Below are 72,089 nucleotides of genomic sequence, written 5' to 3'. Positions count from 1 at the left end.
CCAAATGACTCTTGCTCACTTTAGAGTACACAGTTCACTGCAAAAAGTGATACGTGACCAATTAAGTCCCAGACCCATTGGTGTTCCTGGATCAACTCACAGTTGGAACCAAAATGAATTTGTATGGTACTTTGATTATCTAGTTGGATGACAGAAATGGAAAGTCTCAGCTGGGTTATTGCTAATTTGTCTAGACTTGGCCTGCACTGTGGCCCCATGCATTGAGTGTGTTGGCTTTTATTTTTTAAATTAATTTTTAATGGAGTATAGCTTCTTTACAATGTTGTGTTAGTTACTACTGTACAGTAAAATGAATCAGCTATACATACACATATATCCACTCTTTACTGGGTTTCCTTTCCATTTAGGTTGCCAAAGAGTACTGAGTACACTTCCCTCAGGCAGTACTACCAAATACAGTAGGTCGTCACTGAGTGTGTTTGCGTGATCCTCTCAACCCTTTGCTCACTCCCTCTTAACCAGCTTTATTCATGTTCTTAAAAGTAAGCCCAATGCACCCCAGTATTTGCCCAGTAGTACCTGGGGAGCCCACATTCCCATGGCAGATATGCCACGTGGCTCCCCTCCATGCAGAGAGAGGAAGCATGAGTGCTGGCTGCATCCACTCAAACCAGTTTGCTGTGGACTCTCCTTCCTGGGCCTTCTGCCCCAGCCTCTCCCCACCGGATCCTCATATCTGGATGCATCATTCTCAGAAACCACTGGAATCATATCATGGTCCTCCTCCAAAGCTCTCCACACTTCCTATTTCACGTGTACCCATCTCTCAGAAAACCATTTATCCCTTTAGCCTTCTCTATATGTATGACTGAGGTGAGGATGGGCTTCCCAGGAGGCGCTAGCAGTAAAGAACTCGCCTGAAAATACAGGAGACATAAGAGACAAGGGTTCGATCCCTGGATAGGGAGGACCCCCTGAAGGAGGGTATAGCAATACACTCCAGTATTCTTGCTTGGAGAATCCTATGGACAGAGGAGCCTGGCGGGCTACCATCCATAGAGTCGCAAAGCATCAGACATGACTGAAGTGATTTAGCACACACAAGGAGAGGATGATGTCTTTCCTGCTAATCTGAGTTGCCCTCACTGTATAAACATAGTGGAGGCCTTTCAAGATGATACCAATGAACTCAAACATGTGATATGTTTCGATCCCAGTTTCCCTATTTACTAGCTAGATTTTCTAGGGCAAGTGAGCTACATCTATGAGCCTCTGTTTCCTCATCTGTAAAGAGGGCAGGATGGTACCTACCTCATAGTTTTGCTGTGAGTACTAGATAAGAAAACACATGTGAAACACCTAGGCCGGTACTCAGTAGACAGGAGCATGCTTAAAAGTTAGCTATTATTGTTTCTCTTACAAACTCCTCATTCTCAAGGTCTCAGCTTAGACATTACCTCTCCTGGGAAGCCTTTCCCAACTACCACTTCAAAAATGTGTGTGCCTCCAAAGCATCTGTCCCTGATCAGCACAGTGAGATAAGTCACACTACTGGGCCCCTGCCTCTTGACTTTTGGGCTGCCCTCTATGTGGCTCAGATGGTAAAGCGTCTGTCTGCAAAGCAGGAGACCCAGGTTTGATCCCTGGGTTGCGAAGATCCCCTGGAGAAGGAAATGGAAGCCCACTCCAGTATTCTTGCCTGGAAAATCCCATGGACCGCAGAGCCTGGTAGATCCATGAGGTCGCAAAAAGTCATGAGTGAGCGACTTCACTTTCATTTTCTATGGTATGGTCCTACGAAACATCACTAGTGAGGATAGTGTTCCTCCTACACTAACATAGCACCTGGCACAAAGTAGGTGCCCAGTAAAAGTGTGGCCAAATAAAAAGCAATGAATTAAATAAACAAAGACAAAATAATTGTTCAGTTCAGTTCAGTCGCTCAGTTGTGTCTGACTCTTTGCAACCCCATGAATTGCAGCACGCCAGGCCTCCGTGTCCATCACCAACTCCCGGAGTTCACTCAGGCTCACATCCATCGAGTCAGTGATGCCATCCAGCCATCTCATCCTCTGTCGCCCCCTTCTCCTCCTGCCCCCAATCCCTCCCAGCATCAGAGTTTTTTCCAATGAGTCAACTCTTCGCATGAGGTGGCCAAAGTACTGGAGTTTCAGCTTTAGCATCATTCCTTTCAAAGAAATCCCAGGGTTGATCTCCTTCAGAATGGACTGGTTGGATCTCCTTGCAGTCCAAGGGACTCTCAAGAGTCTTCTCCAACACCACAGTTCAAAAGCATCAGTTCTTCAGCGCTCAGGCTTCTTCACAGTCCATCTCACATCCACCTTTGCTATGTCATCTAACCTAACAATCTCTCCATTGTAAGACCAGATGCTTGTTTGGCAACCAACCACATCCCTCTTTCATAGTATTTAATTGTAATAAGAGTTATCATCGACTGATCCATCTTCTACACAAAATGTAATTTGATCCTGATAATTCCTCAAAGGTAGGTACTGTGAGCAGTGCCATCTTCCTCAGATGAGGACACCGAGGCTCACAGAATTGAAGGAATTTGCCCAATATCATCCAGCTAGCGGAACAGAGCTGAAGCCAAATACAAGACTGTTCAACCGCAGGATCTGTTTGTTATGCTGCTTCTTGCTATACTTGAAGATGCTGCTCTTCCTTTTTGCTAAATTTCTCTGGCATCCCAAATCCTACAGAGTGGTGTTTCATCACCACTGGTGCTCATACCATAAACATGATAATGCCTCAGGCATAAACTCACTTGGTTACCAATCACCCACTCAGTGCCTTGCCACATTTTTGTCTTGGCATCATTTAACTTTCATGCCCTATCAGGTCTCCCCAGAGTAAGCACAACCTGTTGATGGCAGTGCCCAAGTCTGACAGCTTTAGCCCCCAAAGCCTAAAGAAACATCTTTCACCTGGTAAAAACATAGGTAAAATTAAGTTCCATATATTTGGTTGTTCCATATTCAAATATATGACATACAAAAAATGACTAAAAGATTATCACCAAATGTGAATGGTAAGTTTAGAACAGCCTGACTTGGCTATGGTAAAAAACAATTTTTCAATGGGGAGTCCAGGAGCTACTTCAAGAAAGAAACACGTTTAATAACCTTAGTACTGTTTTATTTTTTTTAAGCCAGAATCATGAGTTATTTTTTAAAGCACCATCAAACATAAAAATAAATAGATAGGAATTTTAAACCCCCAAATTAGAATGAAAATGACAGGGCAAGAGACTAGGGTCAATAGTTATCTTCCTGAGCAGACTTCCAGAGCAAGATATAAAAAAAGCCCAGAATACAAACTCCTGTGAACAAAGAAATGAATGTAGCCTTAAATGTGAGTTCCAAATCATCAGTCACAATGGAAGATGCACCAAATCACAGACCCTGTTTTTTGGTCAAGTTACTTCTTATTTACTATGTGTACCAGGATGAGCAGCAGAAATATTCTTTACTAAATGGTAGTTTAACAATTCATCCTGCAAATGCAGGGTGGCCAGTTGATAGGCAGTCATCATCTTTTTGGTTTGAGTTGATGTAGAAAGGGACCATCAGACAGCAGATGGTAGGACTTCGCCCCAGATGCCTACTCTCTCACCTGTGTCCCACTTTGCCTTGTTCTATCTGTCTCTGCTAGTTACAAAACCAGACCAACTGTTTCCACACGTTTCCAGCATAAGCATTTAAACACCTGGGCAATTCTACAGTCCAAGACACACCCACTTCCTTCTGGTTGTCCACACACACACATTCCTTTCACTGGGATTAACATAAAATTGCATTTAGAGATGAAGAGAAAAGTATTTCCATATGCAAATTGAAAAATCCATTTCCGACTGGAATATCTGACTTACTCTGCAGTCAGTCCAGTAGAGCAGGTCAAAGATGCCCTCTTGGTTGATGAACTTCAGAAGTGACTACATCCAACACCTGCTGCCTACATAGCACAGGCCCAGGAGAGAAGGATGACATAGAAATGTGATCAGAGCCATGGCTGAAGGGGAGGAGGCTGGTGAAAACATCTTAGTTTCGGTAAAAGTGAAGCTGACTTTAGGGATCTTTTACAAAGTACTAAGACAAAAAATTGGCATCTGAAGGACACTTGAAGTAATTGAATGAGCTCACTTCAGGCAAGTCTTCTGCCTCAAGGGAACATCATAGCTAGGATAGACACCTCTCCATCACTTTCCATAAAATACAGCACTTCACAGTAACTTGGCAACTTTCATCCCCAGAGAAGTTTATAATCCAGGAACACATTCAGTTATATTTGACATATAGATTATGTTCAAACACAGGACTGTCTGGTTACAGAATGCAAATTCCTAACCACTAAACATTCTGCCCTTTTTGTATATTTCATTCATCCCTTTTTCGATGACAGTTTCCAATTAGGAAAGCAATACAAGTTCATTTTAGACATACTGGAATATTTAGGAAATTTTAAAAAAGAGAAAAATAACCTACTATTGTACCACTCCGATATACACTGTTAAATTTTTGTCTATAGAGTTTCAGCGACTTCCCTGGTGATCCAGTGCTTAAGACTTTGCTTTCTAATGCCAGGGGTGTGGGTTCCATCCCGGGTTGGGAAGCTAAGATCCCACGTGCTTAGTAGACAAAAAGCCAAAACATAAAACAGAAGCAATATTGTAACAAATTAAATAAAGACTTTAAAAATGATCCACATAAAAACATCTTAAAAAACAAAAAACTTCCAATATTTTTTTCTGCAAGAGCACACTTCTGAGAGGGTAGGTGGGAATTACTGCCAATGCCTTTAAACTGCAGTTGTTCCTTCAAAAGCAGCTGACCAATTTGGGGAAGAAGGCTTGGTCCTCATGAGCCACAAAACTGCCATGTTGCTTCACTCTGTTGGCACTACTAACCAGTCAGGCGCACCTAAAAGGCACATCCTCGGGGCCCTGCCATTTCCATCTGGTTGGAGTATTCACTCCTATGGGATCCTGATCCTCTAGCAGTTCAGGGGCAAACCTAACTTGGCTAACACTTTCATTGCAAAGACAGGTGGAGGCTGCTGGACACAAAACAGACTATCACAAAGAAAGAGCAATTTGCAGAAGAATATGTATAGTATGATTCCATTCTGATAGATAGATATAAATACATAGAAAAGGGCTAAGAGTAGTCTCTGGTGGAATACACATCGACATATTGGCACTGGTGACCTATGGGAGCCACATGAATCAGCACCTCAATTTTTTATTCTATCTTTATTTGCATGGTTTGAAGTCTTTACAATAGCATGCATACATGTATTGATTGGGTAATTTTTTTACTATTTCAATTTTATAGAGTACACAGCTTCCCCTTTATTTGAAACTTGTATTAGAAATTCAGAGCATTCTTTTAAAAAAAAAGTTTGTGGTCAAAAAGTCTTCAATTTTTTTCCGTTTCTTGGGGAATCCTCTCTGTCTTACAGGTCAGCATGCCTGCTGTCTGTCAGCAGAACTGCCTTTCCCAGAGGAAAAGCCACAGGGAGATGGCGAGCTCTGGTTCAGTTTGCCTGGGGTCAGGCTCGGCCTGCATGGTGAAGTGGGACAGGGTGAAAAACCTCTTCTTTGAAATCAGGACATAGGCTGACATCACCAGAGTCCTGGCCGGCCTTGTGGGGTGACCAGAGATGAGTAAGGAGTGGATGTTATCTCCAGGAGGTAGAGCACCGGGGCTGCGTAGCATGCATCAAAGTGTGGGCAACATTCCCCACATCAGTAACACCTGCAAACTTGTTAAAAAGGAAATTCCCGAGCCCCACTCCAGATCTCAGGAGTCACAAGCTCTGAGGCTTGGGCCCCAAAACCTGAATTTTTTTCTTATCTGTCCATAAAGTATGAGAACTACTGTCCTAAGTGGGTGAAGCAGCTTCGTCAAAATAGGTAGTCAGTCCTCTGGGCAGAGGTCAGACAAGTACAGGTTCTTCTTTCTCATCTTGGCTACCTGAATGGTCAGAGCCAAATTAATGGCCCAACTATAGTCATGTGGTTTCATGGCATGAAGACAATGAGGAGCCCTCTTCTTGGTTCCTCACATTAATTCCCCGACTTCTTTCATTCCTCTTGCCATCTTCAATGTCCTCATTTGAGCTAACAAGAGTCTTCCTGGGATAAGCAGGACAAAATGAATAAATGAGTAAAAGCAGCCATTTATTACGCACTTAGCCGGATACTGTACTAAATGCATTACATCATATCTCATTTAATCTTCACAACAAACCTAAGACCAGGTACTATTACTAGTCCCATTTTATAGATGTGTGAACTGAGGCTTAGAGATGTTAATACTTTGCAGAGCAGGTGCTGGAATCCAGATCTCTACTTTCAGAGCCTATGTTCTTAAACACACAGTATTTGCCCTTGGCATAGGTGAACAGTAGTGGCCCCACACTTTCCATATAAGACTTGCCCTGAGGCTGCAATCTGAGTGGAAAAGGGGGTGGTGATGGGAAAGGCTTACCTTGAAGCTTTTATTTTTTGCATAACAATCACACTATTTTTACTTAGATTTTATGCTTCAGATCAATTTTTTAAAATTTTGAAGAAGATTTTATGAACATTTTTCAATGTTTTGTCTTATTTTATGTATCTATATATTATCAAAGGGTCACAAAAGGTCTCATCTGTTTTGGTGCAGCCATTGTAAGTGATTTAGTAAAAGTCATGTCAAATTCATTTTCAATTTTCTGTTCAGTAGCCACTGATGACTTGCAAGGGGAAATGAATGTCTTTTTACAGGAAGGACTCCTCGACCTGGTACATATTTTAATATATGTGTATATTATATTAAAACAACAAAAAAGTCAAACTGTGAAAAGGCCCCATCACTGCCTAGCTATACGCCTCAAGGGATGCCCACTGTAAAAAGCGCATGCATACACGCGCGCGCGCGCGCGCACACACACACACACAAACACACACACATACACACACTATTATATCACCAACATACAACACAACCTACTTTGTTCATATAACCATATATCTCAAACATACGACGTTTTGCTTTGTTGTTTAACCTGAGAACTCCATTCACCTTCAAGCCTGGAGGGCAGAGGAGCCCGGAGATGCCCCTCTGAGCTGGAGGTACCGTCTCCGCCCAAGTCAGAGCACAAGGCTGGATAACCAGTGGGACTGCCTGCTAAGCGCCCCCGCCCTCCCGCGGCCGGGACAGCGGCGGGAGGGAGGAAGTGCGGCTGGGAAGCTCCACCGCTCTCGCCTGGGTTCCCCGTTTTCCCTGACTGAGACTGCGAGGAAACTTAGTGCGGAAATCTGCACCCACCTTAAACCCGGCCAGCCCCAGGAACTTCCCTCGCGGCCGGGACTTGAGGCTTGGATGGAGAAGTCACTACAGCGTGCGCGGACCCGGGGCGCCTCGCGGGAACCGTTTCGCAGCAGCGCCCTCTGTCGGCGGTGTACGTATTTGAGCACGGCCTGCACTTGGTCGCTGTAGTACTTGGTGTAGGTGTTTTTAATATTTCTGTTCGTGTGCAGATGGAAGTCGGGGTGTCTAAAACCGATGTATACCGTTGCACCTCTCTTAGTTAAACTCTGCTGGAAGTCTCCAGATAGTTCTGCTACCTCTGTGCATTTGTGTAGAGCTCCTAGGGTCATAGATTTGTGTGAAAATGAGTGTGAAGTCTGGGTGCCCAAAGGAGTGTACCTTGAGTGTGGCATTGGCTGTATACATGCCTGTGGATATTTCACTTTCTGCTCACATCCGTCTATCAGTAAGTACCTATGAGCGTAGACAGTATTCCTACATATTTTGAGTGTTATTAGTAATATACATGTTTATCATCTTCCCAGGGCTGTGTCTTTATGAATGTGCACAGTGTGTTGGAGGGTGGGGAGGGACACAATGGTAGTAAGAGTACGTTTCTGAAATCCACACGTTAAAGGCGTAATATGGGGAAGGGCGGTCAGGACAGACTAAACCTTTGCCCTCATCTCATCCTCCTTGACTTCAGGAGGACTGTAGATTTTGCTTTCCAACCTGAAGCGACTTAGCAGCAGCAGCATACAATTGCTGGATCCTGACCTGAACTCATCCTCCTGCTCGACGTCTCCTTGTTCTTCCTTCTTCTCTTGTCTGCGGAGTCCAGGGAGGTTGCCTCTTACTGTCTCTAATCTCTTCGGCCATGATGTCAACTCAAAGAAGTGAGCATCCCATCTCCTTCCTTTTTCTCCACCCGAAAGTTATTTCCTCTTAGTTCACTACCTGAGATTTTGATGCCTGTGTTCCCTCTGCGTTATTGATACACATAGAGAAAAAAAGGAACTACTTGAAATTCCCCAGAAGGTTGTGAGAGTTGTTTTCAGTGTTGCAATTTGGAACAAGTCAGTTTCTAGTTTAAGTTTCCATCAGAAAGCTTGTTAGGAGTAGGGTATATAAGCTCCAATCGTAGCAACAGCAGCATCAGAAGAAGAAACAACTGTTTCAGACCCAGCGAACTCTGCAGCCGGAGCAGAAGCAAGGTAAGCATTTCCCTGCCCCTGCCGCCCCTTCCACGGGCCCACAGGCTGTTCAGGGGTATAAAGTATTCATTTAAAAAGTCAACTAATAATAATTATTTACTAAGGTTTATGAAGAAATGCCTATGTTTTAGAAACGTTTGTCTTGTTTTAAAGTAGTATGTGTATAAAAATGTTTTCTTCAATATTAACATTCATCAGTTAAAGGATTGTATAGAATTAAAGTGAGTGGTGCTTACCTTGTTATTGTAAACGTACTAAAAAGCCTTTCATTCAATAAGTAATAATAAATTCAATAAATAATTGAATTCATGCTTATACCTCATAACTGTATATTGTTAGCATAGTTAGTCCTATATTTGTGGTGGGCTTGTGACAATCAACTAGATTAATAGCTGGGTTATCTAGATCTTTTGGATTAACTAATCACTTAAACAATGGAAAGCAATTCCAATGTTTAAAATTACTTTGTGAAGTTTTTAAATCTGTAAGAAGAGGGAAAAATGATCATCTTTACTATACTGGCATCTGACAGTTGCCCAGGTTAATCATGCACAATAATTTTCAGGTTAAAAAAATAATCATTAGCTTAAAATATCATTTTTAAACAGAGATTACTAAACCTGAGCTGATGGCCCATTTTGTTTTCAAATGAGGAATTTCAAGGTATTAGAAAGAATTTGGGCAGCCTCTTAGACTTCATTTTATTGGGGTCTGAAATGTTATGGTTTCTGTCCATTCATTCATTCTTCTAATAATGAAATCCCTCTAAGATAGATTCTCTCTACTAGACTCTGGGGACAAAGTATAGAATAAGACAGATGTGGGGAAGACAAACATGAAAGAAGTAGCAATCTGATTGCAGTTGTCTTAAGTAAGTGCTGTCAAAGGAGGAATGGAGCTGAGAGTAAACAGCCGGGAGTCCTGCCTTCATCAGGACACCGGGCTGAATACTTTATGTGAATTATTTCATTAGCATTTTATCACAACAGGGTGACCATTTTACAGATTAGGAGTGTGAGGCTCAAAGAGAGTAAGTGACTTGACCAGAGTCATACACCTAACAAGGGGCAGAGCTGGGATGCCAACATAGAGCTGCCTATCTCTAGAACTAGGACCATTTGCATTTGCTACACATGCCTTCTGTGACTATGTCTTTTTATCTTTAAATGATAATTCTCTTTTCTGATTAAAAAGTAATGAACAAAATAAAACTTTAAAGAGAGACGCTCAGCCAAATGTCACTGGCATGCCCATGTTAACACCAGAGTTAGGGAGCCTTAACACACTACAGTATCTGGGGATCTTACATCCCTCATATAAAGGTTTCAAGAGTTTAGAAAACCTGTGAAATTGCATTTTCAAACATTTAATCCTTAAAACTCTCAAATTGAGCGTGCTGAGAAAATGTGGTCTGTGGGATACAGCCCAACAACCCTTTGAGATGGGTATTACCTCCATTTTACAGCTGAGGAAAATGAGGCTTAGAGAGTAATTTGGCCCATATCATATGACTAGTGAGTGGTAGAACCAGAAGTTAAGCCCATGGTATCAGGTGATAGAGAGAACAGCAGGGTAACTGCAGGCAGCCTCTTTGTGGTTTCCCCTGGGTTTGATTAAGAGAGTAGCCCAGCACCATCTCCACCTTCTGCCACTGTCTTGTGGTTTAAAACGTAGATGATACAAAAATGGGAGTTGCTTCTTAGAACCATCACCAAGGCTCTCTTGACCGTGAAGTATGGTTCACCTGATATTCTCAGATGCATCTGAGGCCCAGAGAGGAAGTGCTGGGCACCTAGCTAAAGGGAAAACCCCAGTGTTAAGAGAGCATAAAGGACTCACCAGAAGGTACCAGGAATCTCTGTTTTTTCATTCCCAGAGTGCTGACATCTGGGTTTTATAAGCCTGTATAATTGCAGCGCCTCTATGGGCATTTCCCTATAGCCAGGCATGACTTTTATTTCATTTTTATTTTATTGTATTATTGGAGTATAGTTGCTTTACACTGCTGTGTCAGTTTCTGCTGTACAGCAAAGCGAATCAGCCATATGTATACATATATCCCCTCTTTTTTGGATTTCCTTCCCATTTAGGTCACTACAGAGCACAAGCAGAGTTCCCTGTGCTATACAGTAGGTTCTCATTAGTTACCTGTTTTATACACAGTAGTATACATATACAGGCAGGACTTTTTAATTTATCCATCATGGACAAGAGAGAAATTAAACTCCTTATTTCTTCCTCTGGGTACAAGCTAATATGTTTGGTTGGCTTCTATAATATGTCATCTCATTGCATTCTCTCAACAATGCTTTGAAATGGGTCTTATACCCATTTTATAGATGAGGAAACTGAGGCTCAGAGAGTAATTTGGCCAATACAAAACAAATAGTGAGTGCTCAAACCAGAATTCAAGCCCATGCTGCTGTACTCCATGCCTGCAAATGTAATAACTGGTCCTCTGTGGCAACTAGAACTTCACTACAGTCACAGCTTGAACTAAACTGATAGATGTGCCCCTGAAAATTCCATGCTTTCAGTGACAAAAGTGCTGACGGTGCTCGGGAAGGGCTGACCTCTAGTCCTGACTCTGCCACTCATAACCTTTATAATATAAGGAAATAAAGTAGGTGGCAAAGTGCCCCCAGGATTAGCATCATTCTGACAGCCATGATTTGTCGATATTTCATCACCCTGACCAAGGGGTGCTTATTTTTAAGGTATTTTGCCAAAAACTTTTTGAGTCTGGTCTTCGTATAGCCCATTGGTTTTTGAAACTATATTCCTACAGGAACATTGGAGAGCCAAGATGGATAGAGGTGTGTCCGACTGAAAATAAATAACAATCTCCATCTAATTTTCAGTCTGAAAATTTTCATAAACCCTGAATACTAATCTTGACTGAGTTTCACTGTAACATGGCGAATTCACTATAACATGGCTAATTTAGCACAAAAGTATGCATTTAATTACTCTGTGGTGAATATTCAGTATTTTATGGTCTTCTCCCAAGGAACATCTTGATTTTCAGGGGCTCTGGACCCTGGACATGTGTTAAATCAATGGGCCTTGAAGAGTAGTCTTCAGACCAGCAATATCAGCCTCCCCTGGAAGCTTATAGGAATGCAGATTCCTACACCCAGACTGCTGAATTAGTTATTTTAGGGTCAAGGTATGGGGTGGGGTCACCAGTCTGTGCTTTAGCAAGGATTCTAGGTTATTCCGACATACACTGAAGTTTGAGAACCACTGGTTACCTTACATGGGAGAAAATAATCTTTGTGTTTGGAACAATTACAGCCTAAACAGGAGAGAAAGGAAACTTCTTTAACAAGGGCTGAACTCATTGCCAGAACTTGAAAGGTCACTTCAAATCTGACTCCCCCATAATACGGATATGTAGCTTATTTCCCCAACTGGAGGATAGGCATTTAACAAAGTGACTTAAGAAATACTTGTTGAATGAAACTATTTGCTCCTGGAAGTCAGGATCCAGGTAAAAATCCTTTTCAGTTTCAGCTGTTCTAGCTCAGTACCCTCTACATAGGAAGCAAATAATGACTGAATGTCAATCCAGACAAGTCACGCTCCTTCTCTGAGCCTTAGGTTTCTCATCTTAAAAATAAGAGGATTGTATCAGATGGCTGGCCTTAGGTCTCCTTCAGCTTCAGATCATCTGTGGTTCTCTGTTCGGAGATGTTCTTACCCGGAGACTGGCAGAGGGCTCCTGGAATTCACTGCAAATTAACCTGACAGCAGAGAAGGAAGCGGAAGATAAAGATTAAAGACAAATGGAATACACAGAATGTGAATATGCTTTCCAAATGTGACTGTGTAACTACTGACATTTTGTCTTCTCCTACCCCTGCTCTTCTTTTTTCTTTTCTTCCTTCTCCTTCTCTGTTTCTGCCCCTCATGCAGATGCACCCTCAGCAGTTGGTCGTTTCCTGGTTTTCCCTGGTTTTGCTGGCATCTCCCATCGTGGCCATATGGGAACTGGAGAAAAATGGTAACCAGCCTTTCCTGATTCTCTCTGAAGGTCCCAGGGCCTAAGCCAGAACTGTCAGTTAGTCCTGTTGAGAAATTAGACTGAAATGGGCAGGCACTGGGGCTTCACTCTGGGATAACAGCAGCCCTCTGTCCTTGTTCCACCTTTGAGGATATGTATTGTGTGGCTTGAGGGTATCTATATTGTTTGGCTCTCACATTAAATGTCAGAGAAGGAGATTTTGGTGGACTATGGTAGGAAAAGAGATACAGACTTTACCAGTATTACTAAAAATCAGCTGTATCATATGATTAAAATTCCAAAGTGAGGGATTTGAAAAGTATAAGAACTATGTCTTCCACTCCACCATGCAATATCAGCCCCTCAGTTGGCACTGAGATCACTTACCTCTGACCAAGCACTTTGGGGAAAGCATGGGATTTTAGACCCACATTGACTTCTGTTCAGGGCTGATTCTGCCGCTTATTAGTTATGTGACCTTGAGCTGGGTCACCTCTGAGCCTGAGTTCCCTCAAGTAAACTGAAAATTATGAAGTTATATCTACTACAAAGATTATTAAATATACTAGTGAATACAGAAGACAACTCAACAGATAACGAAGTGACAGTGAATGTTAGCTAGTATTATTGTTTTGGTTGTTTAAAATAATGTGTCTGGTGATTGAAGGCCATCTATTTATTATCCCAGTGATCAATAAAAATTATTAGTAGAATAATAGGTACTTATTATTAGAATAAGGGATTCCCTCTATCCTTCTAGTATCTCACATACAACAAATATGTATTAACAGATTGTTAGCTGTTTCTGAAAAGCCCTCAGATATTTCTCTTTGATGTCAATGTAATAACATAGACAATTACTGTCTTTAATTGTATAATAATAATGTTTATTGAAAACAGCATCTCATTTAATTCTCACAACAACCATAAGAGATAGGAACTGTTTATACTCCATTTTACAGATGTTAAAAGTAGAGGCTGTAGAGATTAAGTAACTTACCAAATTTCACCCCGTAAGGGTGGAACAGAAACTTAACCCCAATTCTGTCTCACTTCAATGCTTATGTGCTGAAGTATTTGAAGAAGGTTTTACCCGAAGGACATGAAGCAATTGTTTCCTCTGTCCTCAGACAGCTGAGCAAGAGGAAATAGGCTTGCATTTAAAATGAAGACATTGCAGCTGATCATGAGAAACCATCTTTCAGTAGTGAGAACACACTACAGTGGATCCCTGAAAGAAATCTGGGGCTCTTCCTCTGTTCTTAAGAATTTATGGAAGACAAGGATCCAACCATCCCTACTCTGCCTCAGGAGAGTCTGAGAGTTTTAGACCCTCCCCTGAATAAAGAGAAAGGTCTGAGCCAGATGACTGTTCCAAACCCTTCCAGCTCTGGGATTTTGAGCGAGCTCAGGAGGTATGGCCCTTGCATAGCCTGCCCTTAGTTACTTCTGATTTGGTAAACCACAGAAATTCCAGAAAGTCAAAGTGAGAAACAGTGAGAGGGCATGCGACTCTGGCAATGAGACAAGATGCCGCTGGGCGCTAGGTTCTAGACACATCTCCTCATGCAGCTGTTTCCCCTGCCCTTGGACAGGTATCTTTGTCTTCTGAGTCATAATTGTGACAGGAAAATAGCCCTGCTGTTTGGTCACCAGTGTGACAGAGAAAGTCAAAGGTGCCATGTAGTTTTATATCGGCACAGCTGACCATTTTCAGAGCTGGGCCCCAGGTACTTTTACATCAGGTCTGTGTTACCCATTCAGTAATTATAAATCCCTTTGATGTCAAGTGGGAACTTTATATTCCACAATGATTCACATTGGGATGCCAATCACAAGAGCCAGCAGTGACAGAGCACTTAAGGGCACTGGGTCAAGCTCTTAGATGAATTAACTCTTGTAATCCACACCTCCACCTTCTGGAACAAATTCTAATACATTGCTTATTTTGAAGATGATGACACTCAAAGCTTAGAGTAATTGAATGCTTTGCCCAAGGCCACAGGCCAGTGTAAAAGACAGAGCTGAGTCCTAACCCAGATGTGTGTTGACTCCAATATCCGGGCTTTTAACTACCATATCTCTCTAGAGCGGGTTTCAGAATCATCTGCAGAGATTACAAATAGGTCACTGGACCCAGCTCAAAGTTCTTGATTCAGTAACTGAGAATTTGTAGTTCTAACAGAGTCCAACGTGCTGCTGCTGCTAATAGTTGGATGATCATGCATTGAGAACCACTGCATTAAACAATTCTATTTAATTAATAATTGATGCATGAATGAATGAAGTTTTGATATGAAATACTCTTCAAAATGCGATATTAGGCCATTCCACAAGTGCCAGTTTAGATGCTGGTATTAAAGCTTCAGGGCAAAGGCCTAAGATAGAACTCTTGTGGTTCTAACTTGATGTAACCGTGCTTAACCTCTTGGCCTCAGTACCCTTCTCTATAAGATGGGAAGACTGAGATCTACCGAACTGCCTTGTAAGAGTGTAAAGTAGCTTTTAAAAACACAGAGGGAATGAAAATCTCCATTGGTGAGTTTCATGCAGTAGGAAACAAATCCTTCAGTCCCTGTGGAAAATTGGAAAGCAGTTTCTGGCACAGTTGTCTAACCTTTGGTCCGTGAATAACAATAACAACTAATTCTGAGTGACAGATTCTGTGCTAAGTGTTTTACATGCTTTTATCATTTAATCCTCACAGCCAAACCTACAAGGCAGATACTATTATTATTGTTATCTTACAGACAAGGAAACTGAGGCACGGGGTGATTAAGTATCTTTCTCAAAATTCCCCAGCCAGCTAGTGGGGACAGGATCTCAGTCCTCATCAGTCTTTCTCAGCACTTATCCTCTATGTACGTGAATTGTGCTGGAAGTTTCCTGTGTCCACCAAGACTTTGAGAAAGTATTGTGCTGATTGCAATTTTTGGTATATCTAGGTCTTCCTCATCTGCCAGCTAATCAGAAGTTAACTATTAATGGCAGCCTGACAATCAGTCAGTGGCAGCTATTACACTTAGCTTCTCTCTTCCACAATTTTGAACCCAAGTGAAGCCTGATAACCTGAGGTCATCTTCAGCAAGCATTTGCTGTTATTAGCAAGGTTGTGCTTCAGCCATTCAGATGCCCAGGTGATACAAAAAACACAGTCCAGTTCTCCAATCCCTGTGCTCTCCAGTTTATGTTGTAGAATTGGATTGGTATCCTAATGCTCCTGGAGAAACAGTGGTCCTCACGTGTGACACTCCTGAAGAAGACGGCATCACCTGGACCTCAGACCAGAGCAGTGAGGTCCTGGGCTCTGGCAAAACCTTGACCATCCAAGTCAAAGAGTTTGGAGATGCTGGGCAGTACACCTGTCACAAAGGAGGCGAGGTTCTGAGTCGTTCACTCCTCCTGCTGCACAAAAAGGAAGATGGAATTTGGTCCACTGATATTTTAAAGGATCAGAAAGGTAATCCCATCCCCTTGGGTGGTGTCAGTTTTCTCTTTGGCTCCATAAGAGATAAAGAAAAAAAATTAGAATTTAAAAGGCAAGACATGCTTAATGTGGTTAATGAAGTCATACCAAGTCCCTTACTGAAACCACCCCAAACCTATATTTTCCTTTGCTTTGTTTTTCCTTTGCTGGACACTTTGGATTATCAACCATCAAAATCTCCTGTTGAGAGAGTTTCAGAGGGAATCTAGATGCTTTTCCTCAGGTTCTTTTCAAATAGCAGTAATATGATTGGATGACTAATGGAAGTTAATTAACATGCAGTGTGCATAACTCAACTCTGGGCTGATAGCCTTGAAAGAGATTAATACCTCCCTCTGATATGTCAGGTGTGTAGTATAATCTATAGAATCAACATCCTCTTGGGACCTTCCCAGTCCTCGCTGAACTGCCTGCCAGGGGAACAGGAGCATTTTTCAAGGACATAAATGGAAAATCTTCACTCTTATACCACACGGTGGTCTGTAATTTATGGCAATAAAAATCAGCAATTTTAAAAGAAAGAAAGTCCCTAAATTTTGAATTTTTGTTCTTTTCAAATCCAGAACCCAAAGCTAAGAGTTTTTTAAAATGTGAGGCAAAGGATTATTCTGGACACTTCACCTGCTCGTGGCTGACAGCGATCAGTACTAATCTGAAATTCAGTGTCAAAAGCAGCAGAGGGTAAGTGAAACCACTGGGGTTTCTCAGCACTTCTCTTAAACTTTCTCATTAAGAAAATAAGGGCAACCTAGCAATAGCCTATCGGTTAATGAGAAGGGAGAAAATAAAATCAACCCTATGTTTTTAATCCTCCCCTCCACATATACACACCCTTGCCTAAATTAGGGAAAGAACATGAAGGTTTACGCTAATTGCCTGAATAAATGTAAGCATTAGAACAGGATATTATTGGGGCTTGGAGTAGCCTCTGCTATGTATGAACCCACACAACCAAATTGCCTGGCAATGCTTCATTAAGGCTCATAGCACCACAGGGAGAGAATAAAAGGAGAAATCAAAGCTATGAAGGACTTGTCAAAATTGCACCTTGAGTCAAAAATAGAAACAAGAGCCCTAGGGCATGGATCTTGTAAGCCCTGAGACCAACTCCAAAAGCTCTGTGAAGCTTCTAGAAATTTTCCCAGGGCCACTTCAACTCCTTTTTATTCTGCTGACACTACTAATCTGAAGTTCACTGTTTGTTCAATGCACTTGGACTTACCCCAGGAAACCAATTCCCTTGGTACGGAACCCACGTTAGCCCTCTATGTGACTTCCTTCCCTCTCATCTAAGTTCCAAAACTTGATAGGCTAGCGGAACAAACCCTAAGTGATCACCCTGGCCTGGCCACTATTTAACTGAGTAAACCATTGGAGTCTTACTATTCCATCTTTAAAATGAAAATGCTTATTAACGAAATGCTTATACAAGTTCACAGAGACATAGATGCAAGGGTTCATCGTGGTGTTCTTGGTAATCTGCAGGGCAAAGGTTAAACAGTGAGGTACATTATCCCCCCTCTTATTGTGCAGTCTTCAAAATGAATAACCCAATCCATGTGGTGTGTCATGGAGTACTCCATATGTTCAGAAGGGGGAAAGATGGTTGCAGAATTATATATATACATACATATGTGTGTAAATATGGGTGTCCCTGATGGCTCAGTGGTAGTCTGCCTCCCAAACAGGAAATGCGGGTTTGATCCCTGGGTCAGGAAGATTCCCTGGAGAAGGAAATGGCAACCCACTCCAGTATTCTGGCCTGGAAAATTCCATGGATAGAGGAGCCTGGCAGGCTACAGTCCATGGGGTCACAAAAGAGTCGAGCACAACTTAGCAACTAAACAACAACATATATAATATAATAATATGTTAGAATTTTAAAACTTATAAAATACATATTTTATATGTATATATAATTTGATCCTTTTTCATAAAAATAAAACCGATGTATGTGTATATAGACAAATACATGTATATGCATATATGTGTGTGCGTGCTAAGTCACTTCAGTCATGTCCAACTCTTTGCAACCCCATAAACTGTGGCCCACCAGGCTCCTCTGTCCATGCCCTTCTCCAGGGGATCTTCCCAACCCAGGGATTGAACCTGCATCTCTTACGTCTCCTGCATTGGCAGGAGGGTTCTTTACCACTAGCACCACCTGGAAAGTCCTTATGTATACATACATGTGGATAAATGATTGCTTTGAATATTCATAGAATAATGTCTGAAGGGATACAACAAGCCAGGAAAAGTATTTGTATTTATATCTAGGGGATGAGATTATGGTTAAAAGGGGGACTAGAGTTCAAAGAGGCATACGCATTTCATTTATACACCATCTTTATCGTCTTAATAATAGGTATGTATTGATTTTTGTTCAGGAAAATGAATTAAAATGTTTGATAAGGAGATTTAACCAGGAGCTTTGGATCCAAAAATTTTCAGATTCATTTAGGCCAGAGGCATATAAGTGCAGAGTTGTTTCTAATCACTTGTACTACTTTTCGAAGCGACACTTGGTCTCGTGGGGAGAGCAGTTGCTATCCCCTTGAGAGAAATCGAACCAATTGGAGAAATTGCATCCTTGGACAGATGTCTGGCTACAACGGCTAGTGACTCGCCTACAGTCATGTGATAACTTGTCTTTGATTTCAGCTCCTCTGACCCCCGAGGGGTGACGTGCGGAGCAGCGTCACTCTCAGCAGAGAAGGTCAGCATGGACCACAGGGAGTATAACAAGTACACAGTGGAGTGTCAGGAGGGCAGTGCCTGCCCGGCCGCCGAGGAGAGCCTGCCCATTGAGGTCGTGATGGAAGCTGTGCACAAGCTCAAGTATGAAAACTACACCAGCAGCTTCTTCATCAGGGACATCAGTGAGTCTGCTTGATTGTATGTTACTTAATCAGGATGATGCCGTTCATCACATGTTCACAGTGCCCCATGCGGTGGGGTGGGGGCTTATACTTGCATTATCTCTTACTCTTCACCTCCACCCCAAAATAATTACTACGTAGATACAATTACTGCTTTTAAGGAAGAGGAAATTGAGTCCTGGCTAGGTTAAACATCTTGCCCCAGATCTCACAGCTAGCAATTCAGACCTAGACTGCCTCAGAAAAAGCAGGCCCCTGGTTATGCTTCTGTTTTGCTACCCAAGCACCTTCCGTGATGAATCCAAGAGCAGTCCCGCAAGCATAATATTCATATGCAGAACCAGAGCTTTCCCTCCTAATTGCAATTATTCCCAACTAGTCTTTCTTAGCATTTGAAAGAGACTTCTTTATAAATTGGCAGGCGGAGATTTTGCCATTTGTCATATCCTTCACCGTTTATCCAGTGAACATGCATCGTGACGTAAAATGTGATAGAATCACGGAACCTACTCTAGCATTCGCGGAGGGACTGCCTTTGGTGGGAAGGAGAGGGTGGGGTCTTGTTCATGTGAGGTGGCCAGGGAAGGTCTCTGTGACGAGGTGGCATTATCTGAGTCCTAAGGAAAACAAGATGCCATTGTGTTAAGAAAGAGGAAAGAGTATTTGTGGAACATCTAGGAGCCTTTTGTCTTTGTGTGGAGAGGTGCTGGGTCCAGATGTTTCAGGCCCATTCGATGGACTCCCTCTCCCCGCTACACCCTTCTAGAAGAAGGCATATTATTTGAGGACAGAGTCTTTCTGACACTCAGGGATGTGCCTTCTGTGCACAGTCCAGTGGCTGGCACATAACAAGGGCTTTTTATTGAATGAATGTGTGACTGAGCATAGAGACAAGTTGGCTTAACTGCCACAGGATAAGTCAGTGTCAGCTTCCATGAAAAGGTGAAAGAGAGAGCACTAGGTGGGAATCTCTCATCTAGTCCCCAGCAAGAGGCTCTGCCCTTTCTGAGTTTGGTGCAGAGAAGAATGACTGTAGAGAGGGTGGTCCTTCCCTGCCAGCCCAGATGTAAGTCTTGTTGTCTCTGAGATCTTTTCTCTGAGCACCACACAGAGGTGGTTCCACCCCCCAAGGCCTGTATAACTGCACAGTGATGAGAAGGGTTCTGAGTCTCTCTTAGGTTCAGCCAAAGCAGCAGTTGGTGAGGACTGCCTCCCTCAGGCATCAGCATGAGCGTCACCTGCAGGGGTGACTCATGTCTGTCAACCAGGAGATCAGAGAAGTTCAGCAACTATTATATGGACCTAGGCTCAGAGCTGGTCAACAGCGAAAGTGGGGTCAGAAGCCAAAACTACCTTACCCCAAAGCCCCATTAGGAAAATAACTGTTTCTCTCTCTTCTACAGTCAAACCAGACCCACCCAAGAACCTGCAACTGAGACCACTAAAGAATTCTCGGCAGGTGGAGGTCAGCTGGGAGTACCCTGACACATGGAGCACCCCACATTCCTACTTCTCCCTGACGTTTTGTGTTCAGGTCCAGGGAAAGAACAAGAGAGAAAAGGTAAGATGTGGTTCAGGTGCCGTCTGTTCTGTAGTCAGGTTTACGTAGGCCCACATCGAGAAGATTAATAATGCTAGTAACAGCTAATGTTTAGTTGGTACTTTCTATGTGCCTGAAACTCTGCTGAGGGTTTTCCTTGCATATCTCACTTATTTCTCACAGTAACCCCAGAAAGGCAGGCAGTGTTATGTGTACCACTTCACTAGTGAAGACTTTGAAGCTCAGAGAGGTGGAGTGACATGCCCAAGGTCACCCAGTTAGGAAGTGGCAGAACCGGGACACAAACTCAGTCTCCAGGACACAAAGGCCACGCACTTAAGACCCTACTGCCACCAGTATGGTTGATCATTAATGTTTGCTCTCAGAATTGGCCTCAATATAGAATACCTGGGCTCCAGGAGCCTAAAATAATTGTTTCTAATGAATGAATATAATGGGTGATAAAACATCCATGCTGTGTTTCACTTAAAGTGTTAGAAAATTCCTAGCTTGTGAAATTGTCTTATTGCACAGAATGTTGTCTCAGACATTGGCTTTCAAACTTCCTTGCCTGAGCATCATAATCTCAAGTTCCTAGAGGCCCTTTTATAGATCCAAAGACTCCTTGGACCCCAGTTTTAGAAATCACTAGATAAAGAAAGGCCTTATTCAGTATAGTGTTTAAATGTGGTAGAAATTCGATGATTCAGGAACTCCCTGAGAATTTTTTTCTGGAAAGGAAGGGCTATTCAGGAGTATATTTTACCTAGATCTTATTTAAAATCTTGCTATGTGCTTCTCAATATATTATTAATATATAGTATTAATAGGTAGTAGTATTTACAGAGCATTTTCTACATGATTAAATGCTACTTTAACTTTTATAAAATTCTATAATGGAGTGATTATTATGATTATCTCTCTTATAAATAAGGAACTGAGATACAGAGAGACTAAGACATTTTCCTGTGGCTACATAGCTAATAAACAGCAATGCCTGGGTTTGAACAAAGATATTTCTGATAAAAGGATAAGACTATAGAATTTCAGAATATCCAGGGAACAGCTAGAGGAAATCTTTCTCAGCCTGCCACTGGCCTAGTACTAGAGTGAGTGCACATGGGGCGTTCAAGCAAGGCAACTGTGCTGAAGAAATGAAGCCTAGACGAATTTCTTCCTCCAGGCTTTGGGCTTACAAGGTAGAAAAATCGTGTCTATGCTGAGAGCTTCTGTCAGTAGGTGGCGCAAGTTCTACATACGCCCTGTGAATTCCGAGAGTAGTGCCCTGAGACTAAGGTGTGGATGTTTTGGGAGACTTGTACTTGCCAAAATATGCTCAGCCCACCTTGTGATTGCATTGTCAAAAAGTTCCCTCTCCTTTGCAGAAACTCTTCACGGACCAAACCTCAGCCAAAGTCACATGCCACAAGGATGCCAACATCCGCGTGCAAGCCCGGGACCGCTACTACAGCTCATTCTGGAGTGAATGGGCATCTGTGTCCTGCAGTTAGGTGAGCAAGCCAGCAAAGCCCAGCCCAGACTTGTGCACTCAGTGTACCCACGGTCAGGACAATGGTGGGCATGGTGTGGGGCAGGAAGGGGGGACGGTGCCCAACACACAGTCGCCAGAGATAGAAACGTACATTTGTTCATTAATGGGTGTTTGTTGGATGCCCATGGTATTCCAAGCACAGTGCTGGGCACAGGGATACTACAGTAAAGAAAGCAGGCACAGGTCCCACCCTTCCAGAAGGGAAGGCAAAGAGAGAGAAGTAGCAGAAAGTCAGATAACAGGTGGCCTGCAAGCTGTTTCCAGGAATTAAAATCTTATCTGGCAACCCTTGGGGCCACTGAAGGGCTTTAAGCAAGGAAATGACATGATCAGATAGATGGTCTTTTAAGAAAACTCACAAGAGAACCTCTGGCAAGTACAGTACCAGCAAAATCTTAGGCCACATAAGGAAGAGGAGGACCCTTCTGACATGGAATCCCCAAAACCCAACTGCTCAAATAATGTGTTGTGTGAAATAAGGGTTTGCTACTGAATTTTGAATCCAGATAGATGCTCGGCGTTCTTTTCCAGGTTCTAACCTCAGGATGAAACCTCAGAGGAAAAGTGGAAGACATTATGCTAAATTTTTAAAAGACATGACGGAACAGACCTCCCCAAAGATATTTTCTACCAGTTTGCTTTTTTTTTAAGATTATAAAGATGTCTTTGCTGTATTTTTGTATTTAAAGGTAAATGCCCACTGAAACAATCAGCTAATTTATTTATAGTGTTTCCAGCTAGCAGGTCACAGCTGACTTTTATGTTATTTAAATATTTAAGTAATTTATGTATTTATTAATTTATTACTGTTATTTAACATTTGTGTGCCAAGATATGTTTCATACACTCATGACCTGATACAAGGAATGGGCCTTATTATGCAAAATGTGAATTTTTGTGTTATTTATACTGACAACTTTTCAATTGAGGCTGCAAGTGCTTCAGTTTTATGACAACCAGTAAGAACACAATGTTCTGATGCCAGCACCATAATATATTTGTGATGGATGGGAACACAAGAGATAGTTAAACAGAGACATGAACACACAAACTGAGAAGATCCTAGACAGCAGATATTAGTTCTCGTGTCCATGAAGACTTTCTTGAAGTTGTGGTGATAACTCAGGGTTTTCTGCACCTCTAAGCAAGTTTAGTCTTTGGATACCTGAACTTAGAATTTTAAAAGATGATTGAAATTGAAATTCAGCTTCAGCCTTTCTGGCAGCCCCCGCCACCTTCTATCTCTAAGACATAGGAGAGTGATACGGAGAAATCGTTAGTGTCTGGAAAATACAAAGAACTTACAATTCAAGAGAGAAGACAAGCGTAGTTATGGCTAAGGACATAAAATTGTCAGAATTGCCAGTTGTTCCTTAATAGCCACACAAAGAAGCAGACAGATGCAAAGAAAACAGCCAAGAATCTCTTACTTGTCAGCATGAGGGAATATGACAAGCGGATATAACCAGAAAGTGCCAAGCCATTAAAATGATACTTTTAAGTAATGAATGTGCTTTCTGTAAAATGACTCCATTTGTTTTCTGTTTACTCATTTATTTTTATATTCTGATGGTGAACTAATAAAAATATAATTCTTTGCAATAATATTTTGGACTTTCTCAGTTGACTGGGTATGCCATTCTGTTGATCAGGGCTGCATTATTTTTCCCCTGTTGTTGAAGAATCACCCCACCTTGGAGCAATTTCGTTTCTGGTTTTGCAGAATGGACCCTTTCCCCTTATAGGGAAGTCAGTGTCTTGCTGAGCTCAGGAAGTGTCCCTGGGGCCTGACGACGACAGGGGACTCTGTGAGAGCACTCAACTGCATCATGCCCCTTCAGGGATGGGATATTCTTGCTTCACCTTCTAACCTGGAATCAATCCTACTGGCTTCCAAAGCATCATGAAAAAAATTTCCCAACTGGTAGAGCCATGGGCAGCCCATCCCATAAGTCCAGCTCCAGTGTTTATTGAGGGTTTACAGTGTGTCTGACCAACTGCTTGGGCCCTGGGGTTGAGCAGTTCCAAAAATCCTTGTGTTGCTGCCCCCAAACAGTGCCCACTCTTGGCAAAGCTTATAAGACTAAGATGAAAAGTTAACTTCAACACCACTAAGTGCTAATATGTTCACTGTATATGGCGCCCTGGGGTGAGAATGAAGATGGATTGGTATAATATGGAGTCACCCAAGAAGGCTTGATAGAGAAGGGGATGTGCCTACTCTGAGCTCAAAGAATGGCCAGGGCCTGCCAGTTCCTCTTTGGTTCCTCCCATGGAAAGAACAAGTGGTGGAGTGGTGTAGTTAAAGATAATGGTGTGTTTTCTCTATCTTCAAAAGCCACATGTACACATCTGGCTCCCTTATAATGGCAAGGTAATTATAATAGGGATGTTTATTTACATTCCTTATTCTAAATATCCCCTGAACCCCCAACTTCACTACTCTCCTGGTCTGGACAAATGTTGTGAAGTTTCTGTCATCTTAATTCAACATTTGAAACATATCATCTTGTGTGATAAGCCCACTCTTGATAGCACATGTTTGGTTAATAGTAACTATATGTATCCTCCTGAGTACATTTCATCTAGAGATACCAAAATACTTACTGGGCACTTAATGAACAACACTAACCAAGAAAAATATAATTACACCTCATCAGCACAGAGACATGGGGACCTTTCCCAAAACTTCCGGCCAGCCTGGGGCACCGCTCAGGTGTCCTGGCTCCACCAATGCCCAGTGCTTTCCTAACGCAACTTCTTAGCAGTTGATTAATTTTAGTTACATATAAGCTATGGAGAGTTTTCCTCTTTGAAAGATACTCTCCAGGACAGTCCTTTTTATTTGGAAAATAGCCACTACAAATTCATCAAATGTCCCAGCAAAAAGCTCAGGATGGGGAACCCAGAGCCTGGGTCCTAGGCCTGGCCAGTCCTGCTGTGTGACCATGTGACCTTTGGCAGAGCACCAAACATAATCTGTTCTCACTCCCAGAGGCCTTCTTCCCTCATGCACCTCCTCAGCTCAAAGGTTGGGAAGCTAAGTAATCACTTTTCCAGTTGCCCTTGCTTCTGAGCAAGGCTGTGAGACCCAGTTCTGGCCCATGAAGTAGAAGAAAACTCTTCCGAGGGTTTACCTGATTTAAGAAACCAGAGCCATGGGTAGTATCTCCCTTCCCCTCCTTCCTCCTCTCTTGAGCAGATGAAATTTAAGACGTTTCAGAGGATACCTTGAATGCAGGATAGAAACCATCATGCTAAGACAGTAAAGAGAAAAAGACTCTGAGACCCTAGTGACATCATCAAGGGGCTGAACCAACCCAGACTTACTGTTGTGTTAGAAAAGCAGACCCGTATGTGTGGTTTTTTAATTCTGGTAAAATACATACAACATAAAATTTACCATTTTAACCATTTTTAGGTGCAGAATTCAATAATATTAACTACAGTCACACTGTCTTGCAACCATCACCGCCATTCAGCTCCAGAACTTACTCTTCTTCTGAGGCTCTGTACCCATTAAACAGCTCTGTTTTTAAAACAGAAAATGAATAAACTGAAAATTAAATAAAGACATCCTCCTACATATTCATCCCCATCTACAGGAGGCTGTTGGCCAAGTCAGATAAAGGAGCCAGGTGAGCACAGGAAGGAACTGGCATCAGAAAATCTGGTTCTACTCCTTACAGTTGGCACAACCCTGGGAAGGCCCTGGAGGACTTGATCCTAATGATGCCAGGTAGGATCCTGGTAATACCCTACCTCGCCTGGTAGGGTTGCCATAGTCAGGAAGCCTGCTTCAAGGGCAGCCTGAGTGTCAGCAGGATTCACATGGTGGGGTGCAAGAGGAGGAGATGAGGGGTTACCTCTTGAGGGTTAAAAGCACTATGAAATGAGATCATCAGTTTATCATGATCAGTACAGTACCTGGTCTACCATAAGCACCCAGAAAATGGAAGTTATTTCCACTGACTAGCTCTGTGATCTTGAGCAAGTTACTTAAGCACCTCAAGCCTCAGTAAAATGAAATAATAATGGTTCCTATCTCACAAGGAAGTTGAGAGGATTAAATGGAATAACACTCAGAAAATGCTTAGAAAAATACCTGATCCATAGAAGTACTCAATAAAAGCTTGTTGTTAATATTCTTACCATATTACTTATCACCTGAAAGAAGCATAATTTATCACCCATGCTTTTGGGAGGTGGTAAGATGGAGGAGTCATTGTTAGGAGGCCCTGATGTCTATAAGAACTAGGTTGGGATGGAGGCAGTATTAGTCAGTGGAGAAGAGGCAGTTCAGCCCCTTGAGACTGAAAACAGTCTTCAGTGTAGAATCCCTTTCTCATAAATAAAGTTGCAAAAACATCCCCATGGGGGATACCAAGATGCAATGAAAGCAGTTGCTGCCCTCAGGGATCGTAGTCTAGTGAAAGAGAAATGGGCCAAATACAGCGACAATATTAAAATACAGGCTAGCTAGCGTAAGAGCATGTGTACCCTAAAAATTTCTTTTTATAAAGGGTTACAGCTTCTAGGAAGAGCCTGTCATTCCTTTTCACCTTCCTGGATGCAATAATTTGGCATAAACCTATCAATTCACTTTACCTATAAATCAGACTGTAATCATTTCTTTCCATTTCATTTCAGTACAGCCCATCTTCCAGGACAGAACCTGTGAGCAAAATATATTTGGACAAGACTTTCTCCAGAGGGTCATATTATACCAAGGAAATGAATTCCCTCTCTCAAGCTCATAAAATGCAAAAATAAAATCAGCTTTCGGGCTGAAGGCGGAAGAGACCAAGCGTGAATACTGAAAAGCCTCCTTATGCGGGAAGCAGAATTGATTCACATTTTCCTTCACGCAGGCCTGGGTGCCAGGGCAGCGGTTATGCCCAGCCTCTCACCAGGTGGATGCCCGTGTGTGATGGGCTGCAAGGCTCAGCAGCTGCTCACTAGTCTCCCATTTCCCTTTTTCTTTTGATATAACTTCTTTTTTATTGGAGTTTAGTTGCTCTACAACATTGGGTTCATTTCTGCTGTACAGCCAAGTAAACCAGCTATACATATACATATATACATATACCCGCTCCTTGTCACCGCAGAGCATTGAATAGAGTTCCCTGTGCTATACAGCAGGTTCTCATTAGTTACCTATTTTATCCATAGTAGTGTATACATGTCATTCCCAAGCTCCCAATTCATCCCACCCTTTCTGACCCTCCTTGGTGTCCATACACTTTTTCTCTATGTTTGTGTCTCTATTTCTGCTTTGCCAACAGGTTCATCTGTATCATTTTTCTAGATTCCACATATATGTGTTAGTATACAGTATTTGTTTTTCTCTTACTTTGCTCTGTGTGACAGTCTCTAGGTCCATCCACTTCTCTGCAAGGGGCACAATTTCATTCTTTTTCAGGGATGAGTAATATTCCACTGTATATATGCACCACATCTTCTCCATCCATTCCTCTTTTGATGGAAAATTAGGCTGCTTCCATGTCCTGACTGTTGTTAAGTAGTGCTGCAATGAACACTGGGGTGCAGGTATCTTGAATTATGGTTTTCTCTGGGTATATGCCTAGCCTGAGACTCCTATCTCCTTACATAAGGAGCACAAACTGACTCTCCCCTCCCTGCCCTCTATCCCAGTCTACCTGGCATCTTCCCTGACTGCTTGCTAACTTGAGCAAGGGGGGCTCTAGGGAAGTGAGCATTCTTCGTGTGGTCCTGGAATTTGAGGGAGTAGGAAAGTTGGGGGACAAATCTTAGACAAACTACAGTGTCCAGCCAGCTTTATTCTCCTCACACCTACCAGCTGACATTCATACAGGAGGGAGGGAGTTAAAGTGGTGGCAGGGAGTGTGTGGGAGGATTGCCAATGGGGTGTGCACATGACTCAGGGCTCAAATCCCCACACCTTGCTTACCAGTGATGTGCTTCTAGGCATTTCCTTAATGTCTTTTGGCCTCAGTGTCCTCACCTCTAAAACAAGTATGCTGGCAGGGCCATCACCTCCCAGGGTAACTGTGAGGGTTACCCAAGACCAGGCTCAGAGCACCCAGCACTCAAGTACACAACAAATGTTAGGTACACTTGCTGTTTTTCTAAAGTCAGGCCAAAAAGAACCAACACTAATGCCACCTCATCTTCCCTCCCTATGGCAGTGAGGGCGGGTTCGGGACATGTACACAAGTCTTCCCATTCTAATTTGTAAATGTATGTCCTCCTGCCCATGAGCCCTCTCCTGGGTACATTGCCAGCTCATAGCAGTGACACCACCCCCAAATTACAGCACCCAGAGCAATGCTCCATTTCAGTAAACCATTGCATGGGTTTCCATTCAACCTTGTGGAATCAGTGGTGGCTTGCCCTTTTCTCTGAAATCCCTCTTTTTTGTGTTTTTAGGGTCCTTGGAGGCTAATCAGACCAATGGTCCCCTAGCTTGTTAGAGCCAGGATCTCTGTGGTCAAATTGAAATCTTAAATGAATTTCCAACATATACAGGGACTGGGGAGGATGGGTACCAGAGGGGCCTTAATTGTGTCTGCAGTATTCTAATTCCTTACAAGAAGGATAGATTAGTAGATTTCCTGCAAAATTAAAAATTAATTTTTTATAAAGTCCTACATGTAAAGTAGACAAAAGCAGAACTTCTGGCTGAAGCTTCCCACCCACTCAGTCTCACCTCCCTGCTCACCACTGAGAGCCCAGGGTATCACCTCAACACCCCTAAACTCTGCAGGGCACCGTGTGAGAACCTCTAGTTTTATAGGTGAGGGAATTTGAAGGGCAGAGAAGGTCGCTGCCTGCCCAAGCACTGATTAATGTCAGGGCTCACACTTGAACTTGGGTCTCTTGACTCCCATTTGGGCAGTTCTTGTTATATTAGGTTATAATTTCCAGAAGACTGTTATTAGAATGGCCAACCTATTGCTAAAGAGGGGAGGCACATTAAAACCTAGGAGCTCCCACAAGCACTTTAGGACTAATGAGTTTCTCGAAATAGTCACCATGCTCCTTGGAATATGGTGTCTAGGACCTAAAGAAGATCGTCTACTCCACTCTCTGGGAGAGCAGAAAACAAACAACAGGGCATGTACCCTATCAGACAAGAAAAGTCAGAATTTTGGGCTGTCCTAGCACTGCTACCAGTCCTGAAGTACCTTACTGCTAATACAATAAAGTGCCCTCTCCTCTGGGCTGGCTTACCAAGTAGAGAGTAGGCTAGATTTCAGCCCCAACATGCTCCTTCCACCAGGGACTCGTGTGCAGTACGCAACTTGCCCAACCATACATAGCAATTCTGGTCACAGTAAGAGGAATATGTGCTTGGTGTAGAGGAAACTGAAGGAGAGGGAGAGCTTTCACTCATTCACTTACGTAGCCAATAGTTGCTAAATGTTTACTGTGCCGGGTGCATAGGTGCAGGAGAAAGTACATTAGTAAGGTGGACAGGTCAATTGCCCTCCAAGATCTTATTGACAGAGATGAAGATGAGGCCATGGACAACAGTGATGTGCTAAGTGTTAGCACAGGAAAGAAAAAGGGTTCTCTGGCATTACAAATTAGGATTCCTCAGGCTGCAAGTAAGAGAGACTCTGCTAAAAAGTGGCTTGGGCAATAAGGAACAACAAGGGCAACCTAATAAGAGCCGTGGAGGTAGGTTGTAGTGGGATGCAATTCAGAGATTTTATGACGTCATCAAGAACAAGGACTCTTGTGAACCCTCCTCCACTGGTTCCTGTGTGCTAGCTTTCGTCCTCACATGTGTCCCTCACGATGGCTGCTGCAGCCCCCAGCATCACGTCCTCACTCTGCCATGCCCAAAGATCAGAAAGGCAGTTTTTTTCTAAATTTTTTTTTTTTTTAAATCAGAGAAGACAGTCTTTCCCAGAGTCCTCCAGCAGAAGCACCCATACCCTACCTACTTGAGAGGCTGGGGAAGCAAAAATATGGCATTTTCACCCTCCAAAGTGGGAAGCAGTCTCTGACAGCAGGAAAGTACTGAGGATGGGAAATGATTATTGGCGAAGCAACCCCAGTGCCTGCCACTGGAGCACAAGGGAGGGACATAGACCCTAGATTTGAAGGTGGGCACCTGGGATAGGCAAAACACCACCGCCACCCCCCACAAAATATGTCCACACTCTATTCCTCAGAACCTGTGACCGTGATGAGATTATCCCAAATTCTCCAGGTGGAACAAGTGTAATCACATGAGCCCTTAAGAGTCAAAGAGTTGGAGAAATGTCTATTTAGATCTCCCACCCCCGCCTTTTTTTTTTTTTTTTGTATTGTTTGTTGTTTTGATATTGAGTTGTATGAGCTGTTTGTATATTTTGCAGATTAATTCCTGGTCAGTTGCTTCATTTGCAAATGTTTTCTCTCATTCTGAGGGCTCGCTTTTCATCTTGTTTATGGTTTCCTTTGCTGTGCAGAAGCTTTTAAGTTTTATTAGGTCCCAATTGTTTATTTTTGTGTTTATTTTCATTACTCTAGCAGATGTGTTCAGATGAAACTATTTGCAGGGTAGGAATGGAGACACAGACGTAGAAAACAGATATATGGACAGAGGCTGGGAAGGGGAGGGTGGGACAAACTGGAAGATTGGGATTGACATATATACACTACCATGTGTGAAATAGGTAGATAGTGGGCACCTGCTTTATAGCACAAGGAGCTCAGCTCAGTGCTCTGTGATAACCTAGAGGGGGTTGAGGTGGCAGGAGGTCCAAGATGGCGGGGATATATGTATACATATAACTGATTCACTTCCGTTGTATAGCAGAAACTAACGCAACACTGTAAAGCAATTATACTCCAACTTAAAAATAAAAACAACAGTCAAAAGACGGCAGTAGAGGGAGAAGTCAAAGACTTTTGAAGCATGAGAAGGGTTTGACCTGCCATCACTGGCTTAAATATAGAAGGGCCACATTTCCAGGAAATGGGGATTTCACTTCCACAACCACAAGGAACTAAATTCTGCCAAAATCCTGAATGAGTTTGGGAGCATATTGCTCCTCAGAATTTCCACAAAGGAATGCAGCCCTGACTTGTGAGACACTAAGCAGAGAACACAGCCAAGCCCATCTAGACCTGTGACTTCCGAAATCCATAAGATAATAAATGGGTATTACTGCAAGCAGCTAAATACAGGCATTTTGTTGCAGAAGCAATAGAAACTAAAGCAAGATCCCAAATGAGAATGCACACATACTGTGACTTTATGAATTAAGAATTGCCAGGTGAAAGGGCTAACATGAGCACAAGTCTAGAAGAGGGAAAGACATGTTTGGAAACTGGCAGAAAACTCATTTCAACTGAAGCCTAGGAGCTTCAGTTGCACAGAACCGTGAAAGCATAGGGGCTAAGAGGAGAAGGGAAGGAGAAAGATGAAAAATAAAGATAAGCAGATATTTAGGAACTAAACCAGGTAGGTCCTCAAATATCAAGCGTGGGCTGCATCATGATGACAACAGAAAGTCACTGAAGGGTTTTAAGCAGACAAGTGATGAGATCTAATTTCTGTATTTACCAGTGCATTGAAGTTGCTACATGGTTAACAGATTGGGAGATGGCATGAGAGAAGGCAAGTGAACCAGGTAAAGGTCACAGCTGTCATCTGGGTGAGAGAGTATGACAATTTGGACTGGGAAATGAGAAGAGAGGACTACTTTGAAAGAAATGATGGAGAGAATTGACAGGGCTTATTGCTTGGAGGGGTGAGAGGCAGAGAAAGAAAGGATGAAAGGATGAAGCCATTCATTCATCCACTCATCAGGTCATTATTTGCACTTTTCACAGTGAATGGTCCAAGACTGAGCTAGCTAGACACAGAATGTTGGCTCAGCATAAACGAACAGTCCTTCTTTACATGGAACTGAGAGGTTTCTGATTTGGCCAATTGGGTCACTGTTGATACCATTCACTGAGAAGGGAGGAGAAGGATTGAATTGGGAAGGAACTGAGAAGAGGGAATAAAAATGATGAGTTCCAGTTTATATCTGAGAACATATATAAGGGACAAGTAATTGGAGCATCCAATAAGCTTTGGATATATGGGTCCAGGGACTTTCCAGTTGGCTCAGTGGTAAAGAATCTGCCTGCCAGTAAAGGAGACATGGATTCGATCCCTGGTCTGAGAAGACTTGCTGGAGAAGAAAATGGCAACCCGCTCCAGTATTCTTGCCTGGAGAATCCCATGGACAAAGGAGGCTGGTGGGCTATAATCTACGGCATCACAAACTGTCAGACACAACTTAGCGACTGAACAACAACATAAGAGTCTGGAACCTGTAAGTGAAATTTGGGCTGGAGATAGGGAGCTGGGGATCATCAGCATATACAAGAAAATTACCTTCAGTAGCCCAAAAGACAATGCCTATGAGGAGAAGGGTTAAGAATTAGAAAATGGGGATTTGCTTTCAAAAGCTTTCGTCTCCACCTTTTTTTTTTTTTTTTTTTTTGCCTTGGGACCAACCCTGAATGAGAGACTAACTGAAACCTGGGACTATCCTCTTCATCAATTTATACTGGCTAAGCCTGGCACCAAAAAGCCCAGGGTTGCTCAATAAAGGTTAACTGAATGAAGGAATGACTCAAGAAGGCAAACAAATGAAACCCAGTGGACTATTCTCTCTCAGATTCTTTGCTCTAAAATAGATGAAACATTTGCTCTCCACTTTTTAAAGTAGCTCCACTGCCCTAGAATGCAGTCTCCCATGTATTTGAATAACTGAATTTAATTCCAAATATTCCCTTAAATTAGTTTCTCACTTTTAAAATGAAATCTCTGGGGACGGAGGTGGGAGGGGGGGTTCATGTTTGGGAACACATGTAAGAATTAAAGATTTTAAAATTAAAAATTAAAAATAAAATAAATAAATAAAATGAAATCTCTCCTTGAAGACTAACACTTCTTTCTTGGGAGACTAACACACAGGAAATAAAGTGTCTCCAAGGAGGCAGCTATTTGATTTCACCAGGCTGGGGTGGTTGTGGGGGAATGGGCAATAAGGAAACAGGAGGGGGCATCCAGCTGACTATTCTTCACCCTTGGAATTTATATATGATATATAGAGAGAAACTGGACTTCCCTGGTGGCTCATTGGTAAATAATCTGCTTGCAGTACAAGAGGTGTGGGAGGAGCCTCAGGTTCTATTCCTGGGTCGGGAAGATCCTGCAGAGAAGGAAATGGCACCCTACTCCAGTATTCCTGCCTAGAAAATCCCAACAACAGAGGGGCCTGGTGGGCTACAGTCCATGGGGTTGCAAAGAGTTGGACACAACTGAGTGACTAAACAACAAATAGTAAGAAATTGATCAAAGGTAACCATTTCACATCCTGTAGAAAATCTTTGGCATTGACATCCAGAAGTGTGTGTAGTGGATAGGAATATGGTGGTATCAGAATATAGAGGTTTTAACCCACCCAGCATATACTAGCTGTGTAAGCCAGGGAAAGCTACTTATCTACTCTGTCCATCAATTCTCTCAGCTATAAACTGGAAGCAATGATAACACCTCCTGCAAAGTGATGGTGTGAATTTAAAATGAGATAATGCAAAAGAGCTCAATGTTCTAAGTTCTCAGTAAATGTTAACTAGTGTATGGGTTTGTTACGACTAATGTAACAAAGTACTACAATCCAAGTGGCTACAAAAACAGAAACTTACTGTCTCACTGTTCTAGAGGCTGGCAGTCCAAGATGAAGCTGTTGGCAGTGCTGATTTCTTCTGGGGGCTGCCAGGGAGGATCTGCTCCATGTCTGTCCCCTAGCTTCTGCTGCTTTGTTGACAGTCTCTGGAGTTCCCTGACTTCTGCTACAACATCCCCATCTCTGCCTTCATCTTCATATGGGGTTTGTTCTCCGTGTGTCTGTGTCCAGATTTCCCATTTTCATAAGGACAAGCTGAACTAGGGGGATACCCAACTCCAGTATGGCGTCATCTTGACTTAATTACATCTGCAGGGACCCTGTTTCTAAAAAAGGTGACACTCCTGAGGGTATTAGAACTTCAACATGTAAATCGGGGTGGGAGGCAAATCCAACTGATAACAGCTAGTATTATTACTGTTAACTTTAATACTATGCTCAGTTCAGTTACCAAATAAACATATCTATCTTTCAAGTTTTTATTTTGAATTCATTTCAGACAGAAAAAAAACATCAAAAATAGTATATTGCCTTCTAACTATTACCCAGCTTCTCCTAATGTTAACATCATCCATAATCTTAGTACAAGAACCTAAATCAGGAAATTAATGCTGATACAGTACTATTAACTAGTTCATAGACCTTATTAAAATTTTTCTAACTGTCCCGCTAGTGTCTTTTCTCTGTCCAAGAATCTAATCCAGGATCCAATACTGCATGTAATTTCATATCCCCATGCTGCTGCTGCTGCTAAGTCGCTTCAGTCGTGTCCGACTCTGTGCGACCCCATAGACGGCAGCCCACCAAGCTCCCCCATCCCTGGGATTCTCTAGGCAAGAACAGTGGAGTGGGTTGCCATTTCCTTCTCCAATGCATGAAAGTAAAAAGTGAAAGTGAAGTCGCCAGTCGTGTCCGACTCTTAGCGACCCCATGGACTGCAGCCTACCAGGCTCCTCCATCCATGGGATTTTCCAGGCAAGAGTACTGGAGTGGGGTGCCATTGCCTTCTCCTCATATCCCCATAATCCAATCTAAACTCTTTGGCCTTCCCTAATCATTTGCTATTTCTACAGTTTGAAGAGCAATGACCAGTTAGTTTGTAAAATGCCTCTCAATTTGGGTTTACCTGATATTTCCTTGTGATTAAATGTGGATTCTGCATTTTTGCCAAGGATCCCACACAATCAACATTGTGCCTTCTCAGTGATCTTGTCAGGCAATTCAACATCACTCAGGGTTGATGTATTGGAGCCATAGGACTGCTCAACACTTGGTGTTGGTGGTGTCCGCCAAGCTTCTCCACTGTGGGGGTTCTATTGTTCCCTGGGAATTAATATAGCTATCTTGTGGAGACATACTGGGAGGCTGTGTTAACATCCTCCTTTTCATCACACTTTCACCCACTAATTTTAGAATATAGTGATGATACTTGCCTGCAGGAATAGTTTTGCCTAACGGTGATTATCTATTTCCATCATTCTTTCTACATTTACTGACTATAATTTTACCATAAAGGAGGCTTTCCCTTCTTCCTATTTTCTTTTTAATAACACATTCCTACATTTGAGGTTATCAGAGGCCACCAAGTTAGTTCCTTAGGGTTCCTTAGTATCTTATTCTTGAGTCTGCCTATTACTGAGGTATTCACTTATGTGCTAGAATAAAGAAAAAAATCTCCTTTGTTTTGCATTTAAACCTCATGGTTTCAGTTCCCATTAATAGAATCTTTGAGGGGAGAGTATGCTAAATGCTTTTCAGGGTGAAGAGGATGTTTAAATTATTCAAGAGAACTGCTTTTAAACAATTTGGATGTACCCATTTACACATAAAACTTAATGCTAACTAGATATAATTTTCATCTACTCATTAAAAGAAATCCCAAAGCATTCCAGAAATCCCTGGTTAGCCTAGTGTTATTCTAGGTCCTTGAAAACAAAATCACTTTCCTTAAAAAAAGAAAAATCATGACTTTGCCTTTTATGAAAACATTTATAAGCACTAATGGTGAAGCTGCTTGCTCCTCTTTCCAAGCACCCACTTCTTTCGCTTTTCCTAATCCATCAGGCATCAGAGTCTTTTTCCAATGAGTCAACTCTTCGTATGAGGTGGATTGGGGGCAGGAGGAGAAAGCGACGACAGAGGATGAGATGGCTGGATGGCATCACCGACTCGATGGACGTGAGTCTGAGTCAACTCCGGGAGTTGGTGATGCTGCCTGTGCTGAGATTCATGGGGTCGCAAAGAGTCAGACACGACTGAGCGACTGAACTGAACTGAACTGAATCTATGAATCAGGCATTCATTCAACAATCACTCACTGAGGACCTACTGTGTGCCAACCTCTTCTCTAAGTGCTGAGACCAAAGACCTGCCCTGAATACCTGCCCAGGGGAGCTTCCAATTTCACGAGCTAAACTACAAACAAAACAAAAAATCCCACTGCTTTGAAGAAACATGAAGTGAGCTCGAGTGAGGGAATAGAGAACAATACGGCAAGAAAGCCTCCATTCAGGCAGGGTCAACCAATGGGATGACCCCTCAGACAAGGTCAGACGTGACAGAGACTGAAAAGAAGGGAGGGGGAAGCCCACGGTGGGGGGTGGGGGCAGAGAGGATCCCGGCAAGTGCCCCGGGTTTCACTTCTGTCTTAGGAGCACTGATTGGGCTACGTTTCCCAGTGGAGTGGTTGTGATGTATCCTTCCGCGAACCGGTCCACTGATGCTCTACAGACAGCCTTCGTCTGTTAAGTCTTCATCTTTTCGTGCCTTCCAATTTCCCTCCCCTCCCCTGCTTAATTTTTTTAACATACAGTTTTGAAAATCTTTCCTCATCTGGAAGAATACTTCATGGAACTAGATAGATAACTAAGATAGATATATAGGGTTTTGGTTTATTTGGCTTCACTGTGTGTCAGGCAGACAAATTTGCATGTAGTAACAAAATGTCACTGGATAAGAGAAACACTGAGTACTGACCCCCAGACTAATATAGAGAAATAACAAATTTGTGAGTTTACACTCAGCCCTAGATCCACAAAAAGAGAACCATTTCACTTTTAAATTATGAAAAAGTTATTTAAATATATAGAAACAAACTCTCATATTAGGCTTCATTTTCCTAACTTCATAAACTGAAGCTACTAAAACTTAAATATCAAAATCTTTCGACAGCTATAATGAGTATAATCCACACAACTGTGCAACCGACTACTTAAAGCACAAACTCAATGGCTGTAGCATATTCACAGAGTTGTTCATCCATTACCATAATCGATTTTAGAATATTTTCAATACTCCATAAAGAAACCCAGCACCCCTTAGCCATCAGCCCCAATCCCACCATCTCTCTCTCCCCCTGGCAGTCCCAGGCAACCACTAATCTACTTTCTGCCTCTGTGGGTTTGTTCATTCCATTTCACATACATGAAATTATATGATACACAGTTTTCCAGCTTTCTTATTCCTTAGCATGTTGTCAGAGTTCAAACATGTTATAGCATGCATCAGTACTTTACTCTTTTTATCACATTGTGTTGATATGCCACATTTTATTTATATATTCATCAGTTGATGGACATTTGGGTTGTTTCCACTTTGGGGCTATTTATGAATAACTGCTTTGAATATTCATGTACCTAATTTTAAACTTAAGCAATTCTGCTTTATGGCTCAGATGCATCCAAGGAAAGTGAGTATAAAACAAACTTTACCAGTGATTGCCATTCATAAATCATGTTTTCCCAAGGAAAACACTCCCTAACAGCCTGATTGGAAAGCATTAAGTCTCTCTGAAAAAACTGTTTGATCCTTTCACACAAACATATTTATTGCATGGCTACCCGATGCAACATACTGTTTATGCTGGATTGATAAATTTGAACTATTGAACAATGTTTTTTCCCTGTATTTCTTTGCACCTCTTGTTCTGCCCCCTCTTTGAGCCATTCACTAAGAAATGTGTGGGGGAACAGATACCTCAGAGAAGAGCAAAGTAATCGGCTTTGGGCTTTTGAATTTCAAAAGCCAGGCAATAAATTTGGGAACACAGGTGATGAATTAGATCAAAGCTCCCTCCCACAAAGATTAGGTTCTTCTGGAATTGAGGGAGTGTAATAGGAAAATGAGCCCAGGAGGGAGACAAGGAGAATTCCATGAAGGTTCATGAGATCAGAGAGCAAAGCAATGCAGACCTCTCTTCTCAGGTAGTGTCCGTGAGGGTTGCCATGATCTCAGAGAAGAAATGGCTGTGCGGTGTGCCTTAGGCAGAGAGAACCTACACAGCCCCCCCAGAGTGTTACCGTGGCTCAGCTTCCTCTTCGGTGAAGGGAAAAGGCTGAACTGATGAAGGCTCCTGAGTGGCTCGGAGGTACTACAGGGTTTTGGCTCCACTCAAGGCTGAGGGAAGCACAGGAATTCTGTACATTCAGTAGAAGTTCAGACATAACAAGGAGCATCACTGGACCTGATGTGGAATGGGGGTTAAGGTGGCAACGACCCATTTGGACCAGTGACCAAGGTCCAGAGCAGATTTTGGAGACTTTAGCAAATACAAGTGTGGCTAATTGACAACCTAGAGTAGAGCCCTCCCCATCTCCCATGGCCCAGGAATGTTGTCAAAATCCTCATTACCTGGATTACAAGATTTTATCCCCTTTCTGGAGATGGCTTATCTGTTTTAACTGCCCCCCGCCAAATTTGCTACCTTCCTGTCTTTGAGTCTGACCTCACCTTGAAAGGGGAAGGAAGGGAGCAGGGCACAACCATTAAAAGAATGACAGAGCCAGGACACAACAAAGACTGGTTAGAACCAACTCGGCCCAATGGGGCAAAAGATTTGACTTCTAGCAGATTCTTCCCCAATATAGCCTGGCAGATACCTTGTTGCAGCCTCGTGAGACCCTGAACAGAGGATCCAACTTGAGATGCAGTACACAGACTCCTAACAGCATGAGGGACTAAATGGGTGTTGTCTCAAGCCAGTACATTTGCAGTAACTTGTTATGTAGCAATAGGAAACAGAGAGAGGTTATGTTTTTTACCTTGCTGCTGCTGCTGCTGCTAAGTCGCTTCAGTCGTGTCCGACCTTAGACCCTCATATAAGTTGTAGGACTGGAGATCCAACCTGGGTCTGTAGACTCCCATGTTATTCAGGGCCATGTTATTCTGTTGCATCTATGTGGTATTTTCAAGACTGTTTCAGATCTCAGCCTGTACTCCAACAGGGGACTCAGTTAAATTCCTCTAATTACTCAAACCAAAGGACCTTCCCTGACTTGGATCACCTGTAGGACCTGTCTACCATCTCAAGTAGGCTGCAGCTGCCTGATGGAGTAATGATAATACAAGCCCATCTTGGGAGCTAGCATTTGAGAAATGTTGGTGGTCAGTGGTCCTAGCAAGACTTTCTACAGGCAGGGCCCCCCATGCACATTCCCTGAGCTCCACAGTGGGGCTGGATGTGGGGATGCTTAGTTAGTTGCTCAGTAAACTGGATGGTGGCAGGCAAATGGCAGCACTTTGTTTTTGATGATTTGCTGCTCAGTGGCATCTACATGATACCTATCAGTGTCCTCTTAGTCAAAAGAATCATCTAACCTTGAGCTCCCAGAATCCTCTAAGAATATCAGTTTATGAGAAAGAATTATAGTGTTTAGATATGGTGCTGTGCACTTTTATGATTGTTTGGTAAAGGCATTTGTAAACTATATGAATCAATTTACTACAAAGAAGGTACCTAAGAAATAGATGATAATCTCTCCTGTCCATCATGAGACATGAATGTATAGCAGAGGAGCCATTCAACATTACATCAGTAACTAGAACTTATAAATTTCATCTTTACAATAAGCTTTCATGAAAATATTTTTCTTATTTCAATATATACTCCTCAAAGGTAGATGGAAAAAGTCAACATACAGGGATGCAAAAAGGAAAATACATATATTATAGTCATGAGTCTCATTATGGTTGGAAGCATTTAAAGCAAATGTTTCAAATAATGACATTACATAGGTGTATATTTTATGGCTTGTTTATATATTCATTAGTTAACTCACATTTGTCTTGTATCCACCTAGTTCAGAGGCCTACTATGTACCTAGAAAGAATTCAAAAGGAAAAGAAATATAGTCTCTTCTTCCAGGGGCTTTCCAACCATCAGTTCAGTTCAGTTTAGTTGCTCAGTCGTGTCCGACTCTTTGCAACCCCATGAACCTCAGCATGCCAGGCCTCCCTGTCCATCACCAACTCCCGGAGTTTACCCAAACTCATGTCCATTGAGTCGGTGATGCCATCCAGCCGTCTCATCCTCTGTCATCCCCTTCTCTTCCTGCCTTCAATTTTTCCCAACATCAGGGTCTTTTCAAATGAGTCAGCTCTTTGCATCAGGTGGCCAAAGGATTGGAGTTTCAGCTTCAACATCATTCCAACTATATGGATCTGAAAATAACCATATGGGCTAATTCAAGCACACAGAGCCCCTAGGACATATTTTGACATTCTTGTACACGTATTCCACCAGCACACATGAACACTGACAAAAACCTGGAAGTACATCACAGTGTTAATCATGGCTACCTTGAGGTGGTGAGATTTTATGTAATCTTTAAAAATTATATGTTTCCTAAATAAAATAGCCCTTAAAATGAAAACAGTCATGCATTGCCATTAAAGATCTTTTAAACCACTAGGTCTAGAAAGTTCCCTGCTGGTCTAATGGTTAGGACTTGGTGCTTTCATTGCAGTGACCTGGGTTCAATCCCTAGTCAGGCAACTAAGGTTCTGCAAGCCTCATGGCCAAAAAAAAAAAAAAAAATTAACGACTAGGTCTAATGTTAACTAAACAAACCCACCAAATGATGCACATCTATTCCTCCTGAGCAAAGAGCCACTTAAGGGAAAATAAAGAATATTAACAGTCCCACATTCTTTTTAAAAAAATATATCTATATATGTCTTGGAAATTCCTTGGCAGTCCAGTGGTTAGGACTCTGTATTCTCACTGCCGAGGGTAAATACAAAACAAAACAAACAAAAATGTCTTCTTAAAGTTGAGTGATATCTACAATAGTGTTTAAGTGTTCCTTCATCCTCCCCCACTAGTAGAGGGGAGTAAGTTCAGGCTTATTTTTTGTTTTTGCTTTGACTAAAATTTCAAAAACTTTACAGCTCTGCCTGTTCTTAAAAATCTGATTGATTTGAATCCGTTTGCAGATGAGACTCCAGAAGGCTATAAGAGGGGGTTTCAAGAATTTGAAGAAATACCTGGCAGAATTTAGCCACAGGCTTATAGCATGCACTGTAACCCCATTAGATGGTGCAGAAGTGGCAGTATATTGAGCATAAGTGCAAAATACTCTGTAAATGGCATTTTTGGCTGTTTGTGTATGAAATGGTTCGAAGGGGATGTTCTCGGTGCAACTCCACAGAAAAACAGGAGGCAGCCTTTGATCCACCTTCCCGAGTACTCTCTTGTCACAGGCCAAGCATGCTCATGCAGGACACTCCATCCTAGGTCTAATTCTGGACAGCACTGAGGCCTTCTTCACTGTGGGTAGTGGGTAAAGTGAGAAAGGCTCTTTATATGTTGACTTTGATATGCTGAGTTCTCTATTCTTCAAATGAAATTTCTTACCAAGTGGTAAAGCCCAGAGGGCTGAGTTTGCTACAGGTTATCTTATGTTGAATCTGCATAACCACCTGTGAAGTAGGTTATTTTTATACCAATTTTACAGATTAGGCTCAGGGACTGTGGCTGAGAGGCCATAAAATAACTCGTTGATTCCCCACCCCCAACCCCTCCCAGTGTTCACACATTTGTTTAATCTCCAAATGTGGGAGGAATCTGTTGCTTGACTCTAACAGAGCATGGCAAGAGTGGTGGGCTGTCACTGCCACGATAACTCCATGGCACAGAGAGAAGGCTGTTTTATCAGGTGTAATCAGAGACTCTCCCTGCAGGTTTGATGAAAGAAACATCCTCGTCAAACCTGCGAGGAGATGCACAGTCCGTGCACTGCTGTGCACTCCACACGGATCACGTCTAATATCATCTCCATCACTGGAGACCTGGCTCCTGGCACCGGGCCTAGCACAGAACACAGGCTCAATAGGTAGTTGGCAACTGATACAATGAAAGAGTGAAAAAATGCCAATTTTCCTTTGGTCACTTTGAAAATCTTTCACCTGGGTAACATCAGTAGCCTCCTGATACTATCCTTTTATCCTTTTCCCCCTCTATAATCCGTTCTCCACACAAGAGCCAAGATGATCTTTTAAACAACAAATCAGGTTCTAAAATTAGATCACAGTGATGGTTGCACAACTCTATAAATATGCTAGAAAACACTGAATTGCACATTGAATTCAAAAGGGTGAATCTTAAAGAGTATGTAAATCACATCTCAATAAGGTTGTCTAAAAATTGTCATTGCCTTGCCGTATGACTCAGGCAACTCAAATCAGGGCTGGGTAACAACCTAGAAGGGTGGAGTGGGGAGGGAAGTGGGAGGAAGGTTCAAGCTGGAGGGGACATGGGTAAGCCTATGGCTAATTCATGTTGATGTTTGGTAGAAATGAACATAATACTGCAAAGCAATCAGCCTTCAATTAAAAATAAACGAATTTTTTAAAATTGTCATTCCCTTAAAATCTTTCACTTATTCCCATTTCACTAAGAATTGTCACTGGGAATTCACCAGGTTACTTATAGTGACCTACACAATCCAACTTATCCCATGGGCTCTGCCTCCCTCACCATCCTCAGCTCTCCTCAGCCACCACTTGCCTCCCACCAGTTCCTGAATCTGCTCACCTAATTCCTGCCTTAAGGTCTCTCACTTGCTCTTAGCTTTGCCCACAATACTCTTCTTTGTAATATTCTGAGTAATACCTCTTATCATTCAGGTGATCCCACATTAGCCCCTGCTACTGTCAGTCACTACTCTACAACCCCACCACCCCACACACTTTTTATCACATTACTATATTCTTATAGCACTTCTTATTCTTTGAAAAAAGAAAAAAAGTTTTAAATTGTTTTCCTTACTGGAATATAAACTCTTTGGGAGTAGAGAATCTTGTTTACCTTTGAAGAACACATCTGAAACACACAATAGTTACTAACAAATTCATGCTAAATGTTGATTTCCTGGTCCCTGCACAGTTTATTCTGCCAAAACTAACATGTACCTTAGTATCCTTGTGTAAGAAAAAAAAATTGTTTTAAAAAATTCAGTGCTTTGGAATGATTATTTTTTTACATGGCATGGCAAAATTAGCAAGCTTCTATCTGGGAACAGCTGGGTTCAGTGAAAAGATTAAAATAATGTTAATATTCCTCTATACAAGATGTATTATAACACTGTGAAAGTTTCAAACATATCCAGCAGATCATCCATTCAAACCATTATTAAGTGGCATTTGCAGACTAAAAGCATTTGGATATCTACAAAAACATCTGGATCATAAGAAGAGTTTCCTCATTCTACTTTGCTTGATTATTTAGAACTCTCAGAACGCCAAGGTAATATTGTAAAAAATAAACCTGAATAAAGTTTTCCTTTTAATACTACATTCTTGTTAATTATAATTTCAAGAATGAGATAGTTCAGTCACAGCCATATGTTCTGAACTACTTTTAATAATATCTGATTCACACAAGCCTTTGCTACTTGAAAAGTACTTACACACTGTCTCATTTGACCTTTGCAACAGCCTATGGGGTCACATCATTAAAATTTTTGTGAAGAAAGGAAAGCTCAAGGAATTAGAGACACTTGCCCAAGGTACCAGTAAGGAGGAATTCTTTTCTGACATATCCCTTGCCCTTTCTTCTTAAGGTTGGGAAACCATCACTGTTCTCCTCATAAATTATGCAACAAAAAGTGATAGCTATCAAAAGTACTTCAGGAAATCAAGAACTGGGAATAGTAAATAACACTGCTATGAATATTGGGCTGCATGTACCTTTTCAAAGCAATCTAAGTGTCCATCAACAGATGAATGGATAAAGACTATGCAATGAATGATGAACGAATATACAATGGAATACTACTCTGTCACTAAAAAAGGAAATTTTGCCATTTGCAACAAAATGGATGGGCTTGGAGGACACTATGCTAAGTGAAATATGCCAGAGACAATACTTTATGATACCACTTATATGTGTAATCTAAAAAATACAACAAACTAGTGAATAAAACAAAAACAAACAAAAAAATTCAGATTCACAGATATAAAGAACTAGTAGTTAACAGCAGACAGAAGGAAGGGGTGGGGGGCAACATAAGTGCAGGGGAGACAGAGGTACAATTAGGTATAAAATAAGCTGTTATACAAAGATATACTGTACAACATGGGGAAGACAGCCAATATTTTATAACTATAAATGGAGTATAACCCTTAAAAATTGTGAATCACTTTATTATACACCTGTAACTCATAAAATACTGTACAGCAACTATACTGCAATTTTAAAAAATCTCAAAGGCATAATGAGTAAAGAAAAAAAAAAAACCTGTGAACAGAATTGAGAGAACTGCATTCAATCAAAAATTGCTACTTTAATAACCTATGCGTTCATCAGTTTGGTCTTTAGCATCACAGATTGGACACATACACAATCTGTGTTTCTTGTGGCTATATTGACTTATACAGTATCTCGGGTTTTGGTATTTTTAAAGACTGTTTTCCCACAGTTTATACAAACTGTAAGTTCACCTTTTCAAAAGGAAATCAGTGTTTTAATAAGTAACACTGTGTATCAGGAAATATCCTTAAACTAGCATTTAAGAAGTGCTTACTTACATCCAGTTTTGGGAATTCCCTCTTGGTCCAGTGGTTAGGACTCCATAATGTTACTGCCAAGGGTGTGAATTCAATTCCTGGTTGGGGAACTAACACCCCACAGGCCATGTGGCACGGCCAAAACTCAGAAAAAAGAAACATCCAGCGTTTTAAAAAAATCACTAGAGTGGGAGGTTTTAAAGATCTTACGTTCTACATGGAACCTCATTGACCTTAAGTAACTGACACCCTTTTGTAAACCTACAGGATGCCTGATACTAATTTCTGTTCCAATTCTTAAAGTGCATTAGTTTCTCAGTCTTTGATAAATCTATCCAACTAATCATCAAGGATTTCTCCTTAAGTGCTATATATTTAGCATTCCCACAAGACCCACACAGCTTTTCCCAAGGTTAATTCTAAAAACTAATATATCCTTACATAAATACCTATGCATTTAATCTCTAGAGATACCACTTGGGCTGCTACTCCAGCTAAAAACATTAATAAATTTTGATGTACCAATACTTGAGGGGAAATTAACAATCTGTCCCTATGAGAAAATTGTTTGGGATGAGAAAACTCCTCAACCAGTTTATTTACTTTTTTATGTTTTACTACTATTCTTGGCAATTGTCATCTAAAAACCAAGCAACATCCTAAATGAGCTGCCTTTTCCCATGTTGTTGTTTTGCATATTCTTCTTCTTTCCCAGTCCCGTACAGCTTCACCTCCTCCCCACAAGACAACCATCTTCCTTTCTATGAATGAAGAACAAGATGCGGTTCCTTAGTATTTTGACTTGCTTATCTATTGTCTTTATACAACTGAGTAACTCCTACAGATAATATTAACCCAATAACTTGATTTTCATAAAGGACCTGAGGGGCTACCAGGTCTCAAACAGCCCTATAAACCAAAGATTTAATGATGTTCTGCAGTTTTTAGATTAAATATACTTTGTTAGGCACTAATGTCTGAAAGTTTGGGAAATTTGCATATGTAAAACTAACTTTCTGTTTCACTAGAATATGCATCTAAATTAAGTCATCTCTTGGTTCTGTTGTGTACACCACATACACAGATATATATAGACACATCTGTTCAATAAATCATGAGATGCTGAAGACAAACTAAAATTCTCACACTATGAATGTATAACCACACAAGCACATGTGAATCCAATAAGCTGACAATGACAAGGTTCACTCAGGACTGCTTAATTTAGCATATCCACTAATAAACTTTGGTTCAGGGCACCACCTAACGGCAGAAAAAAATTTTTCTTGAATTCTATTCTGCTTTGCTTCCTTTGCTAAGTTTTATATTTTAGTTTACATTGATTTAGAAAATGTTTGCTCTTTATCAACCTATATAAACAGTTTGAAGTTTTCAACTTTCTTAAAAAGATCAAGCCCTTTCCATGCCTACCTTAGAATAAAAAGCTGCTTTTTACAGTGGGAAAATGTGCCAAAGAAATACTCTAAAAGATTCTATTCTATCTTTAAATATTTAAATTTAGCCTAATTAAAATGCTCTCATTGAATCATTTTAATTAAGGGTTCTCGAAGGCTTCTATACTCTGTATCTTTATAATAACCACCCAAAATAGTTTATCTTTCTGAAAACATGGTGCTTATTAGAAATATGTAAGCTAACATATCTAATTAGTTGCTAAAATCAACTCCAAATGCATGAATAGTGATAAACACTTTTAAAACTATACACACTTAATTTTTGTCAAGAAGTGCCTACCTGCACCTAGTGTTTGTTTCATGATTCAACAGAGGCAAAATATCTGGGATAATACAGAGCAGATAAACAATGTCTTAAGAAAAGAAATTTATTATTTACACCACTGAAATAGTCCCCCATAAGAACAATATATACCATGTTTATTTGAAAGAATCTGATTCCTTTCAAAGAGAAGAACTGTAAAAACCAATACTGTCAACACAAAACAGTGGTCACATGACATGTCTGCAGGCACAAGCATTGCAAATAAATTTTTTTTCATCTTATGGCTAGGTATTTTCACTGAAACACAGTGTCTGCACTTCTACAAGACAGAGCTGGAACAGAACAAAAACTTTTTGTTCATGCTTTTCAGGGTTGAACCAGTGATACATCCCACTTGAAAATGTACTGCTTTTCGGACAATGGTTTGAGGCAGGAGTGCTTCTACTTGGCCACCACAAGGAAACACACTCTAGTTCTGTACTTTCATTCCTCAGTCTTATGTTTACTACTTGTCATACTATGACGTATGTGTATCACAGCAGACGTTTTCCAGTTTTACTCAAAGAACACTGACACACATACAGACCCAACTGAGACAGGTCAAAATTTAGAAATGTAAGTAGTGGAGTAAGAAGAGAAATTGTGTTTACGACAAAGGAATGAAAAAAAAAAAATCTTGGTGATTTTAAGCAAACCAAATTAGGTTCCTTACTAAAAACATTTCTTTTCTTGGTTTTAAACAGAAAAACAGTAGTTTCCAGATGGGTTTGGGTTTAGACAACACATTGAGACAAAAACACGAGACATATTTGTTTCCAAAGTCACATAATGACATTGTTAAGTATACATTTCTGCCACTTTGTGTCTGTGTGTGGGCAGGGGTACTTACTACTCTATGCTGGAGAAAATATTTTTTAAGAGTTACAGTATATTCATATGGGGGGAGCTTTTTTCTTCTTTTTTGGCATATTGCTATGATCTTCAAAAAATATAAAATTAAATTTACAAAAAAACTGGAAGACCAAGTATAAGCAGTTGGTATTTGCTGCAGTGTCCAGCACTATCATAATGATCTTAGCATAAAAGCGAGAAGTTGTTCCTGGATATCAAGTATCTTCAATAATTGCTAGTACAGCTTATAACTACTGTCCTTGCTTCTTTGAGAGATACCTGCAAAAAATCAAAATAAAGATGTCTAAGCTGTATTACACTGAATTCAAGTTAACAATCTAACACTCCTCCCCAAAGAGAGTTGATTATTTTAATAACAAACCTTTTCAAGATAATTAATAGCTGTTAATAATCCCTAACATGCATTAATTATGTGCCAAGTACTATTCTAAATACATGCACTAATTCATTTAGTCCTCACAATATTCTATGAGGAGTTTTCAATGATAATTTATTTCTATTTTACAGTCACAAGAGGTTAAGCAATTTGTCCAAGTTCATACAGCAAGAAAGTGGTAGAGTTCAGACTGAAAACAAGACTCTGGAGGCTGCACCTTGTCACTACATACTGTCTTACTTCCAAATGTGAAACTAATGTATTAGCTAATATTAAAAATTTCTCCCAATTTATCTTCCTGCATAAAGGTAGTGAGCCAAAGCTGCTAAAGAACTCTGATCAAGAGTGTAAAGATGTTAATTAACTAAACAAACAAATTTTTCTTCATATTATTTTATAGGAGTGTGCAAACAAACTAAAATTTTTACATCTCTATTTCTCCCATTTATGAATTACTATACTCAGAGTTATGAGGGTGGAGAAAGAGTTCTTAAAATCAGGAGATCTAGATAAGTCTTGATGGTAAAACTTGCTCACACTGGCATCTATTATTCCCATGACTTAGTTATTACACCATTTACAGGAACTGGGGATAAAAGTGACAGTCGTAATATTATGAGACTCTAGTAAGAAGCATATTACAAGTTTATGCAAGTACATATCTAAGTACATAAGTGTACAAGTGATCTGAAAAGCCAAAAGTGTAATTCAGCCAGAGTGTTATATTACATGAAGTTTCTTTTGTTGCTGTATTAATGAAATTCAATCTTTAAAGATCTACTTTGAAAAAAATATTTGCAGTACATAATCCTGTCCACTTCTCCAGAGGTTTTTCCTGCAAAATCTTGATGTTTACAAGCAATCTCTGTGTAGATTTGTATTTAAATTTGTGCTCAGAAAAAAAGACTAGAAGACAAGACACCAAGCTAGTATCTTTCATAATCACAACTGTTTGCCTAAAGGAATTAATTTTCTAATTTCTCCGCTACATAGAGAAGTTACTTGTCATTTTTAACAAAAAAACATTTTAGCGTATTTTATTTTATCCTGACATTATTTTACAGTATGAGAACAGGGATTACATTTTCATATGATTCATAAAAGAGTGACCCAATAAATGTTACAAAATAGTTAACAGGTAGCATTAAAAACATGCACTAGCCTCTGAGATCCTCTACTAAAGTATCGAAGGTCTTAAGAGATGTGGGTTTATGAACAAGTTAGAGGTTAAAATGAAAGAGAAAAACACTTCCAGGGGAGATGTCACTAGATTACAAAACAGCTTTAGAATTTACCCATTTTAAATAAAAAATAAGAATTATGTGTATACCAGAGTTACCAGACAATTTTTTCATTCATTAGTGTACAGACGAAATAAATGAATAAGCAAATGACACTTACCTTTCCCAATATTTGTGATTCAGGTCCAAAAAATCATCTAGTTTTGCTATTTCCTTGAGGTATTGGGTTAATTTTAAAAGTTCTTTGTCTTTATCTCGATTTAGGTGTGCTTTCATAAAAGGTCTTATCTGTTAGAAAACAGACATTATCCAACAATTCACACTGCAGTAAGAAAAATAGTACAAACTTGTACATTTAAGTTACAGTCAATGAAATTAATATCACCAAGGATGTCAATACTAAGAATTACTTTTATATTATCTCACTGACAGTCACGGTGTGTTTATAATAGAAGACCCCTTCCACCTAATTTGCCTTCTATTAGCCTTTCAGTCTGAACTTGACAACACCAGCTATCTTACAGCACTTCAACCCTACGTGGATTCTCTACTTTGCTGAACTACTTAAGACTTTTCCCCTTCTATCTAGTTGCTTCTTACTAATTAAATAATCTCATTTGCATCACTTCATTTATTAAAAAGGTACACAATACAAGCTTGATTTATAGTAGAGTGAGATAAAAGTTTTTAAACCATAAATTTACTATTATAAATAATTTCAAAAGATCAAAACTGATAAAAAATTATCAGACCATAAAATGCAATATTACATATGCATTTAACCCCAGAAGTCCTCCACATAGTTGTTTTGTTATTTAAAAAAAAGAAAAGAAAAAACATTTAAATAAATTTAAAAAATCAACTTTGTATTATAATACTATAGAATAAAACATCATTATCATATATTAGTATGGAAGAACAAACTAATGCTGAAAGATAAATGTCTGATTATTTTCACATCAGTATTTTTCTATTAAATTTTTATATAACTAAGATATTATGCATTGGTATAACCTGTTTTCACTCATATTTTATCATAAGTATTTTTCTTTATTATTAAAGTCTCCATTAAAATATTTTTAATTATATGAGTTTTCCCATAAAAAGTGGTCATAGTTTCTGAATTTTTAAGTTCAATAAATTTTATTATGATAAAAAGTTCATTTCAAAAGCATGAAAATCAGGATGATGGACAGGGTTGAAGACTATAATTAGTAAGGAATTTTATATCTTGACTTGAATGGCAGTTACACAAGTTCTTTGTAGAACAATGTTGAACTATACATTTTATGCACTTTTCTTTATGTTACAGTTCCAATAGAGTTCTACTTTTTTAAAGAACCTGCTCATCTACATACCACTCAAGATAGCATTTCATAAAACTGTAACTAATTTTAGATGAAATAATGTCTAGGATTTGCTGCAAAATATCAAAGAGAGGAAAACAGTTAAGATATAGAGCAAACATTCATGAATTAACAAGTTGTTTAAACAGGATGATGCATACATGGGGGTTAATTCATACAATTCCAAGCAGTTCTATTTTATGTTTGAACTTTTCCATTAAAAAAAATTTTTTTTTAAACAAACATACTCCTGTAAGAACTGAAAAAATCATTTTAGTAAAATATTAATATATCCTTATTGTGACTGAAAGAAAATGCAAACTGGTCAATTTTACATAGGGACATTTAAAAACATGACATTTGATCATTGTTACATATTGAGAACAATGAGCCCATGGGAGTGTTACCGTGTCAATCAAGAGTAGAGGTTTAATAAGAATTTTTATATACTTCTGTGTCACGGGAAAAACACAACAATAGCTTGAAATAAACAGAAGAAAATACTGCCATACATCCCAGGTTCTACTTGCATCAAAACAGCTTAGGCCCAAGGACTTCCACAGCTGTGAGTCAGCGGATGGCTGACTGGCACCAGGAAGAGCTGTCAGAGTCTGCACAGATGCAAGCTCTTGTAGGAGATCCTACTTCCAAACAGGCAGTGCTGCTTCACAGCAGCAGCAGTGACTGCAGGAGATCAAGACTCTCTGCAGGGGCTTGCGTAAGCTCTGCAGCTAGGTATAAACAGGCATGATATCAAAATGTGGTGACATGAGTTTTTGTACAATCCTGGGCAGTACTGTAATATTTTGAGGTATTCCCTCACGTAACTAAAGATTGTAAAAGCAACATATTAACTTCTAAACTATTAATATACAATGTACCAAAGTGATTTCCAGTGTAAAACCAGGAAGAGATTTAGACTGAAAGAGAAAGTACAGTCAATGCCTAGTAAGTAAGACTTTCAACCCAAGGCCCTGCTAAGCAACTTTTACTTTCTAAACAACTGGTCTTAAGCACTACTAACAAAACTAAAACCCAAAGATTCTAGATCTAAAAGTTAAACCAGTAAAGTGCAAAAATTGACCTAATTGACTTCAACTGTTTCAGTATAATCACTGCTCCATTCTCAAGAATAATCTAAGTGATCAACATATATTACCCCTATTGCTGCATAACCAAAAAAACATTTTTAGGAACTTAAGAATACTTACATGATCTGCATTCCACTTCCTTATATAGATAATAAAAGTGAAGTTCAGAGAAACTACTGTTTATGCATGACCAAAACTCAACTTCCTTAAGTTCAGTACTATATTTGTAACTGACAAAGCCTCCTATGTTATATTTCAAACCTTAAGATTAACAAACTTGTATTATAAGAAGTTAACTACTTCAAAAATAAGCAGTCTTTAAGATCTCTGTGAAATCTTTGAGATTTCTACCAGAAGTATTGTGAAACAGTGGTAACAAACACAGAGTTGAACAGTATTTCTCAATTTCAAAACCACTTCTATGTCAATGTGGGCAGAACATTAATTACTACCTTCTTAAAAGGGGTTTTCAAAAGGAGACATGAGAGAGATTACCTGTAGAATGCTTAAAAATACCTCTCCTGAATTAGAATTTTTGGAGGTGGAAACTAATATATTTTTAGGAACTGCTTCAGTGATTCTACTGAGTACTCTGGTTCAAAAAAAATAAAATATTGCTCTAAAGTACTAGAAATTTGTATCATCATCTTGCTGTATCCAGAGATGAGGAGGGCCCAAATGTTGGCTGGGAAAATGTTTCTTCTAAAAACACACATGAAAGTAATATTTTTTTTAAAATTTAAGCTCTTCTCAAAAGTCATTCCCTGTCTTACTTACATGCAGAATTCAAGAAAAAACAAAAACAAAACACACACACAAAAACCAAGCTCATACACAACAGAACAGGAAGAACAGATTGGTGGTTGCCAGAAATGGGTAGGTGGGAGAAATGAAGAAAGTCAAAAGGTACAAACCTCTAGGTATAAAATAAGTCATGGGGATATAAGGTAGAGCATAATAACTATAGTTAATAATACCTTACTGCATATTTGAAAGCTGCTAAGAGAGTAGATCTTAAACGTTCTCATCACAAAAAAAAAATAAATAACTCTGTATGGTGACAGATCTGTGGTGATCATTTCACAATATATACAAATATCAAATCATAAATTATATTGTACACCTGAAACTAATATTATACCTCGACCAAAAAAAAAATTTTAATCATTCCCTGAATACCATGATTTTACCTCCTTTCCAGTACAGATACCATTGGTTTCATACAAGATTCAGCTTAGATCAACTGAATCTTTGCTCAAGACTGAAGAATGCACTTTGTGTCTTATACCTGGTAAACCACATAGGGGAAAAGCACTTCTCCTAAAGCCTCAAACAGAAATCATTTTTAAAGGGGAACATAACCACCAATCTACCCCTAGAACTTCTCTTCCAAGTCAACAGTTTTTATATTTGTGACAATTCCCTCAACTATCCTCCTTACACACCAAAGACCACATCAATAGTCTACAAGGATAGCTTCAAAAATGTATCTGCTTCAAGTTTTTCTCTTGTTTTTTAAAGTCATCAAGAATTCAGCTTGTGGAAAAGTTTAGGACTGAGATTAAAAATATCTTAGTGTCAGGATTTACACTTCAAATGGAGATTTGATTTGCATTAGTACCATAATATAAAGCTCTCTTTTCCGTTTTCATATTGTACTGACACATAGGCAGCCACAGGTACCAAAATTTTAAGTTTCAATTTCTCTCTTACCAGTTTTACACTGCTCAGACATTAAAGAAACTGCCTGCAATGAGGGAGAGCTGCTTCAATCCCTGGGTTGGAAAGATCCCCTGGAGGGCATGGCAACCCACTCCAGTATTCTTGCCTGGAGAATCATTATGGACAGAGGAGCCTGGCAGGTTACAGTCCATGGGATCACATAGAGTAAGACATGACTTAAAGACTTAACAACAACAATCTTTAAATCCTTAATCCAACAATGTCTGATGCTTTCACTTTTGATGCTGAAAGTCAGTGTCAGTAAGCTCACGTTGTTCCTCAGAGCTAACTGAAAATAAAACATCTAGATGAGTTGGTTAACCAAGGAGATACCATGTGAGAGAGAAAATGTTCAATTTTATATGAATTTTTCTAAACATATGTTTTTCTTGCCAATACATTACCTGAAAAAATTTATGAAACTCAATAGTGCTAAAGTTCTACTGCATATACCAGCATATATGAGAATAGCAAGTAAATTATGTCTTACCTTTAGTCCATTCTGTGGGTTCATAAGAAAATTTCGTCCTATGTCATCAAACATGATGGTGTTTTTCTTGCTGTAAAACTCCGAAAACTTTCCCCATATGACACCAAGAGGCTTTACCTTAGAATAAAAATTTAGATTTAACTCAAATTTCATAAATAGTTCATCCTTTCTTAGAACCAAAAATACTGCAAAATGCCTACAGAACTATGCCAGAGTGTTCCTTTACCACAAGACAGTGATGGCTGGCTCTGTGAACAGACCAGAACTGAGAGGCAACACACTTTAAGAGACAATGTATCTCCCAATGTTAACTTCTGAAAGGTCTGCTCATGTCTAATGGAACTAAGGCCATTATAACACTTTCAATAATTTTAACCAGAAGATTTGGGATCAAAATAAGAGTATTTAATTTAAAAAATAAGAATCTAGTAATTATTTAGAGTCTGCTGAGCAGTCTTATGTCCCCAGGTTTCACTTGGGGTCTGTTTTCAAAACTAGCAAACCTTAACAACAATGTATCTTGCTCTTTTACTACAATATTTAAATATTTTATAAAGCAAAAATTGACTTTCTCTTTAGTTCAGTAGTACAGGGGCACAATATCTAGAGCATTTGACTGCTTAACTTCAAGAATACCATAACTTGTAAATTCTTGCTTGTATTTCTGAATTCTTAAAATGAGCCTTCAAAAAGATAATCCCTCAGATATTTATATCTGTAGATACTTGCATAAATTCTCTGTAAGACCACATGAGAAGTAATAGTGATTGCCTATAGAAAGAAGAGTTAAATGGCGGGAAGGTTCAGGACAGAGGAAGACTTTTCACTACATATTTGTGAATCATGTGAACATTCTATACATTCAAAAAAAATTTTTAATACACTAACTTTTAGAAGTTAAAAGTTTTTTCTTTTAGAAGAAAAAGTACTTTTTGCTGAATGCAAGAGTCTCATTTGTGATACGAGATTACATGCTATTAATAATAACTGAAATTAAATGGCAATATATAAATGGTGATTAAGAGTTGTCATTTTAAAATGTTTTCTTTTTTTCCTTCTATAATTTATTTTAATATGGAGAAAGTCTCTTTTCCTATCTTAGTGTTCTTGCTACTACAAAAAATGTTATTGAAATATTTTAATTTCACTAAAATTTTATTTGCTGTATGTGTTTGCACTGTCTGTTTATTACTGAAACAAATCCCCCGAATACTTGAAGACAAATATATTGGAACTAAAACAATAAACCAGATTTTTGGTTTTCTTAGCCAACATAAAGTCTCACGAAATAAAACAAGAGCTTTATGACAGCCAGGGTTAGCAATCCCACATCCTCTTAAATAGAGCTGTCATTCTGTAATTAAGTCAAGCACTATATGTTCCCCAAAACATGTGCTACTTTGTTCTCAATTAGAGAAGTAACATTGCTGACCACAGGGGAAAAAATTGTGAAAACACAAAAAAGGACAAAGAAAAAATTTTAAATATCTATAATCCAGTTAGTACCAAAGATTACAACTAGATATTCCAGTATATTTACCTCCAGTCTTTCTGATAAACAGCGGCAGCCTCAAAGAGTTCACAGATCTTTTGTTAAGCTAAGGGAAACCCTGAACCAAACAAAGGTTAAAAAACTATTTTCTAACAGTTTGAAAATATCGCTAAAATATTTCTTTCACTTTAATAATATATCATGAAAAAATTTTAAAGCACTAAATACTACATCATATAGTTAGCTGCATTCCATTAAATGGGTGAACAAAAATCTATACAATCAACTATTTACTATGGTGGGGATTTGTTTATTGAGGATTTCTTTTTATTCCTTTTTCATTATTAGAAACATTCCTATGCTTAACATTTGCCACACTTCTTTTCCCTGTTTAGATTTAGTAAATGTACCACTTCAGCAGATAATAAATTATATTTTCTCCTGATGTATATTTAATTTCCTTTACTGAAAAATCCCCATGCACATAATTTGACTTATGATGGACAATACTGTCTCTTAAAATTTTCCTAGTTTGCTAAGTTCTCCCCAATTCCAATTACTCTGTGTTTCCAAAAGGCATGGAACCAAGTGTTCTCATCTCTTTATTCCCAACAGTGCCCACTGTAGGGTTTTGCAGATACTAGAAGTTCATAATATGACTAGTTACTTGATGCGTAAACAAAGTGAAGAACCTTAATCTTTTTAAGCATAAATCTTTTTTGATTGTTCTTATTTTCTTTAGGCCTTCACATGTCACCCCAAAGACATGCATCATGATGTATCTGCTTTTATTTATCAGTTTCATATAGGCCAAGACAAGTATGTTCTGGTCTGTTTCTACTATCCTCCCTGAAGATATCCAGTATTTTTTCTCATCTACTCTGTCTCCTCTACATTGTCAGAGAAGGCAATGACAAGCCACTCCAGTACTCTTGCCTAGAAAAATCTCACGGACAGAGGAGCCTGGTAGGCTGCAGTCCATGGGGTCGCTAGGAGTCGGACAGGACTGAGAGACTTCACTTTCACTTTTCACTTTCATGCACTGGAGAAGGAAATGGCAACCACTCCAGTGTTCTTGCCTGGAGAATCCCAGGGACGGGGGAGCCTGATGGGCTGCCGTCTATGGGGTCACACAGAGTCGGACACGACTGAAGCGACTTAGCAGCAGCACTCTGTCTTTAGCAACACTGTGCTGCTATCATCATGGGACAATTAACCATGACTTTTCCTGACAGCCCTTCCTTAAGCTTCTTAATTTTGTCACTAAAATTCAAATCTATAACCTGAAATACAGCTTCCTCCATCAAAACTCAACTGACACTTTATTATCCACTTGGATTTCTAAACTCTTTGTGTAGTTTATTCCATCAATATAAATGCAAATAGCATACCAGAAAACAAGCAAGTCTTTAAATAAAAGAAAAATGACTTCTTACATCTATTAATCCTCTCCTCGGAGTATGCACTGTTATCATAGCAGCACTGTCCAACATGAAGGTAATCTTGTAATTTGCATTTGTACTCACTCCCAGCTCCTATAAATACAAATGTTCACATAGTTAAAATATAATAATGTGGACAATCCCACGCTTTATGAATAGTACAGCATAATTTCCCATTACACCATTTTTCTATCCCCCTGGCTACCACATCTTGATCAACAACTGGCAATCATTTTAGTTTCACTAAGCAGATTGAGTAAATGGTAGTCCAAAGAACCCTAGTCTATTTAGCTTCCAAATGAGGGGCCCTTTTCAATGTATTACCAGAAACAGATTACTTCCTGATTCACTATTTTAGAAGAGCATCACTCCTTTAAGCATCACACACCAGACAAAAGAGGAAAATAACGTGTTAGCGTAAAATGAGGGAAAGAGGAACAGGAGCTTTGCTGTATTTTATCTTGAAAAAGACATAGGTAGGTAATCAAAGCAAATCACCACTAAGCAGACTTCAAAAACACCTCTAACTCCGGATATTGGCATTTGTTTTGCTACTAAATGTCCTCCAATGACAATGAAATTAATTCAGAACTTTCTAAAAAGACAAAATGCAGTTTCAAAATGTTCTTAAATGGATTGTTTTCTAACACTTACTTTCATTTTAGCTTCAATCCACTTCATATTTGTTGCAGCTAAAACACGAGGAATGATAACACAATATATATGAAAAGTTTGAACTTAATTTAAAAAATCTTTCTTCTGTATAAATTAGTTTCTAAGCAATACTAAAAGTTCAAATACACCACAAATAATCCCTAGCATAATTTATGGTTAATTTTCATTTAATTACTTATAAAAACAAACTTATTTTACTGTGTCTTCAAGACAACAATTTTTAACTTTTCTCTAAAAGATACCAGTCACCAATGCTCAAAGGAACTCTGAACCTAGGAAATCCATAAATCAAGCCCTAATCACCCTTTTAAAAACAGCCCTGCTACTATTCTCCATCAATTCTAAACTTGAATTTAGGCTGCCTGGATCTCCGTGTTTTTTTTCTATGTTCCCCCTGCCAGGTAACATACAGGTGGGGGCGGGGGGGGGAGGGTTGTGTGGGCATGTATATGTATGTATGTCAATATAAGCAGATGAATATGTATGCATGTCAATATAAGCTTATGAAAATTAGAATTTTTCCAGGTCCAGCAAACTTAGTGATCACTGAGTCCAGCAGCTTTTAACAAGTCTGAGACAACTAAATTCATAAACTGCATCTATGTCATGTACCTGCTCACTATCAGTCACCAACCACTTTGAGATCACTGACATTAAAATTCAACCTTCAGCTTCATGTGCATTACTCATCTCAAGTTGCTGGACTTAAACTACATAGGTATTACAGAGTAAAATATTTCAAAAGGGAAAAAGGAGTTCAATTATTTAAAGTGTGTATACACATGCATGTATGTTATTTTTTAAGGGCAAATGAGGTACCTAAGTTCTCGGAATAAAAATCTTTAGCACACACATAAAAGAACCAAAATCACCTTACATGCAAAACTGGCCAGCTGAACTAAAATTTTAGAGAATGATGTGTCTACAATGACAACAAACCATGTGATAGGGAAAAATAATATTTTAACTCAGTATATATTTTGAATCTGTAATTCCCAGATGAAAAACAGAAATATTCTCAGCTAATAAAAAGGATTTCTAACTATTAAGCAATTATTACATCTCAGACACATTACTAGTTGCTATATCAATATTTTATTCTTATAACTATCCTGTAATATAGGTTTCCTTATATTCATTTCTCAGATGAGGAAGCTAAGGCTCAGAGCAATTAACTGACCTGCCCAGAATCAGTAAGGTCAGAGCAAGAATTAAAACCTTAGTCTACTTAGCTATAAAATGAGATGCCCTTTTCAATGTACTACTATGAAATTTATAAAAATAACCTATTTTAAACATATGATTGTAAAAAGTTCTCAAAATCCCTAAGTCTACTCTAATAACATTTAGAGGATAAATGTTTTACTCAAATGTCATCTCAGAAGTCAGAATTGCTGAACACAAAACTGTTTTTCAGGAAGCTTTCTCCTCTGTATCTTAAAAATCAGAAAATTATATATTTAACTATATATTTAATTATAATGGATATGTACTCATGTTAGTACTAAACTATTGAAATACTCTGATTATAAAAGAAAATACAAAGGAAATTTACAGACTGGAGAAGTATGTAGCCTCTATAATCAGTAACCTAGTACAGTTAAATGTACCATCTTTAGCTGATGGGAGTTTATTTAATTCACAATTAGGATAGCTCTTTTCTGACATTGCCAAGAGAAAACTTAAAATGTTTATGGGAAAGTGAGATGTAAATCAATACACCACTCCCCTTTCCTTTTCAGAAAATCATGCCACAAAAATGCAATGTCACCTCAACTGAACAGTGTGCTCAGTAATGCAGTAAATTTACTTTTCTGGAGAAAACTCACTCTTATCACAGACCTGTACGTTCCTGGAATGGCAGACCACAACTTGAGTCATACTGCTTTAGCACACTTATTAATTTTCCCTAAGTAAATTCACATTGCCTTTATTTCTGAACTATATCACTGTAAATTTTTTTTAATACATATGTTTCTCCAATGTTCTGAGACTAGAATAATGAAGAAAAGAGAAAGCAACAGCATACTAAAACATCAGAGTCTATAGTAAATATCAGAAAGAAAAGATCCTTATCAAAGTGTGGTCTTGTAAAAACAGGCCTTTTTATTTCACACTATAAACTACTCTCTTCCTATATTTAAGTATTTCAGTGGTATTGGCAAATACATGTATACGTTTACACTGTGATGAATGAAAGTATCAAACACGCTTCATCAGAAATTTGCAAAATAAAATTTAAGTCACATTTTATAAAGCAAAGTGATATAAGCAACAACCTTATTTTCATGAAAATCTAAACAAGAAATACAGCTTACACCAAATAACAATGTCATAATCCTCATATGCAGATGTTAGGAATTCATGAAGATATGGCCGCATTAATTCTACCCCAGTCTCTGCACAAGACCTATGGTCTAAAATAAAATCAGTTAGAGAGGATGATTAGTTTATTATCATGGACAAGTATCTAATATAGATTAAACTTCTGAAATATAACAGAAACACTCAAAATACTAAGTACTTCAGACTAACTTCTACCAGCTGACAGAGGGACATCTTCAAAGCACACAATTCAGTATTCTTGCAATCCAACTTTAACTGATCAATTCTGTTCAATTTGCAAAGAGCCAATACCTAGAATTCAGGCTTATATAATAAACAGTAAGTTTTCTTCTCTTCTAATCTCTAAAACATAGATCTTATTTTAGGATATGAAAAACAAACTAGGGCCAGATATACTCACTTTTTAGCCATTCACCTTCCAAATACAATCATATCTCACCAAAATAACAGATTCAATTAATTTACTAATCAAATTTTAAAATAAATGTACACTAACTTATGACATGTACTTAAAGGTTAGGATTAGAGGTAAATATGCTCATTTTAATGTCAGGAGTTATCCAATTATTTCTGGCAATATTAAAGGATGAAATGAACATCTTTTTTTGTTGACATGAAATATCAAATGTCAAATTCTTAAATTCAAGAATCTGTCTTGAACATAATAGAAAACCAGGAATAAACTATCAAAAATGATTTTTAAATAATCCTCATAAAATGTTAATAAATAGGTAATGGCTTTATTAAATTATCACATATTCATAAAATCATAGAAAATCACTAGACCAAAAAATACATATATTTAACTCACAATGAATACAAAATGACTAAAATTTGACTATATCATTAAGTAAACATGAAAAGGATATACATATAAACATCCAGGAAATTAACACATAAAAAAAGATCTCTGGATCTTGGGATTACATATGACTTCTTTTTTTGCTTGCAATAAATTATTTACTTTTAAAATAAAAAGAAATGCTTTAAGTAATTCATAGTGCAAGGAAAAAACAAAAGAGGAAAACGCTGTTAACGGGTAACAGATGATGAAGCACAGTTTCAGCTGACTTACCAAATAATGTATAGTCAACATCTAGTACCAAAAGTTTTTTCCCTTCCCTGGGAGGATTCAAAATTTCCACTTTGTACTCTTTTACTCTGCGGGAAATTTTCAGTAGGTTTTCCTCCCTAATGAAAAATAAAATCAGATGAAAGATTTACTTTCTCTTGTATTACAACCAATTCCCTTTGATGATGAAAAGCACTCACCTATTTTCTACTTCAACTACTTCATCTTCAATATCAAAGTCATTAACAACGTCATCATTGTCAGGAGGTGGACCTAAGACATCTTCCTATTAAGACGAAAAACAGTATTGCTTTACCATATTCTCTTTAACATAAAAAATAAGTGGACAGCATAAAAAATTAAGAGGTACAAACTGAGTCCAAAAGTCTTGCAAGCACACGCTATGGGAAAACATCCACATTTTATATATGTTCACTGGGCAGATATACCACGTTAAATTTCACCATTATCACTACTACTATACTAAAAGCTGCCTGTGTACACTGACAAGTTCCCCAGTGTTTGCTTTCTGCTGAGTTAATACCACATTCACTGTGCAGTTTTTACTTTCTATTGACTATTAAACTGACAGTTTTACCACAATTAAAACTATGATGTAACAATGTGATATAAATCATAATATCTTCAAAGGGAGAGCTTCCTCGGTGGCTCAGTGGTAAAGAATCCACCTGTAATGAAGGAAACGTGGGTTTGATCCCTGGGTCGGGAAGATCCCCTGGAGGAAGAACTGGCAACCCACTCCGGTATTCTTGCCGGAAAAATCCCATGGACAGAGGAGTCTGGAGGGCTATAGTCGTAGGGTCGCAAAGAGTCGGACATGACTGAGCGACTAAGCACGCACGCATCTTCAATGGGACAAATGTAACAAAAGTAAACATTTACCAAGCTCTCCTCACGAGTTCCCATCATCATGATTTTAGTATTTGGTTTCAGTTTGAGAGCTCCAAGCTTAACATCATTTTCTGCAGGTCTGCCTACAATACAAGCAAATGACTGTTTTCTCACTAAAGTTCATGTGCTGGTTTCACTATCCCATTATATAAAACCCTAACATTAAAAGATTCCACAGCAGGTTCTTTTCCCTTAAATTAATAAACTATCACTGCTGAATTAGCAGTTTCTAACACACTATGAAGAGCGATTAATACAAGGTTGGGTTTTTTGCCCCCAACTCCATCTTAAAGGAACATATTTAATTCAACTAACTAAATAAACTCATGTTTTATTCTTATTCTGTTGTTCAAGATGAAGATAACTGTTTTCCAGAAAGTCCTGAAAATTGAGTGCCTAGGATAACTGTAGTTTTACTGCTTTTCAGAACTCACTCTTCAATGATAAAACAAACACAAACACCTTAAAAGTACCTTTTAACTGAATATGAACATTGCTGATAATTTCTAAATTGTTATTACTTTCAAAAGAGAAAAGTTAATTTGGAGAGAGTAAAAGGCCCAAGCTGTAATGAAAAGACTGTACTAGAAGACAGATATTACAAATTACACTCTTTACCTAGGACTTTCATGTCCAAGGTTTAACAAGCAAACATCAACTGTCAGAGGAAATCAAAAGTAATCTTAATAGTGGTGTTATTTCCAAGTATCCTTAAATATTCTTACTTGTATCACTAAAATAATTTAAGGGATATCAAAGAAACCTCCGAAAAAAAAAAAAAACAAAAAACAAAGAAACCTCCGGGGGAAAGACTTATTAAGGTGAACTGATAATAGCTAATGTAAAGATTTATAAATATATCAATGCAATAAATTTGAAGAAGGGAGAAAATTACCTTTAACTTTGAGCCCAAGTAACTTCTGGCGTTCTGGTAGCACTCCTGTAAGGGTCTTGAGAAACTGTTTGAGATCCAGCACAGTATCATCTTCCGAAAGTGTGGTCACTGAATATTCCTGTCCACCCCATTTTACAATGATAGGAAGAGCCATCCTTGAAACATATGATAAGGCAGCTTTCCTTCTGAAAAAGATACCTAGAAAGAAAGCCATATACATGTTGAAACAGACATACCAAAGATGGTCATACAGCAGAAACTAACACAATGTTGCAAAGCAACTATATTCAACAAAAAATTTTAAAAAGATGTATCGAAGCTCTAAGCTTTATAAACTGCATCCTTTGAGTCCTATTTTACAACTTGATAGTAGAGAAACAGGATTTTCTACTTATAGAAATGTTATCAGAACACCAAAAGTAATTAGGAGTCAAAGTTAAAATTCCTCCACGTTCCCAAATTTTAGCTTAGTTACAACCCTCTAATATTCTATCAGATTATTCCTGTTTGGAAAGCTGCAATCATGAGCTACATATTTCTCCCTCTCTGATCAGGTTTATGCTACAGGCAAGTTCCTCCATGATGAACCATTCATATTCATTTACCATTTGCAAGGTAGGACAGGGAGTTGTTAAGAGCACAAATTCTTGAGTCAGATTACCTGGGTTTGGAGTTCAGGAATCCCACTTATTAGCTATTTAACCTTAGAAAGTTAACTGACTCTTAATGCCTAGGTTTCCTCATCAGTAAAATAGGGATGCTAATACTACCTACTTCTCAAGGTTCATGAGAAGTAAGTGAATTTTTGTAAGTCACATACTACCTGGCACATAGGTAGCACTATGCAAGTAAGTAATTGGTTAAATAGTTTCAAAAACTAGAACTGAAGTGTTTTAGGCACAGCATTAAACAAATGGTAAGTGGCCATTATTTATTTCAGATTTAATAAACAAGGCTTCCCTAATAGCTCATTTGGTAAAGAATCCGCCTGCAATGCAGGAGACCCCCGTTTGATTCCTGGGTCGGGAAGATCCACTGGAGAAGGCATAGGCTACCCACTCCAGTATTCTTGGGCTTCCCTTGTGGCTCAGCTGGTAAAGAAACTGCCTGCAATGCAGGAGACCTGGATTCGATCCCTGGGTTGGGAAGATCCCCTGGAGAAAGGAAAGGCCACCCACTCCGGTATTCTGGCATAGAGAATTCCATAGACTGTATAGTCAGACACAACTGAGCGATTTTCACTTTCACTTTTTCACAGGGGATGAGATGGTTGGATGGCATCACTGACTGGATGGATATGAGTTTGAGCAAGCTCCGGGAGTTGGTGATGGACAGGGAAGCCTAGTGTGCTGCAGTTCATGGGGTCACAAAGAGTCAGATACAACTGAGTGACTGAACTGAACTGAATACACAGTACAGTTTTTACACAATCTCATTTAACAAGGTTGTTTGGTAAGAACTGTCTCTCTTTCACTGTGAAGGAAACAGGAGTTTAGAAGTGAAATGAAAGTCGCTCAGTTGTGTCCGACTTTTTGCGATCCCACAGACTATACAGTCCATGGAATTCTCTAGGAGTTCAGAGAAGTTATGTAATTGGCTCATGTGCAAACAGCTGATAAATGAACAGGTCTTCTGACTAAATCTCAAGTTTCTTCCCCTTGTGTCTCTCTTGAATTGAACTTAAGGTACCAAAGATCAGTAAATACAAAACCCACAGGCACAGATAAAGTACACAAAGATTATACAGCAGCTGCCACTCATCAATGATAGCAGGTAGGTCTTCCCCGCCATAAAGCTTTCTACCAGTTTTCATGTTTGTTCCCCCAACAGGTCAGAGAACTAGATTTTTTTCATCTCAAAGTAGTGGTATTTACAAATGCTGTCATAATATATTTAACACAACATTTGACTGCACTCTTCAAGTATTACAACCAACAACAAGAAAGAAGGCAAATTCTGAATCTTAACATGCAAATGTAATTTGGAAACTCAAGATGTCTTCAGCATGCCCATTAGAAAAGAGCACCATAAATTCACTTACATTCATTCTATGTTTATAACCTGCTCTACTAAAACTTTAAAGAAGGTATGCTACTTTACAGCAATGCATTCTATTTGGCAAGAACGTGCTCTAACAAATGCTATACTCCTCAAAAAAAAACCAAATAAGCCTTTTGTGCCAAACAGAAATACCATTTAAATATTATTTTTCTGTGAGAAGTGGAAATAAAAATGAAAACTTACAAGAGCTAGGAATGCAAATAGCGCTAATACAGCACGTTGTATTGGGCAGAACAAAACATTTGAAGCGAGATCACCTCAACTCTAGGTGGATGCGGACAAATCATTGTGCCTCTAGGATGAGTGTTCTCAAACTGTGGTCCCCAGACCATTCAACAGCACTGACCCCACTTGGTAACTTGTTAGAAATATAACTGGGCCTGGAGAGAAGAGACCTAGCAATTTGTGTTTTAACAATCCCTGTTCCCACCCTCCCCCCATCTTTGAGGCACGTTAAAGTTAGAGAGGCTCTTCAATTTTCTCAGACTTAAAAAAGAAAATGTGCCAGATGGCATGGGCTCTGTGTGCTTAGTAAAGCAGTATACAAATGTTACATATCACCCATGCCACAAGGGGATTTCCAAACTGACAACTGCTCTAAAGGACTAGGCACAACAAAACAAATACCATAAAAAAGTTTAATGCAGAAGCCCTTAAAACTGTTTTTCAAAGTTATACTGAACTTTACTCCTTGAATATTTAGATCATTCACAAGAATGGAGCAATGCAATGCAAATGCATGAGTCATTTTCTGTTTTCACACTTGGCCTTTTCTTACACAATTCTAATGTTTTGTGTCATTCCAGATCTTATCAGATTTATAAAGCAAAAAACGAGTTTGAGGGTAGGGACGGCGATCAAACCCAAATAAGTTAGCAAGGAACATACCTTTAAGGTGGTGAAACTACGGCAAAGAACGGCTGTTTGGATAAATTCTTCCAACCTAACATACAGTGGTGACTTGTCTAGCCAAGGTAGTAATGTTTACCACGACAACAGCATTAAGCCGCGCACTAACAGCCATGACAGCACTTATAAGCAATACAAATGGTGGTGAAAATAGAAAAATTTAATATGCTCGACAATTTTATTCTTCATTTAATCTTCACAATCCTAAACTGACAACTATTGACTTCACTATACAGACTAGAAATTTGAAAAAGAAGAAAAACAAGCTGCTCCAGACCACACAACTAAAAAGTAGCAAAGGCAGTCAATTTGAAAGGACCTTCAGCCTAAGTTAACACCTTAGGAATTGAGGGGAATTAACTTTTCAAGCTGCCTAGTAAAGCGTAACAACTGAAGTACTGTCAACTCGTTCTCTGGACAGCACGGCTGCAGCAACTGCGAGCGAGTGCAGAGGAGAGCTGTGGGCTTCGAAGCGGCTGCTAGGGGACACCACAGAAGGCAGGCAGAGACCTCCAAAACCCAAAAGGGCTGGGATACGTTCAACAGGGAGGGGGAAGAAATGGACAAACCCCAGTCGAGGGAGGAATGAGACGGGAGGACGCAAAAACCTAAAGAGGTGCGGAAAGCCCTCCAACCAGGCGAGGAGGCTGGATGCGAGGGTGGCGGCCCCTGTGATGAGCGGGCCGGGGCCGGAGGCCTGGGCCGCGCACGGACCAGGGCAGCCGCGGGCGGGACGCCCTAATGCAGCCCCAGCCGGCCTGCCAGGCCACAGTGAAGGTCGCGCAGCGAGGACAGCAAAGGTGCGGTCCTCCAGCCCAACCGTGTTTCGGCGGGCAGTGGGCAGTAGGCAGGGATGCCCAGAGTCCCCTCACCTGGAGCACAGCGGAACCGACAACAGCGGATGCAAGAACCGACCGCAGAGAAACCCACGGCGACCGGAAGTGAGAGGCGGGGACCGGAACCGGCTAACGAACCGGAAGTTAGGGTTTGAAACGGAAGCGCGCCAGAGACGGGACAATCTCTTCCTTTGTTTCTCTTCGGGTAGTGATACTACATAGTCGCCGCCAAGAACTGCCTCACCGCGACGAGGGAAGCAGGACTTTCGGAGAATGTGACCGCTGTACACACGCCTGCGACGCCTGGCTGGCTGCGGGCCCTCGCCAGTTCTGCGCATGCGTCCCGCTGGCGGGCTCTTGAGTTAGGCGGGAGTCGCGGAGTATGACGTCTGTGGTATTATTTCGACAAAGTCGAAGCTGGTTCGGAGGCAGTGCGCTGGCTTACTCAGGTGAACGGAGATCCTCGTGGGAGACGGGCCTAGGACTCTTGTGGCTTTGTCATGTTCCGAATGAGGCCTGAAAGGTGGTGTTTGAGGACTGAGGACTTGAGAACTCGACCTGTCACCAGGGGCCACCAACACTAGTAATTTCAGGAGTTTAGAATTCTACCCGTTTTACCCAATCCCAGAAGAAACAGGATCGTCAGGAAGGGCAAGCCCAAGTCTCAGAGAACCATGCAAGCAGATCTCATTATAAGAGCTGCCATCGAGATTACTGTGGTCTTGTATCGAAATATGTCTACCTGCCCATTGCCACCTCCATTACGTTTTCCCTCATAATGCTAAGAAAGCCAATTACAAACCTTAACAAAAGAATTACAGACTTTAATGAAAATTTGGAGCAACCGCTGTCTGGTACAGCGAACTCCCAACGTGCATCCTTTTAAGTAGGAAAATAATAGTAATTGCTCACTAGATTGTTGTCTGTGGCGGCATATGTATTAGGCTTTGAAAAGGAAGGAAAAGGTGAAAATAATATTGGCCCCTAAGTATGCACTAGTCGGGGCTTCCCTTGTGGCTCAGCTGATAAAAGAATCTGCCCGCAATGTGGCAGACCTGGGTTGGGAAGATTGCCCCGGAGAAGGGAAAGGTTACTCACGCCAGTATTCTGGCCTGGAGAATCGCATGGACTATACAGTCGCAAAGAGTCGGACAGGACTGAGCGACTTTCACTCACATGCACTAGTCGAATTACTTGTATTTTTCTTTCTTCATAGCGTGTAACTGATCCGTGTTTCCCTTTTGGCTGTTGGAAAGGGAACAAAGAGCCAGATTTTGTGTCTTAACAGTTTTTAATGAAGATACACAAATTCTGTTTTCCTCCCCTTTTTTGGTAATTCTTATAGCACTAGGAATGATATCTGTTCATTTTTTTTTAAATGAAGCATATTTGCAATAAGAAGTATTCCCTCTAATTTTCAAAAAATAGGAAAGGGAAAACTCAAAAGAACTTGTACAAAAGTCACTTATTAGCAATCTAGCTAAAGAGAGGGTCAAAAGACAAAAGGCCTAGGCAATGAATTAGTTTCTTTCACCCCAATGTATTTTGCTTTATTCACGTTCTAAACAGCTCCTTAGGCTATAGTTTTTGCAGTAGTCATGTGTGGTTGTGAGAGTTGGACTGTGAAGAAAGCTGAGCGCCGAAGAATTGATGCTTTTGAACTGTGGTATTGGAGAAGACTCTTGAGAGTCCCTTGGACTACAAGGAGATCAGTCCTGGGTGTTCTTTGGAAGGAATGATGCTAAAGCTGAAACTCCAGTACTTTGGCCACCTCATGTGAAGAGTTGACTCATTGGAAAAGACTCTGATGCTGGGAGGGATTGAGGGCAGAAGGAAAAGGGGATGACAGAGGATGGGATGGCTGCATGGCATCAGTGACTCGATAGACGTGAGTTTGAGTGAATTCCGGGAGTTGGTGATGGACGGAGGCCTGGCATGCTGTGATTCATGGGGTTGCAAAGAGTCGGACACGACTAAGCGACTGAACTGAACTGAACTGAAACAGCTTCTTGGCAACTTAATATTTTTGCCATTGCAGTTAGAGAAGATTGTTTCTGTTAACATCAGTTAAAAACATTTTTAACTTTTACTATTTCTAAGCAACAAAATTCGCATGGAGGTTCTTTTTAATCACAGAATAGCCATTGTACAAAGGGTCTGATAAGTCTCTTATTACTAAATGTAAATAATTTAATAATTACAAATTATCTAACCAAGTGTTGAACAATAGTATTTCTCAGAGAATAATGGTTGTGGAGTATTTTACAAGTGGTTCCTGTAACAGATGATTTTTAATTATGCCCATACCTCAGTCCCTCCAAGTCTGTTTATATTTAGCTAAACATTCATTAAATCAAAAATAATGTTGAGAAAACACTTGAGGTCGATTGAAAGATATCATTTGAGTAAAAGAACTGGACTCGTTAATAGGAAAGAATATAATAAAATGGACCTTAAAAAGGACTCAAGCAACTCACAATTGCCAATAAGAAGAGAAAAATTAAATGTCAGCCTGCTCTTGCTCACTAGAGTCGCTCTTCTAATATGTGGAGGATGATATACTTGTGCCTCATTCATCCTTCCCTGCAGCCACTGAAGGTGCCTGGGAATTACCCCATAGGGTTTGATAGATTATCAGGTCTAAGAGACTAAACGGAAATGTGTAACAGTTTCACAGAATCTGATATCACAGTGAAGATTTTACAGTGAAGATAAACTGATATCACAGTGACCATGCTGGGACTGGAGGACAAAAGTACATTCCTGACCCCCAGCTGGAAAGCTGTCACCCTGTTTGCATCTCCATCTTTCTCTTTACTTCCCTTTCTCGGGCCATTTTCTTCCTCTCTTTCCAATTGAAAAACATCCTCTAATTTTTTAAAAAAAAAAATATAGTACACTGTAGCACTTTGTTTCTCTCTTTGAATGTTTGTACACTTATTTTTTCCCTGACTTCAGTCAGTGTGCTGGAAACGGTTAGAATCTGCCTCATAGAACCGACTCTGCAGGCCCTCAACTCACCCTGACAAGGGTACTACTTTGTATCTCTACTCATCGTGCTTTCCCAAATGACTACTTAAAATCTCAACTCTCTTCCAACCTCAGATCTTGATTTTTATCCTTACTTTTGGTAGATGACATTGTCTTGTATTTTACTAAGGAAATAAGCAGTCTCAAAGAGGAATTGCCTGAACTTCAGACCTAAATCTACAAACTAAATTATAGCTGCACTTGTCGTTACTTCCTATGCTTGTTTCAATGTGGCATTTTCCTTTTACCTGAAACCAACTCATATTTGTGCTGTGGCTCCTTCTATTTCAGGAAGCTTTCATAGAAAATCAGTTAGCCCTCTCTCTTGCTGTTGTATTTTTAACCTCTTTTCTCTCTGCAGGCTTATTTCTACTAATGATAAACATGCCATGATATCTTGCCATAACTACTGTCCTCTCTTTTCACAGTTGGGCATTTCAAAGCATTGTTTGCATTTGTCTAAACGACATTATAATTGTGTATTTCTTTCAGTTTGTTTAGTGACAGTTTTTACTATCCTGTAAACTTTCTGAGGAAATGGATGTCTGCTCTATTCATTACTATATTCTCAGAGCCTCGCATGATGGTGGCTAAGGAAGGTACTCAAATAAATACTTGGAAATGAATAACTAATAAATGAAAAGAATGTCAAGTAATGATATATATTATATATATGAATACATATATAGTATACATATTATACATATAATAGTACACATTGGTGATTATAATGATTATAATTTGTAAATGACTTTGGATGCACAGGAAAGTTCTGAAATACACACCAAATGTTAACCATTCATGGCACCACAGGATGCACTCACTATTTGTTAAATGAATGAAAGAAATCACATGATGGCATCATAGAGCAAGTGAGTGTCACCTTATTTGTATTTTTCTGTATTTGAATTTTTTATAATAATTTTACATTCTTTTTCTCTCTTATTAAAAACAGTACAGGGACTTCCCTGGCAGTCCAGTCATTTAAACTATGCACTTCTACTGCAGGAGCACAGGTTCAATCCCTATTTTAGGGTAACTAAGATCCCACATGCCTTGTAGCATGTCCCAAAACAAAACAACAGCAAAAATAATACAGACATGTCTTTACCACTATTTTTATGCCTATCTTTGAAAATCTTTTCTGTGCTTTAGGTAAGGGTATACAGTTTATACATGATACTTTAAAATAATTATAGATTTATAGGAGGTTTCAAAAAGAGATCATGTGTACCCTTTACCCAGTTTTTTTCTAATGATCACATCTTAGGTAATTATAGTATAATATCAAAACCAGGACATTGACATTGCTACAATATGTGTGCATGTAATTCTATGCCATTTTATCATACAGATTCACATAGCCACTACTGCAATCGATACAGAACTCTTCCATCACCACAAAGATATCCCATGTGCTGCATCTTCATTCTCACAGAAACCGCCATTTCTTTCACCATTTCTAGCCGTCGATCACTAATGTTTTTCTAATTTTCTAATCATTAACTGATGATTTTCTCATTTCCAGATGTTATGTAAATAGAGTTATGCAAGTATATGCCTTTTGAGATTGGCCTCTTTCACTCAGAATAAGGCCTGTGAGATCTTCTCAAGCAGTTGTGTTTATCTGTAGTCCATTTCCTTTTATGATTGAGGATTTCCTGGTATGGATTTAACACAGTTTGTCTAATCATTCACCTATTGGACACTGTGGTCCTTTCCACCGTTTGGCTTTTACAAATAAAATAGACCACTTGTATGTAATACAATTATTGATATTTTGAAGCTTCAGTCTGCCACTTTATTGTTTTCTGATTTGGGTGGTTTTTCTATGTTGTCTGTCTTTCTGTTGGTTACTCGAGCATGATTTAAGAACTCCATTTTGATTTGTCTGTATTATTTTAAAGTGTATCTCTTTATATAAATTTTATAGTGATTGCTCTAAGTATTACATATACATAACTTATCAGTCTATCCAGTTCAGTTCAGTCACTCAGTTGTGTCCGACTCTTTGCGACCCCATGGACTACAGCACGCCAGGCTTCCCTGTCCATCTCCAACTCCCAGACCTTGCTCAAACTCATGTCCATTAACTCAGTGATGCTATCCAACTATCTGATCCTCTTTCATCCCCTTTTCTTCCTGCCTTCAATCTTTCCGAGCATCAGGATCTTTTCCAAGGAGTCAGTCCTTTGCATCATGTGGCCAAAGTATTGGAGTTTCAGCTTCAGCGTCAGTACTTCCAATGAATATTCAGGACTGATCTCCTTTAGAATGGACTGGTTGGATTTCCTTGAAGTCCAAGGGACTCTCAAGAGTCTTCTCCAACTCCACAGTTCAAAAGCATCAATTCTTCAGCACTCAGCTTTCTTTATAGTCCACCTCTCACATCCACACATGACTACTGTAAAAACCATAGCTTTGACTAGATGGACCCTTGTTGGCAAAGTAGTGTCTCTGCTTTTTAATATGCTGTCTAGGTTGGTCGTAACTTTTCTTTCAAGAAGCAAGTGTCTTAATTTCATGGTTGCAGTCACAATCTGCAGTGATTTTGGAGCCCAAAAAAATAAAGTCTCTCACTGTTTCCATTATTTCCCCATGTATTTGCCATGATCTCCATTTTTTGAATGTTGAGCTTAAAACCAGCTTTTTCACTTTTATATACATAACATCTTTATAAGTTTATAAATATGCTGCTGCTGCTGCTGCTGCTAAGTTGCTTCAGTCGTGTCCAACTCTGTGTGACCCCAGAGACAGCAGCCCACCAGGCTTCTCTGTCCCTGGGATTCTCCAGGCAAAAACACTGGAGTGTTGCCATTTCCTCCTCCAATGAATGAAAGTGAAAAGTGAAAGTGAAGTCATATCCGACTCTTCGAGACCCCCTGGACTGCAGCCTACCAGGCTCCTCTGTCCATGGGAGTTTACAGGCTAGAGTATTGTAGTGGGGGTGCCATTGAAGTTATGTATTAGTTTATCTACATAACTTATATACATTGACTTATCTCTTCTCTTTCACTTTTTAAGAGGCTTTTTAGTTCCTCTCCACTTTCTGTCTTAAGGGTGGTGTCATCTACATATCTGAGGTTATTGATATT

At 39.7% G+C, this 72,089-nt stretch overlaps 2 protein-coding genes across 3 annotated transcripts; one reads left to right on the top strand and one right to left on the bottom strand.

Annotated features, from left to right (window-relative positions):
* The first annotated feature begins 12,409 nt into the window (after positions 1–12,409).
* Positions 12,410–21,914, top strand: IL12B (interleukin 12B). The gene is made up of 6 exons (XM_068980925.1): positions 12,410–12,497; positions 15,682–15,957; positions 16,548–16,665; positions 18,646–18,863; positions 20,267–20,424; positions 21,789–21,914. The coding sequence occupies exons 1-6, from the start codon at positions 12,410–12,412 to the stop codon at positions 21,912–21,914; spliced, it is 984 nt and encodes a 327-aa protein (XP_068837026.1).
* Positions 21,915–46,280: 24,366 nt separating this feature from the next.
* UBLCP1 (ubiquitin like domain containing CTD phosphatase 1) lies at positions 46,281–66,044 on the bottom strand. 2 transcript variants are annotated; one of them, XM_068980423.1, is made up of 11 exons: positions 66,001–66,044; positions 62,159–62,356; positions 61,255–61,346; positions 60,552–60,637; positions 60,355–60,470; positions 59,252–59,350; positions 56,913–56,950; positions 56,253–56,351; positions 53,325–53,441; positions 48,836–48,963; positions 46,281–47,316 (listed from the first exon to the last, which is right to left on the bottom strand). In XM_068980423.1, exons 2-11 carry the CDS (start codon positions 62,310–62,312, stop codon positions 47,289–47,291), a joined length of 957 nt encoding a protein of 318 aa, XP_068836524.1. In that variant the 5' UTR covers positions 62,313–62,356; positions 66,001–66,044; the 3' UTR covers positions 46,281–47,288. The 2 variants fall into 2 exon arrangements, with proteins under 2 accessions (XP_068836524.1, XP_068836525.1); XM_068980424.1 differs by lacking the exons at positions 61,255–61,346; positions 66,001–66,044 and having other exon boundaries at positions 62,159–62,323.
* Between the last annotated feature and the right edge of the window lie 6,045 nt (positions 66,045–72,089).

This window comes from Capricornis sumatraensis, chromosome 9 (assembly GCF_032405125.1).
Source record: "Capricornis sumatraensis isolate serow.1 chromosome 9, serow.2, whole genome shotgun sequence".
NCBI classification, from domain to species: domain Eukaryota; kingdom Metazoa; phylum Chordata; class Mammalia; order Artiodactyla; family Bovidae; genus Capricornis; species Capricornis sumatraensis.
Note: the sequence above shows the minus strand (reverse complement) of the source record. Positions and strands in the feature narration are given on the sequence as shown.

Excerpts from the sequence above, each read along its gene's own strand:
- UBLCP1 (XM_068980423.1), bottom strand. The coding sequence starts at position 62,312 with ATGGCTCTTCCTATCATTGTAAAATGGGGTGGACAGGAATATTCAGTG. Across the intron at positions 53,442-56,252 it reads CGAGGAGAGGATTAATAGAT|GTAAAGCCTCTTGGTGTCAT; the intron begins GTAAGAAGTCAT and ends TTTTATTCTAAG. Across the intron at positions 47,317-48,835 it reads AATCACAAATATTGGGAAAG|GTATCTCTCAAAGAAGCAAG; the intron begins GTAAGTGTCATT and ends GATTTTTTGCAG.
- IL12B (XM_068980925.1), top strand. The coding sequence starts at position 12,410 with ATGCACCCTCAGCAGTTGGTCGTTTCCTGGTTTTCCCTGGTTTTGCTG. Across the intron at positions 15,958-16,547 it reads TATTTTAAAGGATCAGAAAG|AACCCAAAGCTAAGAGTTTT; the intron begins GTAATCCCATCC and ends TTTCAAATCCAG. Across the intron at positions 20,425-21,788 it reads GAAAGAACAAGAGAGAAAAG|AAACTCTTCACGGACCAAAC; the intron begins GTAAGATGTGGT and ends TCTCCTTTGCAG.